Here is a 72,089-nt window from a genome sequence, read left to right as displayed (position 1 = left end):
AAATCCTTTTCGTTAGCCTCCATGTTTCAGCCCCGTAGGTGAGTACCGGTAAGATAGAGCTGTAGCATACTTTTCTCATGAGGAATATTGAAAATGCCATTCATTATCTGAGAAAACCTGAAAAATGCTCTCCTCCCAATTCTTTTCCTCCTAGTTACTTCCCTCTCGTGATTCGAATATTCGGTCTCTACCTGCCCTAAGTAGACGTGTTTTCTTCCCACTTCCAGCACCTCACTATGTGTTGTAAGCTGCTTTTCCGTTCCGGGACTGTTAAACATTAGTTTGGTTTTCTGCATATTAATTCTTAGACTCACAGCACTGCTCCACCTTTATAATTTCTTGATCATGTTTTGCAGTTGATCGCCTGAGTGACTTAGCAAACAGGCGGTGAACACCATTACATTTATTAATAGTATTACATATAGTATAGTAATAGCAGAATAGTGTTACATAAACTTTAAACTATGTCTGAGCAAAACATCTATGTTCAAAGCTATCCCAACGGGCTAAATAATTGAATACTTATAGAGCCCCGCGGCGGCAAAACGACGCGCGAGCTTCGAACTGACGTTCTAGTCTACAAGTTAGGAATTCCGAAATCACCCTGCGATCGCCGTCATTTTGCTGCCATTTGAAAGATCGACTCGTGCCCACACATTTGAAGCTTCCCATGGTGGCATCATGTCTGTGCAGCCAAAACTGTTAGCGTTTTTTCCGGATTTGATTTCCGGCGAATAAATAAGTAAGCCTATACCCGTTCATGATGTTAAAAACAGTTTCTTCCTTACGGGATTATTCTCTGGTTTACCTTTGACAACTGAAATGAGATTGGTATCAATTTATTCGCGAAAAGTAGAGCTGTGGGATGATGCTATTTTTACTGGCTGTTACATTGCGCAATAAATTAAATTAGTTGCTTTCCTAAATTATCAGCCGACCCGTTTTCTACGTTTTAATCATAAATTTTTACCAATGTCCTTTCCTTAAGGAAAGTTCAAAGGGGCTCTGAAACAAACACCTTCCGAGGAAAGCACATCAACTCGATGAATCACTGCATTGTGTTGTCATGAAAAGCTAAATCAAATACTACACTTCTACGCACAGCAGAGGACCGAAAATCACACGCGAAAGTTGGCGAGCCCTTCCCGGCGACGTTTTCACGCTCGCACCCCCCTCCGTCGCTCACATCTACGTAAACATGTTGAGAGGTGGCAACTGGTTAGATTCTTTCAGACGTCAGGCAGCTACCAAAGCCGCGGCCAATAAGCCGCGTAGCTCCGGCGGGTCAGGAAGGTCTCCCCCGGAGGAGGGGGCCGGCAAAATTTGACGAAAGTAGAGTGAAAAGCGCGAAGACAAGGTAATTCGAATTTTGACTACAGATAACTCAGCTTCTACAAAGCGCATTAGAAAATTTCTTGCTGCACAGTATTCGTGAAGAGTGTGCGTTAACATCCCAGGCCTATTGAATCTTTTAGAGCTCCTTTCAGAGACCCCTGAAAACAGCATCGCCGCACAAAATGAATCTTGCGTTATTCAGTTCTGTAGTTATTTTAATTTGTTTTACAAAATTTGTTGCCTAATTACTAGTAACGAAGCGCCAAAAGAGAATCTCAAAAGTTCTTTTAAATCTAATTATAATTGCTCTTTTCAAACTATAATTGCATATTTGGGCTCAACACAACAACACACAATTACAAAACGATATTACAACAATCCCACCATAAATAAAAAAATGGTTTAGGACCCTTATCCTTCTATAACTGGACACCTTGTCATTAGCAGTTTCCCAGGGCGAAGACGTGACGGCGGAAAATGAAATGCCGCCATATGCTTTATGTACACCTGTTGCCAGGCCTATGCTTCTCTTATGGATTACGGCCTCCTAGGCACTACTGTCTTCAGTCCACCACAGAATGTTTCGGTCAAGGTTGACGCAGGCTATGATGTATATTGCTCTGGAGAAAGTCCTTCAACCAGATTAGGTGGTATGAGCAAGCTAGGCAACAAAAGAACAAAAATTAATGACAGAGGTACCATATGGAACTAAAGGTAGCCTCGACTAGAGAATGAAGCGCAGGTGATATATTTTTATGGCGCAAGGGCTTCGGTTGCCAAAGAGCGCCATGGCACAAGGTGTTTTCAATTACTCAAGGTGGGCTGAAAGACCCTTTTCCCAACTGTTTCATCCTAAAGAAAGAAAGCGCAAGGCCAGGCGAAGGATTGTACCCATTGTATCACCGCTGGGTGCCCAGCGGCACTATGAATCGAACCCCGCACCTCCCGCGTGCGAGGCGGATGCTCAACCACAAGGCTATCGCTGCGGTAAAATGAAGTGCAGTTGCTGATAACCAAAGGGTTAAAAATGTAAAGAATTAATTTCGTGTGGCCATGTAACGCAAAGATAAAATCCCCGATTATCATTGTGATAACCCAAAGAACTCCAAGGCAAGGTAAATGTAACTTTGGGCAGTGAGATGTGAGGTGGAGAAATGTGATCGGTAAATCTGCTAGTACAGGGTGCCACGGCTGGGGCAGGAGAGGGCTAATTGGAGATTTGTGGGATGTGTCCTTATGCCGCAGCGAATACTACTTGGGTCACATTGACGATGACCTTTACAACGTGGGCATTGTGACCGACGAAAGACTAAAGTATTAAGCTATTTTCTGGCGATACATGAAACGCCCGAAGGGTGACAACAGCAGTGCCATCAAGGTGCAATCAGAGGCAGAAAGGATGCTGGTGTGCTGGAAAAAGTTTCTTCGGCGCAGTCATGCAAGGCAGCCACCTGAAATATCTAAAGGTATGTGGAAATATGCATGCTATCAGCTAGTAACATTACCAGGTGGCTGAGACCTGGAGGGCGCTAGAATAATTTCATGAATAACGTAAACGTCTGCTGCCGAATGCACGGCGAGTAATTTCACGTCACGATACACTGGTACAATATAGCGCATAAAAAAGTAAAGACGATACGTTCGCATAGGCAAAGGCCCCAAAATTTCAAGCCAGTGTATAACGAGTTTAAAAAACAATGTACAGTAACGTGAGTTCGGTAGTGCACATTAGAAGTCTCTATTGGTGAAATCAGCACCAGGAAAATTAATCGCGGATGTTATTTCCTACTGCTTACTGCGTGAACGTCTGGAACTATTTTTTGGGTGGAACATCGCTCGGAAAAACTATCATAATGCATTTCCTTCCGAACGGAATGAGGAATTGGAAGCATTACATAAAATACACGCCGAAGTCGTCCAACATAACTGCGAACGCAAGGAGAGTTAAGCAATCGCGCAAGTCAACTCGCCAAACTGGGCGCCCCACCGTTAATTCTCCAGTATGGCTTGCATTGCTGCTGGAGAAGGCTGTTGATGTTGATGTAGAAGAAGGATGATGTAGGATGCAACCGCAGTATTTAGGGCGTTCAATGCGTCCCAAGAAGACGCTGCACCGTGAGCAGTTCAGCCCCGCAAGCGTATGGCGAGCTGCGGAGATACAAAGTGCCGAAGATGAGTATCTTAGGCAAGAACGGGAACAGTAGGGTGAATTGCAAAGTTATAGAAAGCTTCTAATTCTCAGTGGAGTTCCATCCATACTCCTGATATATTCTTCGCATCCAGTGAGAGAGTGCTGTGGACTGTAGGGTAAAACCTTGATGTGATGCCATCGCATGCACCGTCGACCAAAGAATATCTATTCTATAGAGCGCTGGCTAAAGCACATAAACTTCCAATGACGGTTGCTTTACGTACGATTCCATCGCCTAACCAATAGTCGTTAAGAGCGGGACATGTGTTTATGGATTGGGAAATGTATTAGCAGCGATTTTAAATGACGCGTAGTGAATTTCTCTTTTTCTAGTTTACGCACATTGTTGGAGTGCAAAGAAGCAAAGTGGCATTATTTAAGTGTGCGCCAAAGCAATGAATAATGCGCCGGTCCTGATAGTGACACCGGCTCTATGTCTAAGGAAGCTTCTAGGATGCAGTAGAAAAAATGTTTTAATTATATGCTGTGGAAATTAATGTTCTTACAGGTGAGCATATATTACCACGTACAGATGCCCGCAAAAGTTTTCAGAACATAGAGATGTAAACAAAAACTTCGGCACAGACACTTAAGACTTTTACATGTGCAAATGCAAAAGCATTAAAGTGCTGAGTCATACTATTTTGCTGAATGATTGAGTCAGGAACAATGATTAGGACTATGAGGCATGACTAGGCATACTTTCTACAAATTCTACACCTTACATTACATTACTTGTCAGTGTTGAGTCATGCTAGGTTGTAAATGTAGGGATGAGTCATGTGCCATGACTATGACTACGTTCAATGGCTACGCTACTTCAAGAGTGCTTGTTCATGACAGTGATCAAGAGTGATGATTTTCATAGGTCATAGCATTTTGCATTTTATCGTTCATGACTACACATCTTCGGTTACATGTGTTTTGACATCGTACAGCGGCGTTATGACATCATTCTGATAATGATAATGATGAGAATGATAATGGCAGACTATCTGTACTGCCGCGAATGGCGATTAGAACACTGCGTCAAGAAAATGTACACCCTGTAACCTTAATGAGAACACAAAATATCCGACCATTTCACGAAATATAGATACAGTAATTATCTGCGTACATACTTTCTGAAGTATCAAGCTATCAGTCGATTTGTTAACGTTTATTTAGAGATACGGGTCACAATTTGCCTAGGACTTTCATTGTCATAGAAAAGCCAAGGACAAATTACGCTAAATAGACAATTGATCATCAAATTATCAAATTATGTAATAATTATCCAGACATTCTCGTACTCGCAAAATCATCTAGAAGTCTAAAAACTTCCACACTCAGAATGCAACTTCTGTTCACTTCAATTAGAAGGAAAAATACTTGCGAATAAAGTTTTCTAATTGTAAAGTTGTTGTGTTTTGATTTCTATATTTTTGTACAAAATGTTAACAAAAACATGCGTTTCACTTTTTTCTTCAACTTGTCACATGCTTCATGCGCATTTTTATACGGTGATGGTTATTATGTCCAATTGTATATGTACTGTCTACATGTATTTTGTAACCGCTGCTGTTGCACCCAGTGGGGACAGGGCCTCGTCAGGAGACTAATTACCTCGTTTTGTCCTGCCCCACGGGCAGTGCCAGGTATTGCCCATTCAGTAAGTAAATAAATAAATAAATAAATAAATCCGAGTTTCGTGCCATTTATGGCGGCGCGCGGCTTTTGTGCTAACGGTAGATTTTTTGCATTTTCATTAAAACTGCCAGGCGATATGCAATCAGATGCAACAAACTTGAGACCGTTGGGTACTTGCCGCGATTCCGTTTCGCGTCTTCTACGCCTTGCTTATAATTCGGCTGCTCCTAGCGCTGCATCTTCGAGTATTTTCCGCTTCGACTTCTCTAACCCTGAGTTCTGGTGGTCCTAGGATAGTCCGCACATGTCTCCGAACAGAATCACGTCCATGCCGCCAAACGGCACCAAACAGTTGTCTATGGCCCGCAAACATTTGTCGATGCAATCGAGCATTTTGGCGAACATCATGTTGAGCTCATCGATGACGACGGATTTCAGCTGCGGAACGCAGCCACAAATGTGTTTAGGTCACTGGCGTTTTTACAACGGTCCAGTCATGGTGGGCTTGAACATAGAGTGCGCGGTCACTATATCCAATGTGACGAAAGATTTACCCGTGGGCGAACACGCAACTTATGCTTTGGCAATCTACCCGCCGCTACTGCCTCCACCTTTGTAGTACTTCCTGTAGACACCCAAGACACAAATCCTTCCTCCCACCTACCATTTCTGGCAGCAGCATGGATGAACACTTGCAGTGGCTCGATGCCGCAGCTCGCCCATCAATAAATGCGCGGCACGCCAGTATTGGGCGCTTTCCTCACGCTATAGTGCCAGCGCGCACTCCAGGTGGTCACCTACGTCCTTAGAAGGCTTTCAGCGAACCACAACGACTTCGGCTAGAGGGTTCATAGTCCTCGGGCAATAAAAGCCTAATTTCCAGGCACTCCAAGCACGCGGCCGCGAAATAGAGGGTGCTCTTTGCTTTTTCCCACGCGACCAAGGCAGAGCCTGTAGACAGCGAGGAAATTCAGGCTTTTCGCAATTGCGTCGAAAAGCTTTCTGGTTGCCTGTACATGGAGCTAACATTATGCAGGCTGCTAAACGAAAGAATTGTATGTATGTATGTATGTATGTATGTATGTATGTATGTATGTATGTATGTATGTATGTATGTATGTATGTATGTATGTATGTATGTATGTATGTATGTATGTATGTATGTATGTATGTATGTATGTATGTATGTATGTATGTATGTATGTATGTATGTATGTATGTATGTATGTATGTATGTATGTATGTATGTATGTATGTATGTATGTATGTATGTATGTATGTATGTATGTATGTATGTATGTATGTATGTATGTATGTATGTATGTATGTATGTATGTATGTATGTATGTATTATCAGGAATTGACGCCGGCTGGTATTAGGATTGGCGCCAGCAGGTCTCGAGGATTGCCACCAAGACAGAATCTCTCGCCAGGTGTCTGTGGGGTGTATTTACCGCGCTCGCCCGTTCGTTGCTGCGTGGGACAAGCGGGGAGCAGGGTTCTGCGAAAATCCCTTTAAGGAGTCGCTGTCGCCGTCAGCGAAGTGGTTCCGGCTGTCTTCCGATTTTGCCCGACGTCTACCGATCGGATCGCTACAGTGGCTCATATGCAGGCTTTGCAGGCCATGACCAATGGCAGAACCACTGGGGATTATCTCCCGACGGGGCGCTCAGGTTTTGCACCTCGGCTTCTTCGGTGTTCACCGACCGGCGGAGAGCGGGCCGACCACCTGACGTCTCCTGCCAACCCGGCGGTGTCCTGGCCGCATACCCCTCTTCCTGGGGCTCAGCTTATGCCAGGGGCGTGTCCATGTGTGCGGATGTGTCTGTGTGTAGCCTTGTTTACATGAGCCCGACAGCGGCGGGTCGAGTAGGGCCGCGCCAGATGTCGGGCTGACCACCCGACGCGACAGCGTTTATATGAACCCATTTTCTGTCGGGCAGAGATCGCCGCTACCCCTAGCGTCGAGCAAGCAAACCACGCGCGGATGCTAGAAGAAGAGGAGGAGCGCCCAGGCTTGCGCAGCGCCGCCATACCAGAGAGGAGGCAGGAGAGGAGGATCTAAGCCGATGCGGCAGCGTATACATGGTCCTTTCAACCGGTTCTGGCCAACGCCGGGACGAGTCAACCCACCCCCTGCAGCCGGGCTGGCCCAGCTCGACTCGACGACCACTTACTCGACCCCCTAGCGTATACATGAGCCCGACAACCGGTTTTCTACCCGACAGCCGACTTAACCCGACTTTTGTCGGGCTCATGTAAACCCCCAGTGTGATAGTGAGTTTTGGCCGCACCCATCACAGTGAGGGCGTCCCCTACCTGGGGAATGTAGCGAAGACGCAGTGTATATAGCTGGACTGCAGATGCAGTTGAGGCAGCTCACTTCTGAACTCAAATGCATGTAAATATGTAAAATAAAACAAGTCTTCTATCTCCACTAACGAACCCTTCACTCAGCGGCACTCCTCTCCGGGACGGAGCGGGCGTCATCTTGACCGAGGTTGTGTCGAGGAGCGACTCCGATCCGGACCTTCAACAGTATGTATGTATGTATGTATGTATGTATGTATGTATGTATGTATGTATGTATGTATGTATGTATGTATGTATGTATGTATGTATGTATGTATGTATGTATGTATGTATGTATGTATGTATGTATGTATGTATGTATGTATGTATGTATGTATGTATGTATGTATGTATGTATGTATGTATGTATGTATGTATGTATGTATGTATGTATGTATGTATGTATGTATGTATGTATGTATGTATGTATGTATGTATGTATGTATGTATGTATGTATGTATGTATGTATGTATGTATGTATGTATGTATGTATGTATGTATGTATGTATGTATGTATGTAAACGAAATAATTGCTTTTTAGCCTTTTTTGTTCTGAACAATATTTTGGGCTGTCAAGAGGTATTGCCTCCAATAAAACTGAGCCCAACCTCGGTAGAGTGAAGGAAACACTAGCAGACCGACAGTGCTAAGTTACAAATGAGAAATATTATCAGCTTCTTTATATTTCATACATAAAAAAGCGATGAAGCAAGGCTGAATGGTGGGATTGTTGGAATGGCATGATGACCGGGATCTTTCGCAGCCAAAAAAAAAGGATACACACAAGAGAGAACAACAGATTTAGCCCTTTGTGGGCATGTCTTTTTGCCTCGCAAAAATCCTTTCAGGAAAAGAAAAGAAACACCAAAGCATAGCTAACAGCATAACAAAGAGCAAACCTGGAGATTCTACTGCCCGTGTTGAACCGCAGAGTCTTGATGATTAGGAATTTTTATAGCGCAAGGGCGTCTATGGCCAAAGGGCGCCATGACTCAAGGTATTCTCAACTTCTCGAGGTGGGATGAATGCCCTATTACTCATGCATTTTACGCTAAAAAAGCCAAGCAGAACACAGCGGAAAGTTTGCACCTATTGTGTCACCGATGGGCACCCCGCGGCACTGGGGATCGAACCCCAGATATCCCGCATGCGATCCGGATGCTCAGCCACTTTGCCACCGCTGCGGTAGCCATAATGCCTTCCTGAAACCAAGACGGACCACCACCAGGCCAGAACTGAAAGTATTAAATGGTCATTGAAAGAAGCCGCCAATGTCAGTGCTACCTGCACATGCATCTTCGTTCGCTTCAGAAGATCATTCCACCTCTCAGGTGCGCATAACCCATATCTATTATTAGTACCAGCGCACTTATCTGCCCGCTTTTGGCGCTGTAGCTGTGATCGCCCAGCGTATACCTCGGTTTCGAGGTTGCTGTCGAGCTTACGGTATTACCATATAGTTTTTAAGCCAGAATTTGTGTCGATACATCTTTTCATTCTAATAGACATTGATAGACGATGATTTGCGCCCTGACTAAAGAAAGACTGCGGCATAGATTATAACTCCATGATGCACATACTGCTGCACACTCCTTGAGCCACAACTCCGCGGCTGAGACCGCATGATGAGATAGCGCTGTAGAATTCTTTCTGCAATGCGGTGATGCGAGGCTGGCGGTTGTAACAGTAGCGCCAATATCCCAAAGACGGCGCCGATACAACCCTCCATGCATTATCGATGAATCCTCCCCAACCGTCCCTCTAACCCGTAAATGCTGTCCTGTTGTGACGATGCTAAAGCCAGCGTCAGGGCATCCGCCAGCGACGGGTGCGACATGTGTGCCGCATCGATGCCATGGAGTGCGCCTCTGCTGAGGAGCAGTTCTTTGCCGCCAAGGCTCGCCTCTGTTGACGTGCCCAGGACGATGACCTGATCGATTAAGGCATGGCTTGGAAAAAAAATTGACAAGTGTATGCGTAGTGCGAGCCATGATTTTGTAAAGGCAAAACGTTTTGTGCAAGCTCTCAACGTATTCCACCCGACCCTCTTAGTTTCTCACCTTGCCGCAGATGTCGCTGTGAGTCTTCATGCCTTCCTGCACGGCGAGTGCAGCGCCGATGGACACTTCGGCGATCAGGTTCTGCCCGCAAGCATCGCCGATGTCTGGCAGGGCATCGAACTCGCAGAGCAAGGACACACATGGACCATCAGAAGGTTACCATATTTAGGCGCGTCCAAGATATCTCACACAATTATTCAGGCACCTCGTTTCATTTAGTCGAGCACTCAGAAATGCATTTATCTAACTTTGCTCGAAGATCGCACATGAATGGAACGCTTTGCACAAGGCACCTGAATTTTTTTTATTGTGCTATTCTGCGCCATCTTTAGTTCCCCTGTTCTTCACAACCATCTATGTTGTGGTTGAACTAATCTAACCTACTTAGAACATATGATCTGTCCGCTAATTAGCGCGCGATAATTATAATGGTGCTCTCCACGAGCACTCAGACTAGCTTGCACTTCTTTTCTCAGTTCATGTGCGACAAGCAAACGCACGGTAACAATTAGAAAGAGCGCAAGTTATGTGCAGGGTTATACACACTAAACACGAATGACACGAGATGGGAGGTTTATAGGTGTTCGTCAGCTTTAAAACTACGCATCGGCAGACGCGAACACCGGTAAAACGGAGCGCATGGTATAATAAACACCAAAGTAACACCAGCTAGAACTGACGGCGTGCTAACGAGGTCCGCAATCGTTCATCAGCCGTCTCTAACGGAGTGGTCGCCATTCCGAACTTTCCGAAAGGTATAAAAAACATCATACGGCAACTGAGACGGAGCGAGGTCGAATTGCTGCTGCTGCTGTTCAAAAGAACGTGCCAGTGGAACTGCGTACCTTTATCTGTTTCGCTTAGTTCCGGAACGAAGCGGCAAGTTTTGATTTCGGTCGAGATGCAATCGACAGCAGGCGGTGCAAAGGATCAGAAGACGGCGAGAGAGTCGCGAGTGTGGACGCTGGGACTGCGAGCGACGTAGGCGCTAGGCCTAGCAACGCCAGCGGGGCCGTCTCGGATTGCGTCGCAGAATTGAGCACGGCGGGTTGTCTGGAGCCTCTCTTGGAACTGATATCGTGAGCGGGAGACTTCGTGCTTGACACTGCTGCTTTTCGATGCGCGACGGAGAAAGGAAAGATGTATGCTTAACCTAGTTCACTGAAGTGGATATCATAAACGACGGCTGAGCTCGCCCCTCGCTCTGGTTTACGAATGGCGGCATGGCGCCGTTGTTAGCGAATTGAGACAAGCGCTGGCGTTGACGCGCCCTTGGCTAGCGGGAGAGAAATTTCTACCTCGACACTGCTGCCCGCAAGGATATTCTTGAATCCCTACCCTCTCACAACCGTCTCGCCTTCATGGTAAGTGATTTTGCGTCTTAAATATCGTTGTGCGATAAAGACGTGAGCAGGTTTGTGTGGAGCGCTGGAGCAATCTGCTGCGGAATGGAGCAAAACATTAGCGCAGTTTTCTTAACGGCGCGCTGCCAGTGTATGGGTTGTTTTATATGACTATGCGCCAGCGCTTGAGCGCCTGCATTGTCAGTCAATCCCACTGCCTGCGTTATAAGTTCGCCTTCATTCCGCAAAGCACCGCACGAGCGCTCTGTAAAAGTCTGCTTACGTCTGCACTGATGTACACCTTGCAAGCGGCTGTAGGTTTTCGGCATTTTTATTTTAGTGCTCTCCGATGCATTTGTGTCATTTTAGTTTGGATATGCCATGGTCCTCCACAAAAAGACTAACTTTGCTTATCGTGCGCGTCGCAGCAAATAAATGTGCTCAAAGCTTCTGAAGTGCATACTTGTATTCTGCCGTCATAGATTCGGCCGCCACATTTAGAATTACAATCTGATTATTTATTGCTTTCAGCGCAATGGCGCAATCTCCTTGTCACTGAAACACAACTGAAGGCGAGAAAGCAGCAGCTGCCAGTTCTAGCCTTATTTTCTGCGGTTCGTTGCGGCATAAATTCGATGGGTGCAGTATAAACGTGCTGTCACTATTTGTGAAAATATAACAGCTGCTTTAATTTCAAAACATCACATACTTCATTGTCTTGTTCATCTATCTATCAGTATTGGAGTCAGTAATTCGAACGGCATACATTTTATTCATAATGATTTGTTTGGTATCAGACCTGTCTGGACATTGTTCTATTCAGGTTGTAATCTTTGAAGAACTCCAAAGTTGCATCAGTTTAATCTACAAGCAGTACCATACAGCTCAGAGTTAAGTCGATGACTACCTTTTCGGCGCAGAATTTACTCAAATTTAGGCATTGATGTCACGAGCTTTAGCAAAGCTAGGGTTTTGTGATTATTTATTTTAGAATGGGGCTGGCACAAAGCCCTGGTGTTTCGCTATCTTGCAAAGGGGTGGAATGCAAACAGTGACAGGAGCTGCTGACCCGCAAGGAATTTTCTTTAAAATTCAGGCGTAGTTACTTGTAAAATTAAAAAAAACAGGCAATAGTAGGAGTAAAGAGCCAGTGTAACTGCTGCAACTATGCCCAGTTCTGAAAATAGATTACTTTCATGGACTAAACCAGACACAACGTACTGAAAAGCTGCTATTTTGGGATTTGCATTGCTACTGTCTCATTTTCACGCGTGTTCACTACCACTCTTTTCAAATAACCAATAATCCAATGTTGAGACGGTTGTGGTTTCTGTAGACTTGCACGAAACTATAGAGAGGCGATCACCATTGTTTGCTTTTTCGACTGTGGTTTTGTCAATTTGTTGACAAATGGTAATGAGGTCTGGATACGGTGTAGCAATTTTTTATTTTCAGTTGGAAAAGAGTGCTTTGAGTTGTAGTTTTCGATGGCATTCAATCATTGTGGAGTGCTACTTCAGAAGCGGTGTATTATGGCGAAATACACTTTGAACAACACCATAGCAGTTGTGTATTTCTATGTCTTCATTATACACACGCAAATATGATTCATGGGCAGTACGGATTTCTGCTTCCCGGGCTGTTATAGGTGGTGAAAATGTGAATCCCTGGAGAACATTTGCTTCCTCGATGCTCAGAAAAAATTCCTGTAGTCGCCATATGTATCAAATGTCACGGATAAAGCAAGAATGGTAACTTTCGTTTGGAGCTGTACCTTTCGAATCACACTTTACTTTGTATCGCACTCCCTTATGAGCAGTGGCTCACCATTGTTTGCAGGGGGTTGAAAAGGACCTGAAGCATCAGGCGGTGATCTCGAAAGCGGTGTTGCAGCTTGCAGATGGAGTTTCGTGTTTTCCACAGCACCTGGGTCTGCACTCTCCCCAGTAGGCAGTTGGCACGACTGCTGCTTCCTCTCCTTCAGACACTCCTCTGGAACAGGCACCAGATTGGATGCATTCCATGTCCGGCCATCCTCCAGTCGGAAAGGACTCGGACCCAGCTGCTTCCTTATTCGCAAGGGCTTGGAGTAGGATAGCCCTGCCTTTCCAGTACGCGCTGAGTTACGGACTCGCACATAACTTCCCACCCGGAACTTCGCAGCCTTCGCCGCACTCCTCTCATCAGTATATGTCTTTATCGAAGTCTGCTTTTCCCGAACACGGACACGCAGCCGGCGCATAGCCAAGACGGGCTGTTGGAAGAACTCCCTGGAAGTTATGCCCGCAATGTCGAGGCGAGGTCCGGCCGGCGGCGATGAAGTAACACAGCTGGCGAGACTCCTGTAGTAGCGTGCGGGTTCGCCCGGTACACTGCCAAATACTCCACTACAGTTTACGGGATGCATTGGCATTCCAAGACAGAAAGTTGAATGAAGTCCTTCAAGCTTCTTTTAAACCTCTCTAATAAGCCATCAGCTTGGGAGTAATACACTGAGGAGACACAATGTTTGATGCCCCTGTCCTTCAGGATATTTTCGAACACTTGAGACTTAAACTGGGGTCTATTGTCCGATACAAGTTCTTCCGGATTACCCTCACGACTGAAGACACAACACAAAAAGTCAATGACGACTTCAGACGTCACTGTATTGGTTAAGTAAACTTCTGGCCACTTGGAATGATAACCTATGAGAGTTATTATGAACTTCGGGGTGAACTGCTGGAATTTCAAGGGACCTACTAAGTCAATAGCCACCCTTTGCCATGGCAGCTCCGGAAGCGCAACAGGCTGCAGGGGCGCATTAACCGGTTTTGCCGACTTATCAGCTGCTTGGCAAAAATGGCAGCTTCTCACTGCATGTTCCACCTCCTTGTCAATTCTTGGCCACCAGAATTTCTCTGAAAGCCTTTGCTTCGTTCTCGTTATGCCGGGGTGCGTGTCATGTGGGAACAACATTAACTCGGATGTCAAGGTCTCGGGCACAACACTTCTCTCCTCTCTGAAGTCAAAGTTGTCTATTACCAAGAGCTCCTTCTTCACCTCATGGTAGGGCATTAGCTTAGGGCCTAACAGCTTTTTGGCAGGCCATCCTGGTGCAATGTATTCGCACACAGCTTGTAAGGTAGCATCCTGAGCAGTAGCTGTTTGGAGCTGTTCTTTGGTGATACAAGACAGTACCACAAACACCACTTCGTCGTCCAACTCAGGCTCAGGTGCAGGCGTGACTGCTAACCTGGGCTAGGCATCAGCAACTACGTTATCACTTTCCTTGTGATACACGATGTCAAAGTTGTAGTACAGAAGTCTGGCAGACCACCTTGCAATCCGTAGCCGCCTCCTACCAGAACTTCCTGACGACAGCTATGTCACCAATGCCTGATGATCAGTTCGGAGAAGAAACCGTCGTCCCCACAAGAACATGCCAATGTTCGCACGAAAAGAGACATGCAAGGGCCTATTTTTCTCCTGCGGAGTACTTGCGTTCAGTAGCTGTCAATGATCTGGATGCAAAGGCTCAGTTAGCAACTCGTTCCCGGCCTGCTGCTGCAGCACAGCTCCGAGCCGTGTCGGATGCTTCGGTAGACACCACCACTGGCAAGTCTGGATAAAACATATGGATGGCACTGCATGACGATAAGGCTGATTTGAGTGCATCAAAGCTATGCTGCGCTGCTTCTTCCCAAACGAATGCTTGCTCTCTGCGCAAGGGTTTTCTCATTGGCTCCACTACGTCCGCATAATGTGGCACTCAACGAGAATAGTAACCGGCGAGTACCAAGAACGACCGTAATGCTTTCTCGTCTTTTGACATCACTGCCCGAGCGACTGCTTCCACCTTCGAATGCATAGGTGCATGCCCTCACTGCTGACTTCATGTCCCAAAAAGGATATCTTGTCGACATCAAAAACATATTTTTCGTTCAATGTCAGGCCCGCTTTAGAGATCCTTCTCAGAACTTCTCGCACGTTCTCGTCATGCTCGCGAGCAGTCTTGCCCCAGACTATGACATCGTCGATGTAGCAAAGTACCCCTTGGCACCCTTTAAGTATAGTTTACATCAACTTCTGAAAAGCTGCAGGTGCAGATGCAAGGCCAAAGCACACTCTCCTAAACCTGAATAAGCCTTCGTGCGCTACGAATGTGAGCTCGCGGCTCTCACTTGTCAGTTCCAACTGGTGGTACGGTGATTTCAAATCCAGTTACGAAGATCTGGTTGCACCTACCAGCTGATGCAGCACTTCCTCTGTGTAGGGGAGGGGGAACTCATCCACTACGATGGTCTTGTTAACCTCTCGCAGGTCAACACAAAGGCGTATAGTCCCATTAGGTTTCTGCACAACGACTATAGCAGGCACCCATTCAGATGCATCCACTCGTTCTATGATGCCTGACAGTTCCAGTTGGTGAAACTCAGCAGACACACGTTCACGCAGGGAAAGCGGCAATCTTCGCAGTTTGGCAGCCACAGGCTTCACCGAAGGACGAACTTTTACTTGGTGCACGAAACCTTTGGCCAGGCCAAGTTCATCGGAGAGCAGGTAAGAAAACTCACCACGCAAGCGGGCTGTCAGCAGCGAAGAAGACTGCGACTCTGTTTGTAGACAAGACAGTGTATCCCCTTCATGCAAAGTTGGAGATTCTGAATTTGATTAAGTAGCAGAAGCTATGTACAACGCTCTACGACGTGAAAAAGAACGGGAGTACAAACTTGCTCGTAGGCTACAATCACCAGAAAGCAACCCTTCACCGCAATCAGTTGCTTTGAGTAGTCCACCAGCCTCACTTTTGCATCTGTGAGTAAACAGCTGGAGATGTGTTCTTTAAAACTTGCTTCACTCAGCAGGGAGACACACGACCCAATGTCTATGAGGAGGATCAGTGTAATATTATTCACATCAACATCGATGTAAATACCTTTCCCGCGCATGCCTTCAGCACTGAGGTCGAGAACGAAGATTGCATTCGTCGCTTCCGACTTGGTCTTGCTTTCCTGGTTGGCGAGAGACTCGGACTTGCCTCTTGATCGGCATGCAGACGCAAAGTGCCCGACTTTGTCGCAGTTGCGACATCTAGCCTTCTTTGCTCGGCATTCTCTTGCACTGGCACGATGACTGGTAGACCCGCAACGGTAGCACGCCGAAAAGGGACTAGTGCTCCCACGTTCCGACTTGTCAACTCTTCTCTGCACGACCGAATTAGCTGACAGCTCCTTTAGATCATGGCGTGTCTGCTCGATGTGTTTGCTAAGATCCACAGCTCTGCTCAGCGTTAGGCTCGTTCCTTCGAAAAGTAGACGCTCACGTATTTGTTGTGACGTTGCTCCTTGAAGTAGCTGTTCTCGTACGTCCTTCTCGATTTGGTCACCGAAGTCGCAGCTTGCGGCGAGCTCACGTAGTGCAGCGGCATATGCTTCGAAGGCCTCGCCCGGCGGTTGACGACGCAGCCGAAAGCGGTGTCGCTCAATCAGTTCGTTGACGCTTGTAGCGAAATGCTTCTCAAGCCGTGCAAGTTCCTCGTCGAAAACATCGGTGTCGGGCTCGGTCTTGACATTCACGTTGATGAGCTCCAATGCAGTAAGTAGCGCCAAACTGTAATATATTCCCTGTCCCTTCAAGCCTAGTGCATTCAGTAGGATAGCTTTTCTGCGTCGATGCATGAGGTCCTCACCACCGATTTCCTCTAAATAGTAGAGGAACGCAAGCTTCCACTGCTTCCATGGCGCTGAAGCAGGACCCGGTGTAGCAAGAAATTGAGACGGCGGTGGGTTGCAATTGAAAAAGGCAGCGATGGCTTACCGGCATAGAGCAAAACGCAGGCGTCAACAAAACAGGGCGACACTGGCACTGCCAGCGCTGCGAGGCCTAACTTGCCGGCGCAGTCGACATCGACGAAGAACGCTGGGGTGGACGACGCAGTTCGAGCTCGCATCCTTGAGGTTGACTAAGCTTCGGGGCGATGCTGGCAGGCGTGTGCCGTACACAGTTTTACCTCGTCGCCATTTTATGTTGTATCGCGGCCCGAAGGAAAAGGGCGCGAAAATAAGAGATGACACCGGGCAGGGAGCCCAACCTCCGGTAACGGCGAACAAAACCAGAGAGCGTTTATTTGAGTTGAGCGGCTTATATACCCTCCGCTATGGGAGCCCACAACGTTATTTGCACAGAAATGAGTTCAACAGTTGCCAACATGCAGCACTGAAAAAGCTATACCTGGGAACACCACAGTGGTCACTACCTAGACTTCTGGAAGCATGCTCATTGCCTCTAATCTAGGCTTATTACCACTAATATATTATAAAACTTATATGACATAAGTGCATAATCTATGGTCGAATGCAGACTCCCTGCCTCCCATGTTATGAGCCCTTCACACTTCTCGGTACTGTTGCATACAACTAAATCATGCCTCTCACACATATTCGGTCGCATGCTTCCTGTCGAATCTGTGTACCTATCCTGGTCTTCTATGTGTGCATTCATGTCGCCTAATATAATCATCTCGCCCTGTCCTCCTAGCTCATCAATGTCGCTTGCAATACATTCTACCATTTTCCTGTTTTCTTCTTTGGCATTAGGTCCTGTCCACAGGTATACAAAGCCAAGGAATGCTTGCACCCCTGCTACATTTTCTTTAAGCCATAAATGTTCCTTGCATCCCAGCTTAACCCTTTGAAAATTCATACTTTTATGAATGAATGCCCCATTTCCATCCCATTTCTTCTGCCCTTTGTTCTATTGCAATACTCCCATGCGTAGTCTGGGTTACAGAGGGGTTGCTCCAAGTCTCTAAGATGTGTTTCCATTAAACCATATACCATTAATTCCTCCTGCCTTAACTGTTCTTCCATTTCCTCCCATTTCAGCCTATTCCTGCCACCTTGCATGTTAATGTAACCTATATCTGGATTAACTTGGCCCTGGCGCGTGTGCCTATTTCTTCTCCAATGCTTCTATCATTTCTTTGAACTTGGTTCTTCCTTCTCTACACTTGTTCCCTCAGAGCTCTGGGTCCCCCAAACAAAGCTGTTGCCTGGCGACCTATCCTACTGACTACCCTCTTGCCAGTGACACCACTGTAGTGAATGCCATCCTGTGTAAAAAGGTGGGAGCTGACCTCGTACACGTCCCTGTTCACTTCCATTACCCAGTGTCCTAGTCGTCGACTCATTAACCTAATTACACGGTTAGCCTCAACGACCCTCCTTACGGTTCCGCTATGCTCCTTCTGGACCACTGGGATTGTGCATATGAACACATGCACATTCTCGGAGGCCTCTCTAAGCCTACGCGCCCAACTTCTAACTACTTCCCCAGGTTCTGACTCCTACCCTTCAGCACATCGTTGAGACCAGCATGGTCAACGACAAGGTGTTCGCCATCCATGCTGCCCCCCACCACCTTTTGGGCTTTGGCCATTGCATCTACCATGCACTTCCCTGACTGTGCCTCCACCTGTACGCTCCTGTCCGCCTTCACTGTCGTCAAAACGCCTTCCTCAACCCTCGCTACGTTCGAGTCACCGACTGCCAGAACCCTTGTGCGCTCTAACCATTGTTTTCTTGACTGCGACTTTTTTTCCTCCGGATCGCGCTAGCTCTCTCTCTCCAGCACCCTTACGCTACTGACGCGCGTCACCGAGCCCGTTTTTACCTTTCTGTCTTCCCCACTCAAAGCCTGCTGCGCTATTCGCAAGTTCTATAGATGGTGGCGCCGCGCACCGGTGAGGCCGAGAAACGCCACAGAGATAATCGGCGCGAGCAGGCGCAGGCGTGTGTGCGGGAGCTAGGACTTCGCAGTTTTTTACTTTGTTCGAGCTGCGCGTCAGCGGCGTCTTAAGGCTGTTTGCGATGGAAAAAAGAAGAAAGTACAAGAGCAACAGGATGTGCTGCGTGCCGCAGTGCACAAACCGGGCAGTGTGCGGACAAACAAGTCTGCATTCTTTTCCCGCTGACGCCCGTCTGAAAAAGCTGTGGGTGATTAAGCTGCGCATCGGGAAACGTGTGACACCGCCGATGAAGGTGTGCAGTGCCCACTTTGTGGAGGACGAATTCTTTTGGAGCCGTATTGGTAAGCGATGTGCTATTCATTTCACTATTGTGCGAGCACACATCAACTGTCTAGCGCAAATATTGCTGCAGTGTGTGTGCGCAAGGAATGAGCGGGCGACAAATGCAGATCTCAGGATGTAGAAGGGATCTGCAACGAAATGCGTCGCTAAGGTGGGAAGTTGGCGTCAAGCTGTGAATTTGTGTAAATGCACAATCGTGAGATCTTTTCTGCCCACTAACTGCTGCTCATTTGTATGATGGTACCCGCCGCTATGGCTCAGTGGCTTTGGCGTTCGGCTCGTGATCGCAATGTCGCGGGTGAAATGCAAAAAAAACGCCCATGTTTTGTGCGTCGTGAGCTCACGTTAAATAACCCTATATAGTCTACATTAATTCAGAGCCCTCTAATACGGCAACCTCTCATTAGCTGAGCCGATTCGCCACCTCAAAACCCACAGTCCACATTGTGAGGTCACTTATGCTCATTGGTACCGTCGCGGCAATACACAAGCAGACGTGGACACAAGTTTCTTCTTAATTTCTGCTTAAAGCGAATATTACTATCTCAGTCACCCACTACGGTGAAATAACAGCCTGTGAGGGTAGTGCAGGGTAGCTATGATACAGTTCAGCGTAGTGTGTGATGCCGCAGTCTACCACTGTCTTTTGCTCCAGTTCCATGCACGGAGTACCCTCAATGGAAGCAATATATGGTTGTACTTAAACAGCTGTCTAAAGCATCTTTTGTCAGTAATTCCTGCAGCAGTCCTAGTGAAGTGCTGCATCAGTTTGCAAAAACCAGTAGCTTGTGCAGAGTGAAGCAACTAATGATAGCATTTCAAACCATTTTCAGAGATAGAAGGCGTAGCTGCATTGAGCTAGGAGGTAATTCATTATTTATTCCACAGGTCCAAACATATGGACACCAGTTCGCAAAAGGCTCAAGAAAACTGCTATACCTTCACAATGCCTACCAAACAGAACTCACTACCACCAGGACCTTCGAAGAGCACAAGCATCAGCAGCCCGTGCTGCGCGAGCATCCGCTAGGGATAGCCACGGTAAGTTATTTTTCAAACCTGGTTGAGACATGGTTGCCTTAAAGCCAAATTTCTTTATTAGATGCTAATTTCACTCAGTCAAGCACTTTGCTTTTTAATAATTCTACGCTGTACAAATTAAAATACACTAGAACTGACGCATACACCTTCCTAAAATCTAAGGTACACAACAGATTACACAACTTAATGCAGTGGCACTTTATTTCTTTGTTATGGCAGAGAAATGTGCGTGTTCATTTTTTTCAGTGATGCTACCCGAACGCAGTGGCATCTCGGACCTGTCCTCTTCACCATTGGCCCCTTCAGATAGCGATACATCTACAGGGATGTCTGCGGTGAGCATTGCCTCACCACATTTGTCTGGTTTGAAGCATTACTTTCCCTGTGAAAATGCTCACATACTCTGTATCAGCTGTCAATTTCCTGCACCATCCTTTGCATCTCTCGTCATTCAGGTGACATGTGCAGACAGTGACACAATCCCTTAAGCCTTCGTTAAGGTATATTGATAACATCCGCTGTGAAATACAAAACCCCTGGGTAAAAGATTAACATCTAATGAGCCACAGTGTGGCGCATGTGCAACTCATAAATTTCTACAGAAATGTTTTGCAGAGGAGGGACGCATTAATAGCTACATATTAACATTGCAGTAAGATTATTTTTTTGCATGGAACATAAAAAACTGAGAAGTATGTAAAAGGTATGTTACTACTTTTGTACTTGTTTTAGTGCTCATGTTGTAGCTACGTCTTTTTCTTCAGTTGTTGGTGTGTGGAAATTTGTTTTGTCAAGATATGCTAACGCAACCATCACGAGACAGAGGGAGCCTGCAAGCACTGATGGGCAGTTTTTGAGAGTTAGGAGTATGAATAACTGAAAATCACTTGTTCCAGTACCAAGTAGTGCCTATTGCTTAAGCCTCGCAGTGATAGTTCTTCGGGGTGTAATGAAAAACACTAATAAGATTTGTTTGTGCATAAGATGGGGAAAGAGGACCGTCCCAGCTTGATTTGTAGATAACGAGACGAGCTGGAAATTATGACATGTAGGTATGTCTGGCTTCTGTATTTGTTAACCGTGCAACTTTGAATGTTTATTCTCCAGATGCTACTGCAGCAAATTGCAGTACCAGCAGCATGTTTCACAGCATACTTGTCATCCTGGCCTGAAATCCTGGCTCAGATTTAGAAGGAATTTTCATATCTTTCGTTTAATGTCTTGCCCATAAACATCTTTCTATGCAGGTGGAAGATGATTGGCATGCAGCTGCATTTCATACTGCCCCCCATGATAGCGAGACTGTGCCCAATCCAACAATGACGGATGCTGAAGTGGCAGAGGTCATGCTTCAGCTAGCAGGGCACAGCCACACCTACACAGCAAAGGTGTAAAAGTTGATGCACTTTCTGCTCCGCAAAGAAAGAGGAAGGTTGTTGAATTACTGACAACAGATGTAGCTGTGCGAGCCTTCACTGGTGTGAAGTCAAAAAGTGCACTTTTAGCTATTTCAGAAGAGGTGGCATTGGTCGACGAAATGACCACGGACATTCCTGTGCATGAGCGTCTTGTTCTTGTACTTGTACGCCTAAAAACATGCCTGTCACTAAACTGCCTTGCCACACTATTCTGTACAAGTAAAACGACAGTGCAGAGGCATTTCTATGGTACCCTTCGCAGCCTTGCTGCCATACTCAAAGCAGCCATTCCATGGCCATCAAAAAATGAAATAATGCTGAATATGCCTCATTGCTTTGCTCAATTTCAGGAGGTGCGGGTTGTCCTAGATTGCACAGAAGTGCAGGTAGAGAAATCGCACTGTCAGTCTTACCGCATCCTGACATATTCTTATTACAAGGGAACACACACGGCTAAGGCACTTGTTGGGGTGTCACCTGCTGGCCTTATAACATTCATTAGTAATGGATTTGGAGGTCTTGCATCGGATAAAGCTTGTGTGCTTAAGTCCAATGTGTTGGACAAGCTGAAAAGCTTCGAAGATGACGTAATGGTTGACAAAGGCTTCTGCATTGACGACATGTGTGCAAAACGGGGCCTTGGTGTGGTACAGCCACCATTCCTGCGCTCTGAAGAGCAGTTCTCAGCTGAGGATGCGACTAAAACAGTTCACATTGCCAGAGCTCGAGTGCATGTGGAGAGAGCCATCCAACGCATGAAGGTGTCCAAGGTGCTTAAGGGGCCTATTCCGTGGGATCCTGTTGGGGCGCTCGACCAAATAGTGGTTATTATAGCAGGCATTGTTAACCTGTCAGCTCCGATATTGTCTGAAAAACGATTTAGTGGGGGTGTCCAGTTGCAGTAATTCTTTCAGTGTAATTGTGATTATTGGATTGTAAAGTTGGCACCATGGTCATATTTTTTTGCACTGTCTTCAAAATACCTTACTACAAATCAACTGTCTGCAACTAACACTATTGTTTGCGGTGCCCTTTTCACCACTTAATGCAGCTTATCAGGCTTCATACGCCCTGGCATAACGAAGAATTGTTAAGAATCACAAAATGCTTGTAGCTCCCATTCTCAGCAAATTCAGGCAAACATTGCCTGTTTGCAAATGTCCCTATGAGATCGGTTTGGCTCAATTTATGGGATTTTATGTCCTAAAGTGACCCGGGCTATGAGAGGCGTCGTAGTAGAGGGTTCCGAAATTTTGACTGCCTGGGGTTTCTTTAACATGCGCCGACATTGTATAGCAGACACGCCCTATCATTTTGCCTCCATCAAAATGCGGCAGCTGTGACTGGGTTCATGGCAAGCAGAAAATAACTTCAGGCCTGAGTATGATTCAATCCAGCACTGGCACCAAAAGAGCTGCTTCAGTTTCTCCTGCTGCGGCAAACTTGGCTGTCGCCACAGCTTCTCATATGGTGTGTTTTACTCATAACCTTTTGCACTGTGTATCGTTGTCCTCAGCTTTCATCTTTTTTCTGTGCTTCTAAATGCTTGGAGCGAATTGTGTGTGCTACTGCCGCCGTGCCTGTGCAACGGAGCCAGTCATGCCTACAGATACAAGACCTCGACAAGGTCTCTGAAGCTTTATTTAGGTAGACATGAAAGTGAGAAAAAGAGCAAGGAGGCCAAACTCGCCACTACGACCAGCAAAGAGCTAGTCAGTGCTATTGTGTGCCGAACAGCAAAACTAATTAGGAATGCTCAGCGCACTGCCTGTCAGCAGCAGCCAAAGCATCTGAACGCACCGGCAGATAAATCACAAGAAGTGGCGAATGAAGGCGACCTGGTGATATCAGGCAAAGACCGTGACTTATAGTAATGTATGCCATCTACAGTCCGTGAGCTATGTTAGTGTGAGGTACGCTATTCCACGCAATGCATTTCAAGCTTGCACCCACTTAGTGCGGAGACAGGCTAGAAATTTTTTGCATTATCAGTAAACTCAAGGTTGTGTCTATGGACAGTTATTCTTTTTCTGTTAGGTGAGCCATTAGTGATGGGCCAAAAGCTGTATAGCACTGTTTGCACCTTTTGTTGTGATGGCACTCTAGAGTAAAATTTATTTCTGTCTGGACATATTCTTTGGTGTGTGTGCCTTCAGGCAACTGGGTACTCTGCTATGGTCAGTACTGTTCTATGTTATTGAGCACCTGTATAATGTGCACTTTTAATTAGCACGACATACTTGATAATGCTTAGCATATTGTGAAGTTTTATGCTCAGAAATTTTGATGTATTGTTCAGTGCTGTGCATCTTTCTTTCTCCTGACTTGTTTATTCAGTCATTATTGCATGTTATTGCATTTTTGTTGTGCTTGTACCAGTGGTGATGACGTGCAAAATCAATTGCTATGGTACATGTTGTTCTACTCTGTTTTCGTAAACATTAAGAGCATCGTTCTCATTCTGGTCATGTTCAGTATAGCCTATTAGTGAAACAATGTCATTTGCTGTAGTTAATTTCTGCAGAACATTCATTGTGTGATTTGCAAAGTGTGTGCTTTCTTTCTTTGTGCTATGTGGATTTAATTTAGCCTGTGCACGCCGCATTGCTTTTGTACCTTTCTTCCCATACTATCCTTCAAGGTTATAGCAGTGAATTTAGCACTTTCCAATTATTTTTCTTTCCTGTGAGGTCAAGAAAACGTGATTGTGACGTGCAGACTTTTGCAAACTGCCATCACACATTAACTTGTGTTCTGTTAATTATGAAGTTAAATTAAATAGAAATAAAGCTATAAATGAGATTTGTAGTTTCATGCAAAACACCTTTGAAAATTTACCCTCGAGGCAGAAAATCTTGCCATCAATGAGTTGTAGGGCATGTGCTTTGGAATCACACAAGTGATTTCGAAACTGATCTTTTAGTGCTGTCTTGGGATACATTTTTTGTAAGTCATACTGAAAGGCTGACTGTTTTTGAAACTGGTTATTTTTCCTTCACTGTCTATGTTTTTTTTTTCACCCTTTGCAATTGCTGCATAAAGCGGTATGTTCCTGCTGTGTACAAGTCCAAGAAATTACGTCTCTTCTGCAATATTTTTAACCTTCCTTAAGGTAGCATTGCTTGTTTCTTTAGTGCAACAAGTAAAACAACCACAGGATCACTGTGCACTAGAATGAAAATGTTTATTAAAATTGCACAAAACCTGCAACGCAGTCTTCCTTCTTACAAGCTGCGCTTGTTGGCGTAGCATATCAACCTTATGCAACTTTTGTCAGTATTGGCAGCAGATGTTTAAAATACACGAACTGCAGTTTGCGTACAAAATCATCAATGTGATGGTCACATCGCGCGACATTTACAATGAGTGACTGTACTTAGAATACGCGATGAAATGTGTCATATCCAAGTTCAAAAGGAACATCCCAAGTTGCACTTGAGAAAAATAATTGTGATTTTTGTTTACAAAAAAATTTTCACCATCTTTCTTTAAGTATTTTAACTTCCCTTTATGTGCAATATCAATTGCTTCCCGAGTTTTTCCCAGAAGGGGACTTTTTACCTCAAAGAGGATGACAGGACAACCATTGTTGAACACAACGCCATCAGGGCTGTAGCCAAGCCAAGGGAGGAGAGGGTTCACAAGCAGCCCTATCTTTGTTACAGCATTTGATGTCATTTTGTAATACTCTTCTAGAGCAGGTTCCTCGGAAGCTTTCCCCTACCGAGTAGCCTTGTTTCCTTGCAAACAATAGGCGCGCATTGCGGTCACTTTTTGTTCCCATGACTGGTCTTCTCTGGGTAAAAAGGTGAAATATGCACGGCACTTGCTGCCAGTTATCCGCACTTGCCGTTATCTTTGCCACTTAGTGGTATTCTGGGAGTGGGTTTCTTTGCAGATCCTCGCTGCTTGTTCTTGGGACACTTCTACATACTTCTCGTAAAACTGTTGCCCTGCTTGTGACAGATGACTGTACGAAAATCTATATATTTTAAGTTGAAATTCATCGGTGAATGCCACGTCATGGAAAAGCATCTGTCTGTATGGCATCACTCTGTCAGCAGCCATGTGGCACGCCACCACATGCCCTTTTAATGTTGCGGTGGCATTAGTTTCAGTGGCTTCAGTTTGCCGAAACCTTCCGTGAAAGTGCAGCGCAAGTGCACTATCTGATACTGCTGCCATGAGGCGCTGTCGTATATCGTGCCGTCTCTGCTTTGTAAGTTGCAGTTGTGGCTGCGCCGGCACATGGCACAAATCCTTCAGCTCTTGTGCTTCGTACAGCGGTTTAGATCTCAATCTTCCCCACGCGCTTTCCATATCCGTGCATGTAAGATGTTCAAGATTCTGTATGCCCGTCCTGCAGATGAAGAAAGAAAAGAACACAGGTGTTACTTTGCTAGTGCTTAAAAATGTATGCTTCTCGTATTCAAAGTAGTAAGACATTTGAAGAAGGTGGTAAAAACTGTGCTTATTATATATAAGCAGTTCAGCTCATTAATAATGTATTTATTTGGAAAAATAAAACAGAAAATTTCTTGCCTGTTCATAAACAGCAGCATTGCAATGATGTGCTTGCAGCGTTGTGATTTTCCTGCTTTGCATGCGCACTGGCACTGAAAAAAAGAGGGGGGATTGCACAATCAAATACTGCAACTGAGCTGCCGCGGTGGCTGAGTGGTCATGGTGCTCAGCTGCTCAGCTGAAGAACGTGATTTCGATCCCGGCCGCGGCAGTCGCATTTCGTTTATGTGCGATGTCAGTGCACGAATCCCAGGTAGTAGAAATCACGGAGTGCTCCACTACGGCTTCTCTGATAGCCTTGAGTCGCTTTGAGACGTTAAACCCTACAAACCAAACCAAATACTGAAACTCGTCGCAAACGGCAATGATTTTCATTCAATTTTGCGTGCATGACTTTCTCCCCTAACGCCTCTACAAGCGGAAACATCGTTACGGCTGCCGCGAACGTGTACGCACGGTGCCAAAAACGTAGTAAAGTAGAGCACTCAAAGTTGCGTGCTGTAGAGCAAGTGAATTTAAACCATATCGCGGCACTCTTGGCTGTGCGGTTATTTCTGCTCGGCTGCGCTCGTGCGCAAATATCAGTACTTACTTTAGAATTTCGCTTCATTTCACCCGCACAGCACAACTCGCGTCATCGAGAGAGAGCAATGTGCATTGCCGCTGCTGCATGCACGCGCTTTTCACTGCGATTCCGGCACCGCTTGAGACCGCACTGCCTATGAAACGAGATCTGGCCTCAGTTATCGCAGAGCCGTTTAACATGATCCGATTGTTGCCGCAGCGCAGTGCGATTTATGCCGCTGTGCGACAGAAATGCGTGTCGTTCTCGTCGCAGGGCCACTTAGACAGACTTTCAACAAGGTGGTCGCACTGTCGCAGCGTCGGTGCGGTCGCAGCGACGGCCACATTAGTCAGCCTGGTTGTCTGCTTTGGAAAGGCGAAAACGTATTACTGAACATAATATTACATCATGGCTCGATATTATTACCCATGATTACGAAATCAACGCCTGCCACGATGTTTGACATTTATTGCAGCCGAAGAATTTTCGGCCACTGAAAGGCCACACCGACGCTAGGGCGCTGGTGCCGACGGCACCGACTGAATTCATCGTTGTCCTGTGAAACGGCGGCTGCGATTACCGTCGCAACGACAGTGCGACCGGGCCGTTTTTTTTTCATTCGCGTCGCACCATACTACAATTTGTATGCAAAATGTAGACTCACATACCTGCAACGAGGCATCCATTCCATAAACGCACTTCACTTCGTGCGGCTTCTGCTTCACGTGCGATGTTTGCAAGCAGAGGCCTTGCACTGTCGCAGACGCAGGGTAGCAATCCTTCAGGCTACAGCAGATTAGGTGGCCGGCGTTGAGGACTTATTCGCCTTCAATCAAGCACCTGATTCGTCTTTTCTCTTGTCCAATATGTTTCATTATGTCTCCTAGACACAATGGCCGAGTAAACGAAGGTGGCATGGTTGCTAGCGAGCGAAGAGCACAACAAAGAGACCGGCAGTACGCTGCGCTTATGGACTAGACCAGCTATGCGGCCGCACGGATCATCTCTCCGGGAGCCATATTGGATTGCCTCGCGCGCCACCTATAGCCCGTGGAACTTACAAATAGCGCCGTAGGATCGACGAGTCTCCTTTAGGTTTACCACGCTGTCCTTGTGCACCACCTGACACTGCTCCGAACCGGGGGGACCTGCCGGCCGCAACTTAAGCGCTTCTACTTGCTCTTCTAGTTGGGCCCGCTTATCCCTCTCTTCTTTCCGCTCGCCCACAATTCGCTCCAACAGGTCGGCCTTAGCCCTCTCCCTCTAAGCGACTCGGCGACCTGATCTAGCTTTATCCTCTCCTGTAGTTGAACCTTCAGGCAGATGGCGCTACCGTCACTCGCCATCTGTAGGGGCCGTGGCGTACATTGCGAGGAGGAGGAGGAATTTTTCGCCCACAGGGAGGAGGAGGGATTTTAAAGCGACAGCGTTAAAGAGCTCCTTTCGCGGAAAAGGCGGTGTCGTCGGCGTCAGCCGTGAGCAAAAAACCCCTTCTCCTCCTCCTCGCAATGTACGCCACTGCCCCAACAGATGGCGCGCGACTGCAGCGCCTCCCGCTCGTCTCGTTCGGGCGCAGTGGGGCCGTGCGGACCCGCTAGAATCACGCAGTGAGCGGCGAACAACACAGCGCGCATCCCAAGCGCGTTCACCACGAAGCTTGCGGCTTGCTGCCCGCTAGTTCGGCGCAATGGCTATGCTGGCGATCGTGGCATCGGGTTTGTTGAGAACGATGTGCCGACAAATTACGACTGCAACTAGAGTCCCGCGCGTTTCGGCAAGGCGCCTGGTAGCGCTACTACGCGGTTTGCCGCTCCGTGCGTCCGTTTCACTGTACGTAGCAGAGCAGTTTGTCTAACGGGCAAGGCGTAGCAGAGAACGGGCGATGGCGTTCCGTGGGATCCCTGGCAGTGCTGGAACACACTGCCGCGTTCCACTCGTAAAGGGGCCATGACGTGGTCGTTCTTCATATTAAAGTTTTCTGTTTCAGTAACCAATGCAAGAGCTTATGATTCACTTTCTGAAATTTGGCTGCCTGGACGCGTTATATCTTCCAAAAAATGCGATCGAAATTGAGACCGTGAGACTCCTCCCACCGGCATCGACCGCCATATTGAAAGCTCTCGTGACGTCACAAGCACATGCACGGAGCAACGTCGTCTGCTCCCGTTGCTGCAACATGCGCAGCGAGGTCTCATTCCCCCCTGTACTTTCGCGGGCGATCGAAGTAGCTGTCGTACCCCATATATTAATGACTGGTACCGCAAAAGCGATAATAACAATAACTAAATTCGGTATAAGTAGGGTCCGGTCGCCCTATAGGTCGATGCGACGGCGGTCGACGGTCGGTGGGCTGATCGGTACGCAAGTGCCGTCGCTGGCGCACTGGTCTGTCACACGGGACCGACGACGACGCCAGCACGATCAACGATCGCGTATCGTACTAATTAATGTTAAACAGTCAGCTTAGTGGGAACCGGAAGAGAGTGGTAAGGGACTAGTTGGTATGACATTCTATATACTTAAGAATTTTAAAACTTTTTGGACCTCATATGCTAGCCACGGCGACATATGCGATGTGCGTGCACCAGCGAAGATGTGCTTTCATTCAGTGCCTGCGCATAGAACCGATCGTCGATGCAAGCGACACGGGCAGAAAACGCCGCACGACAGTGCCGCTCGCCGCCGTAGCCTGGGCTTGTGCGGCCGAGCGAAAGCTTCACGCCTGGTGAGGCGACGGCCGGAAAAACTGTGCTTGTGTATCTTATCCGTATCGAAAAAAGCGAAACAAGCGGCTACATATCATATCTTCACTCTTCGTTACTAATGGGTGAGGAACTTTTGCCATATTCTTTAATTTCGGTTGACGGTGGACCGCCGGCCCCTTTCGTGACGAGGCCTTGCGAGTACGCAGGATTCGTGTGTGCGATTTCCGCTATTGCGGAGAGCGAATTCGCGAGTTTTAGCGCCTGCAAATAGCTGCAGAGCGTAGTTCTGGCTACAGTGCCATCAAAGCGACGACTGCCTACATCGCAGGACGCGTGTACAAAAGGGGGAAGTGCCGACATATGTGACCCGATCTGCATAGCATGTGCAGAAGGCAGCTGGCAGCAGCCGTCGGCGGTGACTGTGGGCAACAATTCTGGTTATTTTCATTTTTCAAGTAATGTCCGAACGTATTTTTTAGCTAAACCAATCTAAAATAAATTTTGTTGACATAAGAGAAGGCAAATACAATTAGTGGAAAGAGCCGGTATTCTACGAGAAGTGTCTCCCAAGCGGGCGCTATAGCATCAACGGCACTTATTGCAGTGTTATCATGGTGTGTAAATGAGTAAAAGGGAAATTTGCGAGCCAGAGTGCGTAATATTTAAGATAAGGATAACCCACCTGGCGTTTTATGCCACGCAAACGAGCAGTATTGTTTGCGCGCAGCCATGTAAACAACCTGAGCGCGGGGCTGCAGTTGTGGTAATCGTCGCACTCCTGGGGCACAATGTGCACGCATAGCAAAATTCTGTATGTACTATTATTTCAAAGCACTCATTTAGACGGCGGCGACTACTCATCGGTGCGGACAGTGAAAGCATTCGAGTCACGTAGGGTTTTGCACGCGGCTTGGTTCCTGCAAAAAGGTTCTATGAGCCGAAGGAAATGTATGTTCGACTTACATCGCATACATGCAGCGCTGAAGTCGTCGCACACGGCACTTTTCTCTGCTTCTTTCGTGCCTCAAGGTTACTGCAGTGCACCTTTTGATAATTTGAGTTTAATCATCGAGCGATCAATAGCGGACGAGAACTTGGTAGCTAGCTGCAAAACGCCGCGGCTTTCACGGCGCACATCGGCGAAGGCATGCACGGCACTTGCAGCTTTCCACATACGGGTGCACATGACTGCTCAAAAGAGACCACACTCATAACATACGAGCAGCATGCTTCTAAGCGTAAATAATAAAGCAGGGGTCCATCGATTTCTGTTTCCTCAACAATCGGAAAGTGGGCGCGACGAGCAAGTCCGCTTTCCCAAGGATCACTCAGCTCGCGTTCTATGTTGAAGGCTTCCCAAAAGAGAACACGGAAAATGCGTTTTATTTCGCTAGGCTAAAAGAAAAATCTTTTCGAGCGACCGCTGTCTACGGTGTGCATGCAAGCACCTCAACAGCTCGCAGCAGACGACGCTTGGCGTGTATGCGCTCGTGACGTCACCGATCAGAGGTTGCCAGACCAGCAAGCAGTTCGCAAAAGAAACGAAAAAAATTCGTTTTAAAAATATTTAACGCACAGAATCAACTGAAAATTTGGGCAATTGTAATTTAACCAGTTGGCAATTAAAGGCGATAAGCAGGATACGCGTCAAAATAGGCCGTCAAGGACCCTTTAAAGGCGAAGATTAAGTGCCCGCCAATTTTCTTCGCTCCAGGCCGACGCCGGCGACAGCGGCTTTTCTGCGACGCGAGCTCCTTAACCCTGTCGCGTTAAAAAAATGAGAAATAAACATACTAAGCTGCAAGAGCCCGAGGCGCCCACGTGGTGCAGCATTGCCAAGGAGTACACGGAACGCCATTGTCCGCTCGGCGCGATGCCTTGCCGGTCGGACAATTTTAGCAAAGGAAATGACGCCTGTCGCACATGTCATGGTGGACACCCGAACCGCGCCGTAAGGCAAGGAAAATGAAATGAAAATTGCTTTTAGCAAAGGGATTACGCCTACATTACATATCTCGGTGGACGCAGAAACCGCGCCGCAAGAGAACGAATACTTCCGGAGGGCGGTGCCGACAATTACAACGGAGAAAGGCACAACTTTATAGCAACAGGTGTCAGCAATTAGGGAAGGTGGCTCCTGTGTGGCTCCCAGGTGGGGGTGACGTTCTGAACCCACGAAATCAGTACAGTTTTAGAGGCCTTGTCTGACTTGTTGAGGAGTTGGTCCCAGCTTTACGCAGAGGGAGCTGGCAGGAAGGCCTTTGGGGGCAGGTTATTTTCGCATCCCCAGAGAATGTGCGCCTGAGTGGCGGGTTCTCTGTGGTTGCTATTTGGGCATGTGAGGTCATATTCCAAGTTGGTGATTAGTGATAGCCTGGAGTGGCTGAGAATTGAGTGCGTCTGCAATCTGGCCAGCAGTGTGGCTTGCGCTCTGTAGAGTTCCGGGTGAGGAAAACGAAAAACGGCGTCTCGTCTCTATGAAAATTGGTGATGTCGGCAAAAATCTGGGGGGCTTGAGCAAGGGCGTCTGGATCCGTGGGGCCGGCCGCCCGGATTGTTAATCCTCGGGCAAGTCTGTCGGCCCCTTCCTTTCTAGAGTTGCCCGCATGGGCGGGTACCCAGATTAGGTAAATTTTGCAGTCGGGAGTGCAGGCGCGCAGGGTGCGTGCGGAAGGAAGATAGATGCAGCTTGCCGAGTAATTTACGATTACTCGTTTCGAGTCACTGAGGCCTGTGCGCGTACGGCGATAACCGATGGCCATCACTATCGCTGTCTCTTCCGGTGCGGTGGGGGAGGGGCGCCACCGTGGCGGAGGAGAGAAGGGTAGATTGTGGTGTGGTTGCACAGACCACGTAGGTTGTTGAATCATGCCTTGCCGCGTCGACGTATGCTGCGTCTTCGTCGACGCGATAGAAATCATCCAGTGCTCGAGCTTTGTGCTGACGGCGCTCGCGGTGTACCAGGCAGCATGTTCTTGGGTAGCGGTTTGACGACGAGGCGGCTACGTAGTACGCCTGTCGGAAGAGTGTTGTAGATGCCAAGTTGGAGGAGGAGGTGTGCGCTGGAGTGTTGCGGACACTCTAGAGCAGCCTTGTACACCGAGCGGTTGATGCTGTTTACAGCCTCATCATCTTTTCGGCAAAGGTGAGAGCAAGGGTAGAAGTATACTATCGTGGTGATGAGAAATGCCTGCGTTAGCCGACCATAGGTCGTCCTCTTTCATGCCACTACACCGTGTGGAGGTGAGGCGGATAAGGCAGGTTAACTGGTAAGCTGTGGTGCGGAAGCCGTGTACCGCTTCTGAGTTGCCTGTATTTTTCTGGGCCAGCACGCCCAGGACGCGACAGTTATAACTACGCGTTCCAGTAAACATTAGGTTTGCAGCTGCTTTGAAATGCGTTGGCGCCATTTGAAGCCCTCGTGTGAAGTGCAAACCGCAAAATGTATGAAAACGGCGCCTGCAAGCAATGCGATGCACGTTCCTTCTCCCCGCGTATGTTTCGCGGTAAAGATTACGGCTGCGTTTTCGTGTCGTGGTCGTCAGCAAAAAACGCCAGCCTAATAATAGAATGCAAACAGCATAGCTTCGCTGCCCAACCACCTTCACAGCGTGTATTGGAGGCACAAATTTTTTTTATCGAGCTCAGGCTCAGCTAGATAAACTGCTGCAGGTGATCAAGGTTGGAGCCACGTTGGCCGAAGGGGCACCACCTTTAGCAGGCTGCGAGGTTGTCCGAGATTGGGGCTTCGCCCTCGAGGGGCGCAGCGGGGTTTACGGAGCCTCTCCCAAGCGAACACCCCTAAAGAAAGCCGGGTGCCAGGCCTGGGGCTGCTTGTACCCATTTTTACCGGTGGGTGTCCGGCGGTGGGTTTCGAACCAACCACCTCACGCAGCCGAGACGGGTGCCCAAACCACTGGACCACGGCGCAGTGACGGCTAAAGCCCCTCAATGAAGAGAAATTAACAAAAGCTTTGACACAATGGCAAGACGGGCGAGTCGGTGATACATACTTAATGAAAAATTGCGCAAAAGACGGGGACAAGTGAAAGGCAAGTAGCGCTGGTCTTGTTGTTTCCTTCACTTGTCCCCGCCTTTTGCTCTATTTTCCCTTAAGTAAAAAGCTTTGAACTTTCCGGCTTTCAACGTCTAGCGCGCGGCCGGATTACGGAGCGTTCATTGGCCGAGGCTCTGTGGTCACGTGTAAGCGTGCGCTTTTTGGCTCCGCAGCAGACGCCGGCGCCATTGTGCGGGGTAGAAATCCCGCTTAGTTTTCTTTTTGCGCGAGTGAATTTTGGCGGGAAGCATTTCTCTTGCTTTGTCGGCGTCTACGTGATGCGGCGACGCCGAGCTTCTGCTGCTCTTACGGGTGCATTAACCGACGTGGCAGCGCGAAAAGTTTCTTCGTCATTCCGTTCAGAAAAAGCAACGCGACTCGCCGAATGGTTTGTCTGCATAGGATCGGCAGGGAAAACTTTGATAATGTGCTGGATCCGGGTCCTTGGGATGTGAGTGGTCCCTCTTAAGCTCTCATGTTGCGCTTTTTTTCGGAGGATTTGGTGGGAAGCGCGAGAAACTGCAGTCTTTCTTCGCAGTTAATGTTGTTTGCCATGGTTGTAGATAGATTCGTTCAATCGCTGGCAACGAAAGCCGCGCTTCTCATTGTCTTAGCCCCCATTTACGCTGATGGCTCTCCTAGGCTCTGAGGAGTAGCTTTGATTTCGCACGCATTACATGGTGTATTGGTTTGTTTCTAGTCGGACTCGTTCGCGGGCTCGACTCGAAACTTGGGCTTCATGCTGTTTGGGCTCCTCTGTTCAAGCTGTTCGCGGTGTTGTTCTAGGCTTCATGTTGCGGGCATTGCTGGATATATTTGTTTCGTTGCAGTTGGAATCCTTCGCTCACGAACATGATACCAAAGTGGCGGTTCTCGCTGTTGAAGCCATAGCTGCTCGTGCGGCTCGCGGTGCAGGTCTCGCATTAATGTTGCGCGTATTGCTGAGCGTACTTATTCTGTGAAAGGTCATACCAAAATCGGTATATTCTTTGACATTACTGTGCCTAGGCACAGTAACCGCAGTTATCACTTGTATACTCAATATCTGCGTAGATAATACTTCAGCTCCATTAAAAATGCAGAAATTTTGTATTTGTGTCTTCAATTGTTGCGTCAATCAACTTCTTAAACAAAAAACGTGATCGCGTGAAACCGAACTGAGTAAATACGTGTTTTGGTTTTTCAGCGCTTGATTTTTTTTTTTCACTTTGCTTCCACCGAATGCGATTTATTAACTGCGGAAGTCCAGGCTGCTGCGTATTATTAATGGTAATTACACGAATTCACGCGGCATCTGAACGCTCCCAGTAACCCTTGCGAGATGCAACGGCGAAGACCCTGCCATTGGCTGTCAGTGAGCGGACAAGCGTATGCGCTTCCTCAGTATAACCTCCGTGACATATAAGTGTCAAAATAAAGGCCATTAACTGCAGTGGCAGCGACGTAAACCGACGCACTGGCTACGGAAAAAGTACGAAGAAAGCATTGCGTGTGGTCTTGCTGGAGGCTTTCGCTCAGCCTGTTTGTGGACTACACTCCGTGTGTTCAGAGGAGTAAAGGAGCTGTGAAACCTCGTCCGTGATGAAAGTGGAGGGTGCGATGGATGTTTGGCGCGTGTAGATGAAGGTTTAAGCGCGTGCGAAAGAGACACTGCACCAGAGGTTCAAAATTAATGCCTGACAGGCACCGCAGTCATGACTTCGATCCCGGACAATGATAATAATGTGTTCCCCGCGATGATATGCAGTCGGCCAGGCGGGTATTAAAATATGCGCTCTGTGGGCTTATTGTACAGATGCTAACAGTGTTTTCTTTCTGTTAAAAATCAACATGCGCTAATACTCAAGGAGGCGCGTGAAACCAAACGAAAAATCATGCCACGAAACATGGCGTCGCGTTTGCGCACTCTGAGAACGAACTACTAAATATATCTTGCGCTTAAATCCCACCAACGCGTTCTCGCCCAAACAATTTTCTGTTTTCCTCTGAAGAAATTCCTTGGTAGGTCGATGATCGTGACTTCATCAGCATCGACATATTTAAAAATGTATGGACTTGAATGCTCGATCAAGTACTTTCCATGTTAGCATATAACCCGACTTGCTAATCTACCTTAACTCCCTCATTAATCGTCCCTTACGCATCATTATCGCTCACTTACTCCCGCTAAGTGGCCTTAATCAATTTTATGGCTCGGCCAACTTCCACATGCTATCGCATTTTCTTTAGACTATGTTTAAGAAGGCCTCTAAGTAGCTTGCGTATCTGTTGGTTCTTCCTGTGTTTTCTATTTTTGATCTTTAACGTATTAGCATATCCCCAACTTGCACACCCCTTCCATTGATTTAACATGATGTGTTGCATGGTCAAATATTAGAATGATGCTCTTTTCGATTGGCTCTGTCTTGCTTGCGATTGCTCTCGCTAAAAAATATTATTAATTTATCCAATTTGTTAGAACAACCCCCCCCCCCACAAACCTATTAACAACCATCTAGACCACTTTCTCCGGTGTAATATGCTTTTAGTATTTTAGAAATAATTTTCAAATTGTTGTTCTTACATGGCCAACTATTATCCTCATCCCCTGCCCTTTGTCGATCTGCATTACTGGCCACTAAGGAAACCCTTAACGATTTTATGCGACACACGTCGGTATCTGCCATTTCGGTAACAGCTATAACAGATCCTCGCTGGCTAGAAAAGGAGGTAAGAAGGTTGGAGTTTCTCTCAATTTTTGTTCTACAGCAGGCAAGGAAAGGATATAAAAAGATTCAAAGGCACAATCGGGAGTACAGATCAAAACTCTTAGAAAATTTGGTTGCCGTGATTGTGATTGGAAGTTTTTTAAGGAAGAGGAACTTTAATGCTCTTGTGACGGTAAAGTGGATGTGGTTGAGAAAATCACGGATATGTACGCACCTCTAGCCATGTGTTGGAACATAGATAATGCGGATGTCTTCTTGGGCCAAACTATTTTTATCATCGCAACAGTAATAGAACTTCTAGTATGCATAAATATTGGCAGCATTGCTAAACGAAGCCGATCCACGGCTTTATATTAGATTATTTATTAGATTTAGAAAGGAACCTTGCACGGTTAGCGGAAAGAATCTTATGCAAGCTGAAGGTAAAGGCGGCACCTCACCCTCAGGGGGAGCAGGAAAAGGCACGAAGGAAGGTCGTGTGCGCCCTTTATCTACACGCTGTCTCACATCGTCTGAAGAAGATCACTGCGCGGTAGAATGTGCAGGTGGTGTAATCTGGCGATCATATAGTTGGGAAAGTGTGCGATGCTGGGCGGCACCTTATTTTCCGGGGCAGCAGGAAGAGGCCCGAAGGAACGTCGTAGGCATCCTGTATCTACACGCTGTCTCTCATTGTCTGAAGAAAATCGCTGCGCGGTAGAATGTGCAGGTGGCGTAATCTGGCGATCATATAGTTGGGAAAGTGTGCGATGCTGGGCGGCACCTTATTCTCCGGGGCAGCAGGAAGAGGCCCGAAGGAACGTCGTAGGCATCCTGTATCTACACGCTGTCTCACATCGTCTGAAGAAAATCGCTGCGCGACAGAAGGTGCAGGTGGTGTACTCTGCCGACCATATAGTTGGGAATGTGTGCGCTGCTAGGCGGCACCTTATTCCCCGAGGAAGCAGTAAGAGTCGCGAAGGAAGGTCGTGTGCATCCTGTACCGACACGGTGTCTCGCATTGTCTGAAGATCGCTGCGCGACAGAATGTGCAGGTGGTGTAATCTGCCAATCATATACTTGGGAAAGTCCGCGCTGCTAAAGCGGCGCCTTATTCTCCGGGGCATCAGGAAGAGGCAAGAAGGGAGGTCGGGAGAATCCTGTATCTACACGCTGTCTCATGTCGTCTGAAGAACATCGCTGCGCAGCAGAATGTGCAGGTGGTGTACTCTGGCGACCATAAAGTTCGGAAAGTGTGCGTTGCTGAGGCGGCACCTTATTCTCCGGGCCAGCAGGAAGAGTACTCTCGAAGAAATGTCATGTGCATCCAGTTTATGCACGGTGTCTCACATCGTCTGAATAATATCGCTGCGCAGCAGAATGTGCAGGTGGTGTACTCTGCCGATCATAAAGTTGGGATAGTGTGCGTTGCTGGGGCGGCACCTTATTCTCCGGGCCAGCAGGAAGTGAAGTCTCGTAGAAAGGTCATGCGCATCCAGTTTATGCACGGTGTCTCACATCGTCTGAAGAAGGTCGCTGCGCGGCAGAATGTACAGGTGGTGTACTCTGCCGATCATAAAGTTCGGATAGTGTGCGTTGCTGAGGCGGCACCTTATTGTCCGGGCCAGCAGGAAGAGAAGTCTCGAAGAAAGGTCATGTGCATTCAGTTTATGCACGGTGTCCCACATCGTCTGAATACTATAGCTGCGCGGCAGACTGTGCAGGTGGTGTACTCTGCCGATCATAACGTTGGGATAGTGTGCGTTGCTGAGGCCGCACCATATTCTCCGGGGCAGCAGGAAGAGAAGTCTCGAAGAAAGTTCATGTGCATCCAGTTTATGCACGGTGTCTCACATCGTCTGATTAATATCGCTGCGAATCGGAATGTGCAGGCGATGTACTCTGCCAATCATAAAGTTGGGAGAGTGTGCGTTGCTGGCGCGGCACCTTATTCTCCGGGCCAGCAGGAAGTGAAGTCTCGAAGAAAGGTCATGCGCATCCAGTTTATGCACGGTGTCTCACATCGTCTGAAGAAGGTCGCTGCGCGGCAGAATGTACAGGTTGTGTACTCTGCCGATCATAAAGTTCGGATAGTGTGCGTTGCTGAGGCGGCACCTTATTGTCCGGGCCAGCAGGAAGAGAAGTCTCGAAGAAAGGTCATGTGCATTCAGTTTATGCACGGTGTCTCATGTCGTCTGAATATTATCGCTGCGCATCAGAATGTGCAGGTGATGTACTCTGCCGATCATAAAGTTGCGATAGTGTGCGTTGCTGGTGCGGTACCTTATTCTCCGGGCCAGCAGGAAGAGAAGTCTCGAAGAAAGGTCATGTTCATCCAGTTTATGCACCGTGTCTCACATCGTTTGAATACTATCGCTGCGCGGCAGAATGTGCAGGTGGTGTACTCTGCCGATCATAAAGTTGGGATAGTGTGCGTTGCTGAGGCGGCACATTATTCTCCGGGCCAGCAGGAATAGAAGTCTCGAATAAAGGTCATGTGCATCTAGTTTATGCTCGGTGTCTCACATCGTCTGAATATTATCGCTGCGCGGCAGAATGTGCAGGTGGTGTACTCTGCCGATCATAAAGTTGGGATAGTGTGCGTTGCTGAGGCGGCACCTTATTATCCGGGCCAGCAGGAAGAGAAGGCTCGAAGAAAGGTCATGTGCATTCAGTTTATGCACGGTGTCCCACATCGTCTGAATACTATAGCTGCGCGGCAGACTGTGCAGGTGGTGTACTCTGCCGATCATAACGTTGGGATAGTGTGCGTTGCTTAGGCCGCACCATATTCTCCGGGGCAGCAGGAAGAGAAGTCTCGAAGAAAGGTCATGTGCATCCAGTTTATGCACGGCGTCTCACATCGTCTGAATAATATCGCTGCGAATCAGAATGTGCAGGCGATGTACTCTGCCGATCATAAAGTTGGGATAGTGTGCGTTGCTGTCGCGGCACTTTGTTCTCCGGGCCAGCTGGAAGAGAAGTCTCGAAGAAAGGTCATGTGCATCCAGTTTATGCACGGTGTCTCACATCGTCTGAAGAAGGTCGCTGCGCGGCTGAATGTGCAGGTGATGTACTCTGCCGATCATAAAGTTGGGATAGTGTGCGTTGCTGAGGCGGCACCTTATTATCCGGGCCAGCAGGAAGAGAAGGCTCAAAGAAAGGTCATGTGCATCCAGTTTATGCACGGTGTCCCACATCGTCTGAATACTATAGCTGCGCGGCAGACTGTGCAGGTGGTGTACTCTGCCGATCATAACGTTGGGATAGTGTGCGTTGCTTAGGCCGCACCATATTCTCCGGGGCAGCAGGAAGAGAAGTCTCGAAGAAAGGTCATGTGCATCCAGTTTATGCACGGCGTCTCACATCGTCTGAATAATATCGCTGCGAATCAGAATGTGCAGGCGATGTACTCTGCCGATCATAAAGTTGGGATTGTGTGCGTTGCTGGCGCGGCACTTTGTTCTCCGGGCCAGCTGGAAGAGAAGTCTCGAAGAAAGGTCATGTGCATCCAGTTTATGCACGGTGTCTCACATCGTCTGAAGAAGGTTGCTGCGCGGCAGAATGTACAGGTGGTGTACTCTGCCGATCATAAAATTCGGATAGTTTGCGTTGCTGAGGCGGCACCTTATTCTCCGGGCCAGCAGGAAGAGAAGTCTGGAAGAAAGGTCATGTGCATCCAGTTTATGCACAGTATCTCACATCGTCTGAAGAAGGTCGCTGCGCGGCTGAATGTGCAGGTGATGTACTCTGCCGATCATAAAGTTGGGATAGTGTGCGTTGCTGAGGCGGCACCTTATTCTCCGGGCAAGCAGGAAGAAAAGTGTCGAAGAAAGGTCATATGCATCCAGTTTATGCACGGTGTCTCACATCGTCTGAAGAAGGTTGCTGCGCGGCAGAATGTGCAGGTGGTGTACTCTGCCGATCATACGGATAGTGTGCGCTACTAAGGCCGCACCTTATTCTCCAGGGCAGCTGGAAGAGGCAAGAAGGAAGGTAGTGTGCATCCTCTATCTACATGGTGTCTCACATTGTCTGAAGAAGATCGCTGCGCGACAGAATGTGCAGGTGGTGTAATCTGCCGATCATAAAGTTGGGAAAGTGCGCGCTACTAAGGGGGCACCTTATCTTCCGGGGCAGCAGGATAAGGCTCCAAGGAAGGTCGTGTGCATTCTGTATCTACACGCTATCTCACATCATCTGAAGAAGGTCGCTGCGCGGCATAATGTGCAGGTGGTGTACTCTGCCGATAAAAAAGTTGGGAAAATGTGCGCTGCTGAGGCGGCACCTTATTCTCCTGGGCAGCAGGAAGAGAAGGGGTTCGAAGGAAGGTCGTCTGCATCCCGTATGTGCACAGTGTCTCACATCGTCTGAAGAAGTTGGCTGCGCGGCAGAATTTGCAGGTGGTGTACTCTGCCGATCATAAAGTTGGGAAAGTGCGCGCTACTAAGGCGGCACCTTTACTTCCGGGGCAGCAGAAAAAAACTGGAAGGAAGGTCGTGTGCATTCTGCATCTACACGCTGTCTCACATCGTGTGAAGAAGGTCGCTGCGCGGCATAATGTGCAGGTGGTGTACTCTGACGATTATAAAGCTGGGAAAGTGTGCGCTGCTAAGGCGGCGGCACCTTATTCTCCGGGGCAGCAGGAAGAGGAGAGGATCGAAAGTAGGTCGTGTGCATACCGTATATGCACGATGTCTCACGTGGTCTGAAGATCGCTGCGCGGCAGAATGTGCAGGTCGTGTACTCCGCCGAATATATGGTTCGGAAAGTGTGCGCTGCTGTGCACAAGACGCTGGATGCGGCCTCTTTCAGTAAAGATATTCTTCAGTGGAGATTTTGTTTTCTTATGGAGTTTAAGAGAATAGCGGATCGACGTTCAGTATGATGATACTTCCGTTGTCATGGCTTCCGGTTGGCAATGCCACACTCGTGTGGCATTGCCACACGATTGTGGCGAAACCATCCGTGGCTTTACAAGAATATGAGAAAGCCTTCCTCTATAAGAGCCTTCCATCCGCAGTGTAATCTTCGATGTGTTTCTGATTTTTTTGTTTTTCTTCGTGCGTTTTTCACCTTTGCATTTCACGTGTTTTTCCTATAAAATTTAGTTGCTAGACCGCGCCCGCGTCCTCCTCTCTTTTCTAGGTCCGTTGTTCGTTTCGGGCTGAAGCAATCCGCTGTACGAGAATTTCTGGGTACGCATCGGCCTTCACTACAGCGCCAATCAATGAGCTCCATCTCCTACGGAGTGCACTGGCTAACACTGCGGAAATAACATTCTTGATACCACTACACTGATTATGTTATGTTGTTTTTTCTTTTTGTGAGCACTACCCTTTTTTAATGGCGCATTGCATTCAAAGTATTTTTCAATAAACAAATAAACAATGTCACTAAATTTTTTTGGGCATCTATGAAATTTCGTTAATGAAAAGACAAATTGTCCAGGCATTTTTTAATTTTTTTACCTAGACATTTATCTGTAAGCAAAAAGAATGCCATGTGTCCTTCATCACTTTGATGAAGGACGGCGGGCAAAGCAAGCATGTCTCCTAGCATTGTTTTCTCCATGAAGATCTTCTTTGTTTGACATGTACCCTAACCCATGGAGCTCAGATAAGTCAAAGAACTGTGTAATCCCAGATGCGGAGGAGGCATTGCGTGCGATTGAAGTGAAGTTGAATATTACTGGCTAAAGAGGGGCACTTAAACCACTCGATGGGCTACGTATCAGCAACTTGCATCCTTAATTAATTCTTCTGCGTTTTGAAGTGCCGCTTCATGCGCAAAATTCTCGGAAATAAATTTTGAAAAGTAGAAAAATATAGGTTACTGTTCGGGAAATGAAGTAATGGTCGATCCTTCTTGTATGTAGCAAAATCTTTTTTTTAAGTATTTCCTTTATCGCAGAAAACATTTAAGATTACCATAGAAGACCAATGGGTAACGCTCTTGACGATAGCAAAAGCGTTAATATAAAAAAAAATGCAAGGCCGCCGTCTGCTCATCTGCAGACATACTGATTGCTATACTGAAATCTCACATTATATGAAATACATTGCGTTCATAAACTGATTTCCTATCAAAGATGCTTTTGACCAGGGTTGTTGGATATGTCTTCATCATTATCATATCGAGTGTGACGATCCACGCTCCGTTTGTGGGTAATGAATGTATTTGCTTTGTCTTGTCGGAAACAAGTTGTGGTTGCCGTCCAGAACCATGCACGCAACAGCGCTAATGGAAGAAATGGAGTAAACAACTCATTGAATGATGGATCATCCCCGCAGAGTTCAATCACAGCGCCCTATAATGCTGAGTTTGAAGACACATTTGATGAGAGAGGAGCGCCGTTCTGAATAAAGCTGTCTTCGTGGGAAACCTGCTTTTTGCTTGAAAAGTAGAAAATGCCAATTGTGCTTGTAGAAGATATGGAAAGAGAGAAAAAAATTTCTCAGAAAATTACATGAAAACCACAGCCAAATTTTCTGCCCGGATGCGTGCTTTTCAGTGGTGAATAACAACAGTAGCAGTGAACAAAGGTCATTGCCTAATTCGGCATGCGCGTGCTTCTGGATGGAGGACAACAACCATGACAACAAGATCGAATATTCGGAATGCCTTGCCAGGGTTCAGACCGATCGTCAGTCGTCTATAAGAGCTACAAACACGCGTTAAACCCTATACTGTGTATTTCCCAGTGACTGCTTCAAGCCCATTGCATGAGATCTCATTATGGCATTGGCTATGCTCTTTCAATGCGGTTGGACACTGCAGTTATGAAAGAGAAAAAAGAGGAAAAGTCAGCCAATGCGGAGCTTGTCTGCAAAAAGAAAAAGAATTTGTTCAATCTCCCAATTAACCGACGTGTAGCAACCACGGTGTAAGAATATAATATATTCTTTCACCGCGGAAACAACTCGACCGGCAGAGTATGTAACGACGCACCTTGCGCCGAGCTCGTGCAGGCATCCAGTCAGCCCAACCGCCGCAGTGCGACCAGAGACTGGGGCGTGTGCCGCAGGAAAAATTATGCACAAACATCTCCAACCAGATGCGGCAATTGGACTGATCTCGCAAGAGACGTCCTCAGTTTACGTGGCAAGCTACGCCGGAATAAGCTGCACAGCGACGAAATTTTGGGGAACACTTTAGCCCCGCCTTTAAAGGTATGGCGCGTCAGCGGCTGTCCCTCTGCCCACGCAGACGCGGGCATTGTGCGGACATTGGGCTTGGATAGTTTCTCTATCAAGTCCTTCTAAGACATGGAGGAAGGACAGAACTGAAGAGAGGCGCTTACGTCATGTTTTCTGAAGCCGCTCCCCCCCCCCCCCCCCTTTTCTTCCTTGGCCGCCGTCTCGGCGCGCTTGCGCGTGCGCAGCAGACGATGTAGCAGACGATAACTCGCATCTAGATGGCTGCTGAGTTTCTACCTCTTCCTCCAACTTAAAGGTTAGTTTTTAACGTGATCTTGGACAATACGTTTTAGAAATATTTTCAATAAATGTAGTACTATAGACCTATTCTACACGTTAATATTTAGCGCTAAACGTGTATAGTAGTTTGTAGTTGTTTCCAGACGCTTTAAAAACATTATGAGTTCCGTGGTAGCTGCAGCTGGGTTTCTCCAACGTGCGCTGACATCGCAAACCATACTTGTTCAATTCGAGGCCACCGAAAAGCCGCCGCCGCGGCCGGGATCGCACCCGCAACCTTCAGATCAGTAGCCGAGTGCCACAGCCACTAATCTAGCCATCGTGCCGCGTTTTATTTTGTATTTGCTTTCTGAGATAATGAATGCTGCCGAAATTTATTGTTGCGCAAACTGGTTGGGTCGTTGCACTTATATTGCATTTATTTTTTCTGCTTGACACAAGGGAAGAGAAGCTATTGTCTCTCGGCGCTTAGTGTGTTAGAAAAGTGTTAACAATTCGAATAAAAAATCTCCCAACATGTGAAAGTGGGAGACTAATAATAATCAAGATTGCACATTAGCCTGGCTGGCGTACAACGGTTAATAATTGCCAAAGGCTTATAACAGAAGCGCCAATTAGGTTTCTTTGTTGCCTCGTGGACTGGGCGCCATTTTCACCTTCGTAACATAGACTGCTTTCGGTGGCTAAACATACGAAGTAGCACATCACATTTTGAGTGAAAAAATAAATAAAAAGCATGCTATTTTGCATGAAAAACGGGGCTGAATCGACCTCCGGAACGGTTCGGAATGGCTCCTTTGAATCTTTCCGGTTCCGGGCAAAATGGCTGGTTTCGACACCGGTTTCACACGCTGCTCAGAACACACTTCTAGACTCCAGTGTATTGATGCGCCGGCACTATGGACTTCAACAAGTGTTTTGGGGAATGGTTCAGTTCTACACACCTGCGCAAACCTTATATGCAAGCAACCGAACGCTACTTTAATTGACCGCCAAACCGCATGCTGCTTGACTCTGATGCAGGGCTTGTATACGTGAAAGGGCGGTAGCATCCGCGGTACTCCTGACGGCAGAAGATGCTCAACGCTCTCTCCAAACACTCTCAAGCATCGTTACCGCGCTGCCGTTTCTAAGTTTATCTCCCTGGACAGCTAGCGCTCCTTTATCCCGTCGTGTGAACTTACAGTGCCGCTGCTGTGTAAAAAGGCTGTAACCGTAAAGTTTCGTTTCGTGCGCGTTTCGTGCGTGCCTTGTACAGGCGCACAACGAAGACGGCGGCTTTGGAGAGCGTATTTTGCAAACCAGTGCGACGAAACTCAGAGCTTCCAATTGAAATCAACTGGCAGTGATACACAGGCTCAAGTCGTGAGTAATGTGCAGCTTTGCCGTATTTCCACCGCGGTGTGTTACGACCCATCGTCGTGGCTGCCGTCAAAGTACTTGCGCAGAGAAATGTCAGCAGTTGGCGCGGATCTCATGGTGTCGTGCTGGGCGCTGCAGATCAGATTTGACCTCGGCGGTGGCTTGATTTGAGGTTTGCTTCCGCTTGGGATAATGTGTTCTGCCTGGAAGCTAGTGCATTGCTTCATGTTCTTAGAGTACGGCGACGACCCTGCATTAACTGTGCAGTACAAAGTTTTGCATCTTAAGTGTCAGCATTCAGGCTGGATACTGAATTTAAAAGCGCACTTGTTTATTGAACACTACGCTGGTTGGATGGATGTGCAGAGCGTGGACGGGCGTTGTGCAGCGTCTTTGGTCGGCCACTTGCCTCTCTCAAAGATGTCCTCGCTTGAAGCTTCGTACTATCGCAGCGGGCATTTTCGCAGTGGGCTTTTCGCTCGTCGCGCGCGTGCTGCCGAGGCTTCAAGAACGGACAGGTTCAGAGTCACAACGCGGGCGCGCCTTGTAACCGCTTTCTCTGTGCGCAAGAGCGTCAAATATCCTGGCCCGCGGGGCCGTGTGTCTCTCACTCATGTTGGGTTGAATGTGGAATGGACAGAAGAATAAGTGGACTCTTCTGCTTAATCACGATATATAAGGTGAGTTCGAGGGTTGCCTTCTTGGCGACAGCAGTTACGTATAAACTGGTCACAGTGAGTGAGTGATAACTGATATAGCGAATGCGTATGCTTGAAGTTCGATATTTCAAGCCACATTGTCGAAGAAGAAATATTTAAATAGGACTCACCTTCTATGTTGAAGGACTTCAGTTTCGCAATATATCATGGCCCCTTAAATACTAAAATAGAAAGGTTCATTTTAGGCAATTATTCGTATAAATATTGAGCTCTTTCAAGCATATAATATCCGCCTAGCTGTACCATCCACCTGTGCTGACTGCGCCGATCGTATCTGACGCAATTTTTAAAATAAAAACCTTTCGCAAACGGTAAAAAAACCCACCTGGTATATGTGGCTTGTTGACAGAGTTAAGGCCAAACAGGGGATTACGGAATAAATAGGAACTACTTCTTGCACGGGGGTATAGATAAATAAACGAGAGGGAAAGAAAAAAATTGCCGGTAGGTGTTTGATGGCGTGAGCGCAGCCGGAGACGGCTGATGCGTGCTTTAGAGAGAATTTAGGCCTGAGGTTCTGGTCGCGGATGGAGATTCTCGTACAGAGGGTAAATGACTAGATACGTGTCCGAATTTGGGCGCTCTCACGGTGGTTGCGGGGATGGGAATCAAGCTTAAAACATTTGCCAATCACTGTTGCTTGTCCGTTAACTTATAAAGCTCAGCCGTTGTTATTCTTAGCCATGAGTTATCAAGCACCGGAGGCTGCAAATGTTAGCAAAGATTTGTGAACGTATCTATGGGCGGAAAGCAACAAGAATGAGGTTGCCGTTATTTGCGCCCTGTGTACACGCCGTAACTGCGCCACTTGGGCTCATTGTGTTTGGAAGCAGCAGAAGGAAGGCATTTAATTATTATGAGGGAGATGTAGTACAATTATATATACCGGCCGGTTCTGTTAAAATGTGCTCCCGAAACGTCCTAATAACTGCGAGGGCGTGGGACAATGAATAACAGAGAAAGAATCAGAATGAAATGAAACTCTAGTGAAATCTTGATATCACCTCCTACCTGTAAGAGGATGAACGCAAACACAGCACCTTAAACGTATGGTCGCAGTAAAGGTTGTCACTATTAATATCGGCTGTTTCAGCGAACACTTTCAAAAGTTTTCAAAAATATGATTTATGGAGTAAAAATATCACATTTGCTACATAGTATTACAATTGTTGGTGGACACCAGAAAACCGGTGACCTCATCTGAGGCGGTAAGTTGGTTAACTAGTATTTAATAAATATTTCTTTAATTAGTAGAGTTTAGGAGCCTAGTGGGAATTGGAGATCTGTACCCGATCTTTAGTAATAGTCTTATGAGTCGTTAGAATCTCGAAAATGGGATCACCCCTCGCCGCTTCGGCTCGACAAGATTTGGCAGCATCATGTGAAAATACATGTGCTTTACAAAACATGCAGGCGAAGCAACCCCTACAGTGCAGTAACTAGTCGAAAAGGCGAACTTTTGTCGACCCACAGCGGCGAGGGTAATTGCGTTTTCGAAATTCTAAAAACTGATGTGTCTATTTGTATAACGACCGGCTACAAATCTCTAATTGGAACAAGGCGCCTAACTCTGTTAGTTAAAAAGTTACTGATGAAAAGTTTGTTAACAAGTTTACTATTTAACAAGTTAACAAGTTTACTGGGATTCAAGCCCGCGGCGGCGCAAACTGATCCGCTTCCCCGGCCACTGCACGACAGCACTGTGGAAGGAAGGAAGGAAGGAAGGAAGGAAGAAAGAAAGAAAGAAAGAAAGAAAAAGAGAGAAAGAGAGAAAGAAAGAGAGGAAGAGAGAAAGAGAGAAAGAGAGAAAGAGAGAAAGAAAGAAAGAAAGAAAGAAAGAAAGAAAGAAAGAAAGAAAGAAAGAAAGAAAGAAAGAAAGAAAGAAAGAAAGAAAGAAAGAAAGAAAGAAAGAAAGAAAGAAAGAAAGAAAGAAAGAAAGAAAGGAAGGAAGGAAGGAAGGAAGGAAGGAAGGCCTCAGACGTTGCTGGCACATACCCACTATGGGGGAGTGGCCAAGACACAGGCGGTGTATCCAGCACTGTGCTATCGCCGCACCCGATGTGCATTACACGTCGTCATCTTCATCAACTAATATTACTATGGAAGTAATGTGCATGCGTGTACACTCTTGTAAGGGTCGCTCTTTTTATTTTAAATTCGGAGTGAATATTGTACGTGCTGCCAATAATTTTAAAAGGTATGACTTTTTCTCCGATTTATCAATGTGAAGAAATAAATAAGCAAATCCGCATATATGGGCATTAACGCTATGGCGTCATAGCCCTAATTAAGGTATGAGGCCACTTTTAAAACTAATATTTTTGATAAAATTCAATTTTCAAATTTTCTTTTATAAAAATGCCGATTCATTCCTCAATGAACTTTAACAGAAACAGTGCTTCTAATCAACACCGTTACAAAGATACAGCCAAGGTTGTAATCACCTGAACGTTTTTCGAAAATTAAACTAAACTTTTTACAGCCAAATAAGCAGCCAATGTTTACATCGTTTATTTTTCTTGATCACTTTTAAGTTTAGATTTATAATATCTGTTTGTTACCATCTGTGCCTATTTTCATTTGTATTTATATATAAAACGCTCACAAAAGCAACGCAGGACGTTCGGGAAACATTGAATAGCTATATCAGGATAAGAGCACTGAAGTTGTGTTGTATTGTGGCATGTGCCATTTGAAAAGTGGTAAAAGAGGTATGCTAGATGGTTTGAAGCATATTCGGATCAAACCTGGTCGGCTAACACAAAGCTTGTCTGACAGGTGACCAGTAGCATATCTGGAAATCTCTTTTGGTGTTTGGTGCCGCAGGAAAATTCACACAAAAAAATTAAGCTTCCACACACGTAAAATCAAGAAAAAACAAGACTATGGTGGAACTGAGTTACAAATATGGTAGATTTTAAGAATTTGGGACGTTGGTATATGGAATTTGCAGCTTCTCCGAATCTTCTTTGTCGTTTTTTTCAAAACTAACTTTTGTTGTCCTTCCTCCTTACGGGAGCAATCCCAGCTTTACCCCTGTACGAATTTTCTCATTCTGGGTACTCTTATTGTTTGTAAATCTAGCTCTGTTATAAGCCGCGAAAAATTTAAGTCGCGCAATCTGGTTTCTTGCTGCTACATTTTTTCCCGAAAGATGCCTGTGTGAAAACGATCGTTTTTGGTCATTCCTGTATACGTTACGCAGTGACAATTGATGGTGCGACAATTATTTTTGTTCATTGCACAGCTCCTGCCTTCATGAGTATAACGTCAAAAGCAGTTTGTCTAGCGAGAAAATAAATATTATAACTGGTGGCTTCAGATGTATATTTAGAAAGTTTTTAAATATAAGAATGTAATAAAGTCAATTTGTTCGGACTATTTTACTAAAATAGAACACCAACCTTCTTAGGACAGTCTACTAATTTTCTGTTTTTCTCTGGTATTAAATTTTTCTGAAAAGTGGCCTCATACCTCAGGCGGAGCTTAATTTTTTCAATTTTTTTGCACCATCACAGTAGGTTCATTTCTGCACACTGGAAGTCGTCGTAATAGTTTGTGTAACATAATTGTGTGCTTTCTTCGTTATGCCTGTTTCAAATACTTTGTTTTGCTTTCTAGCCTCCCCATCTGTTCTAGTTCTTGTGAATAATTTTGTAATTGTATTATTGCAATGCTCTTACACTTGATTCTAGTCCACATTTCGTGGTACTTTGCATCTTTTCCCCCTTCTCTGTCTCTGCCTCTAATTTTATTTCTCTTGATTTGTTTTTTGCATTATTCTTGGTGCTAGTATTGTGGGTCTTTCGTGCCCAGAAGCCTGCCAAGCTCGGTGCTGGTTTTACTCCTGGTGTCCTTCACATTTTTGAGGTGGAAATAAACATGGCTGGTAGATTTATTATAAACATGGGCGTGGTGTGGAGAGAGGGTTGCCTGGGTCAAATGTGCTCTAGCCTAAATGTTAAAGGGATGATTGACTCAATAGCGCATTTTGCAGTAAAGAAAAAGAGTGGAAAGAAAGTCATTCATTCCAATGACTTCGACCACCATCCCATTTTCAAGTGCACGCACTTACCCTCTGTCCATGCATCCATCCGTGCCGTGTCAACAGTTCGTCTCTGGGGAGAAGTAAATATGTGGTGATTTTGATGATTATCAGGTGTTTTCAACAGCATTGTCTTGGTTTTTCCATATCAGCGTTTCTATTTTCATTCTCCTGAAGATATGGCTGCACACACTTGTCAACATAATGTGAGCACGAATTCAACTTATGTTGACCGCTACCCGTTTTATGTAACCATTATCAGTTGATATTTGATAGTTGATCAGATCATAGTTGATCATTGATCAGTTGATATTTCTTTCTTTCATAATAGTCCGGTTCTGGTATAAACAGCGTCGTAACAACGTTGTCCATAAACGTTGTTACACGACAAATCGCCCGAATTTTCGTTCATTCACTGAAATATTCGAAGTCTGCGCAAGCATCATGATGACCTTTTGAACTTCCTTACTTTACTCAGCCATAATGGTTCGTTAATATGCCTGTCTGAAACATGGTTAACACCTGTAGATGGCAATCTATTTGGTCTGCCAGGATATACCAGTGAATATAGTTACCGTGGGGGTTCAACGAAGTAGCGGATCTCCCATTTTTGTAAATTCGTCGATTTCGTACACTCGTCGTCATGATCTTTCGTTCCGCAATTTGCTGTGCGAGTAAGTCTGGCTGGAGTTCGACCGGAATGTTCTGTCCCTCAATAACCGGAATACAATCCTGGCGTCCGTTTATCGTTCCCTGTCATCGTCGTATTCGGTCTTTTGTTCGCAGCCAGAAGAAATACTCATCGTCTTAACCAACGAAAACAAGAACATCATCATTTGAGGTGACATTAACATCAACATACTTAATCCCAACTGTCAGTCATGCTCTGATTATACCAACTGCTTATTTAGCTACGGTTTCTCTTCCCTAATCGATGCTCCAACCAGGTGCGACACTTCTGGTTCTTGTACATTGATAGATCATATATTTTCCTCATTAACTTCTGATTATACCACTGGAGTAATAGATTATTCCATTACTGATCACTATCCTCCGTTCTTCCTTCTGGGTGTCGCGAAACGTACGCAGTGCCACCAATATTCCAAAAATTCTTTCAATGAAACGTTATTTATCCAGAAGGTACAAAGCAATTGTTGGGAGAGCGTTTTTCAGGAGAACTGTCCTGACAGGGCGTACTCGATATTTTTATCAACAATAACAAATTATATCAATGAGTGCACAACTCATGTGTCCTTTCAGCAAAGATTCTCGTCTCCCAGAAATCCATGGATTACAAATTCGTTGCTGCGCTCTATAACAAAAAAGAATAATCTTCACAAAAAGGTTAGACTGCAGCCGTTCAACACAGCATTGCGAACTAAATTTAAGAATTATAGCAATATCCTTTCTGGTATCCTAAAACGCGCAAAACGCGACTATTATGAAAGACGGATAATTCAGAACGGAATGAATACCAGACGTAATTGGGAGCTTATTAAAGAAATTTTAAACATTACAGTCTAACACGGGCATTAAAATAATTTACGACAACGAGGAATGCATAACCGAGGCTGACATATCAAATGCTTTTAGTGATCATTTTTCCACTTGCCAGAACACGCTATCGCCTAGTGTTTTACGCCATCTCCCACCTTGCCCTAATTCAGTTTTCCTTCGACCGGTTTCTTCCCAAGAAGTTTTAAAGGTAATTTCTTCTCTTAATGTCACTGGACCTGGCCTAGATTCTATTCCGCCTTCTAGAATAAAACTGGTTGCGGCAGACATATCATTTGTTTTTGCAGGTATCGTTAACAAAACATTTAGCACAGGCATATTTCCTGATTTGATGAAACATGGTAAAGTATTCCCTGTGTTCAAAAAGGGTTCTCGTGAAAACATCAATAACTACCGCCCAATTTGTATTTTGCCGTTTTTTAGTAAGATCATTGAAAAACTTATTTACACTCGTCTAATGCACTATCTCAAAAAATTTAATCTTCTTTCTCTATTTCAATTTGGTTTCAGGCAGAATTATTCGACGGAATTGGCATTACGTAATTTCACGGATAACATTAAACGCTTTATTCACGAAGGGCTTGTTGCAGGAGCCATATTCATCGATCTAACAAAAGCCTTTGACACTCTCGATCATTCTATTCTTCTGTATAAGCTGAAATCTTTCGGTATTACTGGCCCACCTTTAAATCTTATTCGCAGCTACTTGTCTAACAGGCCTCAAGTAGTGTATCTTAATGACCAATTCTCTTCTACTAAAGTAATTAATTGTGGCGTTTCCCAAGGCTCTATACTAGGCCCATTGTTGAGTTGAGTTGAGTGGTTGTAAACTACCGGTGGGATTAGCCTTGCAGTTGCTGCCGGCAATTGCTCCACCGTAGCGACACTTAAATAGAAATCACAGAAACACTGTCCGCAAAAACTCAAAATAGACACTCCTGAGGTCACCATGTGGAGGCCAAATCCGTGTCCTGCAGGTAAAGTAGAAGAAGGCGAGAAGCATCTCTTCTACTCGACTGGCTCCCGCGCGGGAAAACAATGTCCTGAAGAGAACTGTGAGGAACTCCTGCCTTCTTGAGGGATCCGAATAACACAGCCCGTTCCACGTTGTACAAAGTACAGCACAAGAGGTAATGTTCTATGTCACCACACACACCACACGTTGAACACAATGGTGACAACGCTAGGCCAGTCTTATACATCCACGCCGGCGTACGAGCAGAATCCGTGCGAGCGCGGTGCAGCAAAGTGGCTTGGTACCTTTTGAGACCCTTGGTCACACATGGCTGATGAGGAGAGCTCCACAAAGAACTGAAGTGGCACAACACCACATCTCTGAACATTTGCTTGACTTCATGAGGGACTCCATGTACTGGAATCCCGGAGAGAGCTGTATTGGCGAGGTTGATGTTGTTCTTATTATTTATAAATAATCTACCTAATGTACTTACAAATTGTAACTGTTTGTTATATGCTGATGACACGACCATCTACTCATCACAGAAATCGCTTACCGCACTTCAAGATACACTTAACACTGATCTTGACAATGTGTATTCCTGGTGCACTGATAATAAACTTCAAATCAATCCCTTAAAAACAACCTTTGTACTATTTCATAATCCACAAACGTCTATTTCTTCTCCTATAACTGTCTCGTTAAATACTTATGTTATACCGACATCTGATACTGTTAAATTTCTGGGTATTGCTCTCGACAAACACCTTAAGTTCAATAGCCATGCCAACTCGCTAATAAAAAAGGTTTCATTTGGCATCCGCATATTATTAAAACACGCGCATTCTTCCACCCTCATAATATTAGATCGTTGTATCATGCTTATATTAACAGTAATTTATCATACTGTTTATCTTCATGGGGTAATACATATGCCATTCATCTCAAACCACTTCAACGTCTTCAAAATCAGTGCAATAAAATTAATGATCTTTAGCTCATTCCGCTGCCATTCTTTACCTATCTATCAACGTCTTAACGTTTTACCTATGCAACAGCTGTTCTATCATAAGTTATCACTCATTACATTTCGTCTCTTTCATCGTGAAATAACCTTAGACAGTCTTCCTTTTGATAACCTCATGAACAAAAATAATACTAGGTTTTCAGAACGCTATAACCTTCTATTACCTAAAAACAGATCTAACTATGGTAAATTTACACTTCGTTTCTATGGTATTTCACTTTGAAATCGCATCTCTGTTAATATTAAGTCATCTCTTTCATTGCAGTTTTTTAAACACAATATGAAAAGAATACTGTTACCAGAACCATCTTTTCATTTGTCATAAATACATTTATTAAATTTTCTTTACATTATTTCTGTTATTGGATCTTTAGGCTTCATGTTTCTGTAAAACACTGCACTTTTCTTTGTCCGTAATATGCAGAAGAGCCAAATTTTTTATTACAGATTACTAGATATTCCTGCTTATGATTATAATTGTAATATTACTGTATAACGCGGTTTTTAGTATATATCTAATTGTCTTCTATTTATTTGCACTTGTTCCCTATGAATTGTATTTCTTGACGCGTTTTTTATTTTTCTTTTGTTTTCTTTGTTTGTTCGCCCTCTACTTGCTGCTCTAATACTCTTATGCACCCACTAATGATAGGAGGTCCCCCTGGCAGTTTCTCACTCTGGGACCTCCTGATGCTGTATATAATATGTAAGCCCGTTTCTTGTACATGCAATAACAATAAACTGGAACTTAAACTTTAACTTGAACAATCTTGTGCCTTGTATAAATCCATCATTGCGCCTTGTTCTTGTCGTGCGACAGAGGCTCGTGTCGAGGACTCTGTTGCGCTACAAAGATGGCTGCAGAGAGGTGTGTCGCACGACGGACATTTCTGCTGCGTTTAGTCCTGCGACAAAGGTGTCCGTCGCAGGCGTTGTCGCACGACAGATATATCATGCAGTTACTGTAAATTAAGAAGTAATCAGAGAAGCAGAAACAGCAGTTCCCCGGAAAGAAGCGCCAAGCTTAGGTTAAGTGCTACAAAGCAGAAACAGACGGCAACAGAAACCTGGCCGCCCTTGGAGCGCCCGAACGGCGGCGCCCCGAAGAGAGCGGACAAAAGACCACCAACAACCCGGCGCCTTTAATTGGCAGCGAAATTAGGGAGAGCCGCGCTGTCGTCTACAGACGGCGCTTCAGCTACAAGCCTGCAAGCGGTCTCCTTCCCGAATGAACTCCAGATGTCAAACACGGCGCAAGTGTGGTGGAGGGGACGCGACCACCAAACCATGTGCACGTGCGGGTGAGAGAGAAAGAGTGCCTCGTGTATTGAGGGTGAAAAAGCGTGTGGACGGGGCCAGTGGGAAAAGAACTGTCGTCGGAAGAAGACGTGTGTAATGCCTCTTGAATATAGTCAGTTTTTGTTATCGTTAAACAGTTTTGTCCCTGTGTGATTTTTCCGCTGTTATTCGAACCCCAAAAGTTTTAAAGTTCAGAGTTGTAGCATTATCGCTAGATTTAAAAGAAGCTACTATATATACATTACATGGTGCCGAAACCCGGGATGAAAAGGCAGCGGTGAAATCCGAACGGACCACGAGGGACGAGGGAGAAGACACGCCACCTCACTGTGCAATCCAAATTGGACAATAGACAAAACCGACGGGCCAACGGAGGTCACTGCCACGAACGTGCATGCAGCCGCTAACAGAAAAGAGACTCAAGAGACAGTGCTGCAGACTTTCCGCGCCTTTGCTCTGGGGGAAACTAAATACGGCTGCATCCGGGGCGTAATGGACGGTGGAGGCCAGAAAACGTTCATTCAAGAAGACGTCTCAAAAACACTTGGTTTGAAGACGTTAGGAGAGAGCGAATTTCATCTGAACACCTTTTTGAAGCCTGCCACGCTGTTGCAAAGATGCCGGCTCGTAGAACTTCGCCTTCAGAGCCAGTACAGCGGCCAAGAAACCAGAGTAGAGGCTATTGATGTGCCCTTTATATGCAAGGATGTCCGGCAGGTGCCCGCAGATCCCAGTTTTGTGCAAAAGATGGAACTCGGAGGTGCATTAATCGCAGACAAATTTCTCTATCCCTACTTGGCATCGGTCCCAGGAATTGGATGATTAATTGGCGCCGATAACCTCTGGAAATTCCAAACTGGTGAAGTGCAGCGAAGCGACGAAAACGAAAGGTTGGCAGCCGTTAACACCAGGCTTGGTTGGACCATACAGGGGCCGTTCAGTGTGACCCCCAACCTCATACTACCAAACAATGTTTGCATATTACGAATAGGTTTTGAGACGGCTGAAAAAGTCCACACTACGCTGCAGAACTTCTGGGAGTTGGACGCAATTGGCATAAAAGATTCCCCAGAGACGCCGAACGCTCGACCACTAGACAAAATACAATTGGAAAAGAAAGGTCAGCGTTATGAAGTTACACTGCCATGGAAAGACCCATCGCAAGAACTCAGTGACAACAGACACATGGCGGTGCAACGGCTAAACAGCTTGGCGAGGTGACATGGGCGGAACAAAGAACTTTTGGAACAGCACGACTCGAATATTAGAAGTTACATGGAAGCTGGGCATGCGGAAAGAGTACCGAAGGGAACCATCGGTCCTGAAGCCTTCCCATCTCATCACGGGCAAACGGCTGATCGCTTTGCCCGAAGCAAGGACAGCGTCCATTCATTCGGCCACTGCAACAGACATAGGCCGAGATGGAAATACCGGCAAACTATAATGAATTCATTTTGGAAGCGATGGTTGAAGTAGTACATCCTCCTGTTACGGTCAGCCCACTTCGCCTCTTCAAGCCCTGCGCGTGTCATGGCCGTCGACGACTTGGTGATCGTGCACAAAGAAAAAGCGCCGAGGCATATGTAGCAGACTGCTCGCCTTGTGGAGGTATTTAAGGGGCGAGATGGACATATTCGATCATGCACCGTCAAGATGCCGTCCGGGGTCATCATGAGACGACCGGTACAGCTCCTCTACCCATTAGAAACAAACATGAAAAGAGTTTATGCTCATTTTCGGGGGGGGGGGGGGGGAGGATGTAAAGAAAGAAGGAAACAGAGAAGCAGAAACAGCAGTTCCCCGGAAAGAAGCGCCAAGCTTAGGTAAAGTGCTACAAAGCAGAAACAGACGGCAGCAGAAACCTGGGCGCCCTTGGAGCGCCAGAACGGGTGCGCCCCGAAGAGAGCGTTCAACAGACCACCAACAACCCGGCGCCTTTAATTGGCAGCGACATTAGGGAGAGCCGCGCGGTCGGCTACAGACGGCGCTTCAGCTACACGCCCGCAAGCGGTCTCCTTCTCGAATGAACTCCAGATGTCAAACACGGCGCAAGTGTGGGGGTGTGGACGCGACCACCAAACCATGTGCACGTGCGGGTGAGAGAGAAAGAGTGCCTCGTGTATTGAGGGTGAAAAATCGTGTGGACGGGGCCAGTGGGAAAAGAACTGTCGTCGAAAGAAGACGTGTGTAATGCCTCTTGAATATAGTCAATGTTTTTGTTATCGTTAAACAGTTTTGTCTCTGTGTGATTTGTCCGCTGTTATTCGAACTCCAAAAGTTTTAAGTTCAGAGTTGTAGCATTATCGCTAGATTTAAAAGAAGGTACTATATATACATTACAGTTACTGTTGTGTGACAGATTCGTGCCGCGCGACCAAGAGCAGCGCGCCTCGACACTGCTGCCTGTCGTGGGTTCCACCGCGCGACAGAACTACCTGTCGTGGGCTCTGTCGCGGAACAGATTTCTGTTGAAGGTACTGTGGTACGACGCAGTAGTGCTACGTGGCAGACAGAAAGCTGCCTATCGTGGATTCATTCAGTCGCGTGGCAGACTTCTGGCATGCCTCTTTTAGCGCGGCAGATTCCTGCCGTGGGTTCCATCGCGGCGGGACAGACTCCTGTCGAGGATATTGTTTTGCTGGAGAGTTAATTGCCACATCGCCGTCGCTCCGGCATGGCAGCACAAAATAATCAATGACATCATTTAAAAACCGTTTTGTGCTATAGTATTAAGTTTTTGTGTAAAAAATTTGTATGCATACGTAGGTCTAAATATTAAAATACAGAGAACTAAACTTCTGTACAGTCTTGGAATGGAACAGTAGTTTACAATTGGTAGCGAGACACTGGAAGTGGTAAGGCAATACGTGTATACAAAGGGCAGTGTAGTGGCACTATTATCATCAGCAGTGCTGCGCCACCTGGGCTCGTAAATGCACTCCCGCTGGCTACGTGGCGCCACGTGCAGAGTAGAATAAAGACTCCTGGCTTCCTGGCTCCTAGCCTGTTCGCCTTGTCCGCGTCGCGCTCCTTTAATTTGTAGGAAACTAAGTCTCTGTCTTTCTACAGTCAGGTAGTGACTGCAGATCTGGACCATATGAGAGTGAAAAAATGCAACAATGGGGCATACTTGACAGCTACTCTCGAATAAAGAACGGCAGTTTACCAAAATCCCTCAAGATAAAAGTATAGTTAGCTGTCTATTACCGGTGCTCACCTGGGGGGCAGAAACATGGAGGCTAACGAAAAAGGCCCATCTTCAGTTAAGGAAAATATAGCGAGCTATATTGAAAGGAAAATAATAAGTGTAACGATAACAGAGAGGAGGAGAGCAGAGTGGGTCGGAGAACAAACACAAACAATTGACACTCTAGTTGAAATAAAGAAGGAATTGGCTTGGAACATGTGATGCCAAGGTGAGATAACTGATAACAATTAGGGGTAACAGACTCGGTATAAGTGAAGGCATGTGTGGCAGAAAGTTAGGTGCTAGATGCCGCTACCGAGAGGAACCTGTAGTTCGTGCTGCCGGATCAGAGAGCTGCATTCAGATTTCGTATTAGGGAGTATTGTAATCACCCTTAGAATTTTTTCCTCCTGACATAACATTTGAGAGTATGTGAAAATAAATGATTCAATAAACGCTTTCAGCTGATAACTCTACTTTTTGTATGAAAGTTTTCTGTTTTAGTTCATGCGAAATGTTTTCCAAAAAGGTGAAATATAAATTTAAGGAGCCAGGAACAAAAAACTGAAATAACGCTGCATGGTCAAAGAAGGTACTTCTTTGCATAACGTGGCGATATGTTTCAACATCACGATCAAAATTTTTGTTGGTGCCCTAAAGGCTCAAGTAGGAGCTGTAAACGAGAACACTTCTCTTGAAATTTCTGAAAGGGCAAAAAAAAACGCGCCTTCCGTTCTTTAGGAAGCAAGAAGCGTATACAAACAGGAAGTATCTAATTGTAGTGTAGCAAAATTATTGTCCCCCATAGAGATCAACCCAAGCGGAGGTGACGAAGTGAGCATTGGAAGTCTATGTCTAGTGAAACAAAGCACAAGCTTGGATGCTCACATGGAGACTTTGGTATAAATATTCAAGACAAAAAGGCTAATCTCCAATTAAAGTTGCGATGAAAGTCGGCAACGTAAAAAGATCCTGGAGTATCCCTAAGTGAGCCCCATCGGCAAAGTTGCTGCTACCACTTCAGCCCAATGGAAAAGTAAAGCAGGAGTGGTGGTTTTCTCGCTGGTTTCTGTGGGTTTAGTTAAGACTAAGCAGATATGCCCTCCATGGTTTGCTTAGGAGTTTTCTGTCAGGCGACAGTATGCGCATCATGTATTAGGTGCTGAAACTTCGAATCTTTCCCACCATGATTCGTAGCAGCAGTTTTATCTGAATCTGATTTCTGTTTCATGCTCTCCCACGGCACCCACCCCTCCCTCTGATACTTTCTGACATCTGGTTGTAGATCGAGCTTGAGGCCTCTCTCGACAGCGGTCGCCTGACCGATGTCGAGTTCAAGGTTCACTCGCCTGTGTTTCCCGATGTTCCCGAACGCAAATGTCATGGCCACAAGCAGCTCCTTGCCTTGAGGCACGAGGTTTTCGAGGCCATGTTCTTCGGCGACCTTGCCGAAAGAGACGTCGTCAACATAACAGACGTCCACCCAAAGGGCTTCGATATCATGCTCAGGTGAGGAGCACTGAAGCATAACCCTCTTCCTCCAGAGAGCCGATATCTTGCATAGCGCGCATGCCAGGCAGATGGATTATGTTCCTTTTGTTGCATCTGTCATTCCCTAATAAACTGCTCTAGAACGTGTTTTGGTTTTTGCAAATGCTCTCAATAATCGACTATTGTTTAAAATAAAGTAGGATAGTGCCTGTATGTTTATTATTTTCCTGCCTCTGGTTGCCTACAAGTAAACCTCTGGCCACTTAAGGTATAAAAATGTCAATTTCTGTGTTTCTCACTGGCTATCAAGAAAAATGCCTAAATTAACGCAGGGATGGCTGATGGTGTGGTCTGGTTTTCCTCCAGTGCCTGGCCAACAAGAGCAGTCAAGAGAACTGAGGAGGGAGTGAGCTTGATTTTTTTTTTAATGAGGTGGGATGAGAGGGGAAAGGGGGCCTTGAAGATGTGGCTGTTCCAGGTAATTCTTTAGAGGTTGAAAAAAATAGCAGTCTAAAAAAACCTGAGGCTGTTCACACCTGTCACCACCCTGTTTCAAAGGCAACGCTGTTATCATCTTTTCATCTATCCATGCATATAATGCAGGTACCTCTACTCTGGCTCTGCCCGCATCACCAATGTGCTGGACGCACTGCACGCCCGAGCAGCGGCCAGGAAGTACCTCGTAGCATCACTGAGAAACGGATGCGCTGAATACAAACACAAAAACCTGCTTCCTTCAAACCTGTTCTCCTGCCTAGAATACTATACGCTGACTGGCGAGCCGGACAGGGATGCCTACGTCCCAGTAGTACTGCAGTCGTGGTCGCAGTCACTAGCGCTTCAGACTTTGTCTCTCAAGAACCTCGCCCAAGCAGAGCAGCACGTATTCCACTTCATACTAGACAACATTAGGTATGTGCAGCCCCTCAAGGTTTATAACTATGTACCATATAGATCCCTGGTAAAGCCGTAGTGCGAATGCGGGACCCCGCTTGGCGGAAGCACTATAGCAGCATCTCACTGATAAGATAGCAGGAATCATACAATGATGATGAATTTTTATGGCATAAGGGCGTCTGTGGCCAAAGAGTGCCATGGGACAAGGTTTCTTCATCTGCTCAAGGTGGGCTTAAAGACCCATTTCCTAAGCATTTCAGCCTAAATACACTGAGCACCAGGCAGGGGAAAGCTTGTGCCCACTGTATCACCTGTGCACTGGGGGTAGAACCCCGCGCCTCCCGCATGCGAGGCGGATGCTCAGACCACTATACACCACCACAGCGGTTTGAAATCATGCAGCCATATTTATATCATGGATGTACTCAAGACATGTATTCATAAGTGAAATAACGAAATGCTTTGGAAATGAACCATTGCGTACAAGGTGTCAGAAGCAAAGACTCGAACTAAATGCAATACTTCAAAAGGCATTCAGTAGGCGAAATTACTTCAAAGCAGCCAAAGAAGAGTGCACTGTTTTGAAACAAGTGAAATGAATTCCGGAATAAATTAATCAAGTACTCTTCTTTAGTGCGTCTAAAGTCTATGAGTGGAATGAGTTTTAGGCTGATCTGGGGTCCGTAGGTCAACACTTTTATTACAATAAATAAGAATTGTAAAAGTGCTGTTCTTTCATATTAATCACTGCAATGAGAAAGTAGTGTTGTTCCTATTTTTTACTTATTTGTTAATAGTTCTTGTTTTATTCCTTCTTTTTTTCTGTTTTTTGTAGCTGTGTACATTCTTTTTATTATTATTGTTATTAGTATCATGTATCCACTCTCCTTCTGTACAACTCCTGCGCCACAGGGCTTTCTCAAAACTTGTAAATTTATCTTGATGTTGGCAGTGTCGTAAAGCCAGCAAAAGATTCTGGTGGCTCACCAGAGCTTTTAATCACCCATGATCACCTTGTCGCACTCGCAACAATGTTTCTCGTGTAAGCTTCGTCCGCAGAAAATACGAAAAACTCCATAAATTATTTCACAATCCAGTTGCCCGTCTAGGGCTCCTCCATCGTCTGTTGCTCAGACACCTCAGAGCACTCTGACGCTGGAGAATTCCAAGGTGCGTGGTACTTAGGCTACTTTTTGTATTCGTAGTGTACTGCGGCCTTCTGGGGCAATGCTAGCAGTAGTATTTTGTTTACACGATGCAGCACAGGTGTATAAGCTGTTCACACGTTCACTGCAAAGCTAATCATTCCACAGTCTCCTCGTCAGCACACTTCTCTTTAACGGACCTCCTTCACTGCTTTTGTGGCCTTTTAGGCACGTCCGGGAGATCGATGTCGCCACAGCCGTCATGCGCTGGTCCCAGGAGCAATGCATCAAAAGCCTCGGCTCGGGTTGCCCACTCGAGCTGAAAGCTGTGATGCGTCCTTTCTTCGCGAAGCTGCACTTCCTGACCATGACCGCCGAGGAGTTCCTGACTGGGCGGGTCACCTGGGGCATCGTGGACAACGACGAGGCCATGTGCGTGCTGCGGAACATTGTGTCCAAGGGGGCGCTGCCGCTTTCTTGGGGATTCTACGCCTCCACACAGAGCCGCTATTAGTGCTTTGGAGAACACATACTTCAGATTTCTAGAAAAGGCGCACGTAAAGTGTGAGGTTGCAGTTTGCACTTTGTAAACTTCCGCCCAGCATTCACTCTGTGCGCTTCCAAAGGTTCGTTGGCCTATGGGACAGAAAAGAATTTGGCAAATCAGTAAAAATCAAAAAGACGGTTAAACTCACTTGAGTTTCAAATCAAAACGCAGTCAGTTTTTTATGCTGCGAACATTATGGAAGCTTTTCCCCTTATATGTGTGAAACGTTATTCCATGTAAGATGCAAGTAATATTTTTGCATGTTTTTTTGCCAGCTGTGTTCGTTTTCATAAAGTTACACTGGTTTTATCACCGTTTCATACTATCTTTATATGTTTTGCAAGTTTAAGTTTGAATGGTTTTCAAAGGTTCCTCGCGACCTTGAACGGGGAAGAAGTTTTGAAAATCAGTAAAAAATAAATAAAAGGTTAAACGTACTAGAATGTGAAATCAAAATGCAGTGAGTTTTTTTATGTCATGATCATTATGTAATGTTTTCCTCTTATGCTTGTAAAAATTTATCCCATGCAAGATGCAAGAGATATCTTAGCATGTGTATTGCACGTTGTATTTGTTTTCATAAAATTATCCTAGTGTTTAAAGACCGTTTCATACTATTTTTGTATCTTCTGCAAGTTGTAAGCTTGAACGGTTTTGAAAGATGTTGCCGAAAAACAACTGGAAGCATCTTTACTTTTAATCGCGCATAGGATCGCTGATGCAAGTTGTGTAAATCTCCCTGATATTCCCTCGAGACAACCGTCTGTCAATGGAGCCGTAGAGCAGGCTTACTCATGACCTAATGGAGTGAGCTGTTGGCGTTGTTGCGTGTGTTGTTTAGTTTCCTTTTTACGCACACAAATCGTGTAGCCAAAATTATGATCTCTGAACAGTATGTTTGCCAGTATTTATCTTGTCCTGAATAAACAGAAATGTTATGTTCTTTTTATAATATCCAATGTCAGCTACCCACTCCCTTTCTATGTTTTTTTCTGCCTCTATTCATATGTTTCAGGTAATTTTTGTTTGCAGGCTGATCCGCTGGTTTTTGTGTGGTAAATGCTTGCATAGCTTCACGAAATCCAGATAGTGTGATGTGTATCAACTCTCCTGTGGTGAACTCTTCCGATCAGCCGGTGCTTACAGACTAGTTATATGCTAAGTACTTGGTGCAATAATGCTCCGCTGAGATTTAAAGTTTACAAGTTTTGCATACCCTTGGCTTGTTCACAGTGAGCGAGAAGCCAGCCTGAAACCCGAGAGTCACTAGGATTTGATTGTGTGTAGTTAGGGAATAGGGGCTGCTTAAAAGAAGATTTTGTAGTGAATGCTTTGCAGAGCACCGGTGGAAGGGTGAGAAAATCTACGATGGTTAACTCGTCTAGAGCATTAGGAACAAAACAACATTCATTTACCGTGTCACGCTCTTTCACAAAACTTTTTTTTTCTGCTGGCGCCTAGCTGCAAGAGGGCAGGTTTTGGACGGAGAAGACCGATTTTAATTGCAGGCGCTCTTTTTTTCCATCACATTTTGATGTTTCCTTTCTTTGAGGTGTGTATGCGCTGTGCGATGCAACTGGCTTTGCGAAAGAGCAGCGAGGAAAATTGTACCTTTGCTATTTAAGTCCGCCTAAACAGACAATGACGGGGATAATGCATTTTATTAATCTCAGTTCTCAGCTCTGTGTGCGGTTACGGGGAGTGACGGCGTTGCTTTCGCCAATGGGCAGTTCTGATTAGAGTGCAATCTCTACGCCCCAAGAGGTTATATGCTGCGAATACCAGGAGGCGGCGATGTCACCAGTTATTATTGCGCCCTTCGTTGTACCTGTTGACGCGAACACTGATGCGATGTGGCGTCAAATGGTGAAATTTCCCAAAATACCGAAACCAGCTTTCGCTTCGAAGGCGCCATACCTTCCCAAGACTTTCATGAAGCATTCAAAGAGACAAAAGAGACCGGTCTCAGCTTAGCGAAATGCTTCATTATGAGTGTGCAAAGATACAGTCCAAAAACATACGGGGCAAGAGCGAGGCACCAGGAACAAGAACCAGTGCTTCACACATTAAAGCTCGGACATTGGACGAGTGGGCTAATTCGCCCGGCACAAGTGAGCATTGCAGTGACTTGGCATTACAGTATCCGCACATTCCGTTCAGGCCGCCGCGATGAAACGAGCATCAACGAGCATTTTTATTGTCTGCTAGAAAAAGAGACTGTGTTCTTGTCCCGCATCTCGATATAAAGCAAGGGGAGTGACATTAGGTCCGTTCGATTCGCCTCCACTCTCTGCACCAGTTCTGTAAAGTTTCGCAGCGGTGCCGTGGCGGTGTCGCGAGCGTGCAGCGAGAGTTCCAGCAGTTCAAGTGCTGCCTACTTCCAAAACGAATGGTCGAGTGCAGGCCTGGTCGTCTGCAAGCCTTGGCGTCGCCACAAAATTGCAGCCAGCAGCGTGGCGCCCAAATCAACGGCCGCCAACGTCCCGAACCGCGTGAAGAATTTTCAAACAGCACATCGCAGCGAAGTGTTGCCATGAATCAGCCTCGATGCAATCTCGCTGCAGCTAAGCGAAACGCACGTGTGTTCTTTTATTGAACACGACTGAGGTGTGCGCGCGCCAACTTGCATGCTAAGCGGTTATTGCAACCACGTGCATCATGCGCTGCATGCACGTGTTTGCTTTTTAGTTAACATAACCGGCTTCGAGTACTAACATAACTTTATTAGTAGAAAGGAAAGACGCCGGTTACGGGTCCGTCGAGAGCACTGTGGTCGAGAGATGCAAGGTGCCGGTGAGGGCCGCTGTCCCAACCTCCGTCGCCGCCTTCTCGGGTGGCCACTCACGTTCCATATGAGAGTCAGCGGGCCCGTGTGAGGCACTGTTATAATCGACGAGCAGAATGCTTTGAGTATATCCGCCGTTTATCGCAAAGCGCGACCGTCGTCGCGCAAGCCGTCGTCTGCTTCCATGGCTGCTGCAGCTGCACCATTCCGGCACCGACCATTGAGGAGGTGCACAGTTTTTCATCACTTTCCTGAACTAGACCTGCAGAACGTCGGCACTTTTTTGAAACGAATGGCGTCATGCAGCCGGCGCCATCTTGCACCGCTGACACGAATGGCGAAGTGCAGGAGCTGAGAACCAGTCCATGTAGTGCAGGCGAATCGAACGGACCTATTCTCCTGCGACCCCTGAAAAGCATATCCGTGACAGCAGTGGTCAGCGCTATCGTTTCGCGTGTCACGATGCAGCAAGCGGCCCGTCAATCAATTTCTGATTGGGAGATGCGATAACCGCCCGCTGAGGTCACCATCTGCAAGTTGGGCTCTCGCTCCCGACGCTGTTGCCAGAAGCAGTCCGTGCTCGCCGCCGGAGATGCAGTGCATTTGTGGGCCATCAGACAAGTGATAAGAATGAAACGCTCTGGTGGTTTAATTTGATCCAAGTCGCTTCGACGGAGCTCGTGCACGCGACAGCTCTCCGCGCTTCGATGTCTACACTGTCACATTCCGATGCTGCGGATGTTGATCACGTGAGTGGTGTGCGCCTGACTCGCTATGCACCGCGATGTTTCTTGCTTGTTGTGCATTAAATATGTGCCGTGGGTAATGTTAGCAACTGAGTAGCTCAGTTTAATTGTATCGAGCCGGACGCTGCTGTACCGATTTTCCAACCGCTGAAAAGGCGTGCAAGTGGAATCGTGCGCTGTCATGCGGCGGCTTCGTCTTCCTGCATTGCGCCGCAGATTCTGCATTGGCCGACCAGCTGAAGTTGGTGGGATAGAACCGGGTGCGCACGCTGGCTGCGTTTCTTCACGCTCGCGTTAATTTCGATACGTCTGTGGTTTATGAACGATGTCGCGGAAAGAAAAGAAATTACCGGGCCCAAAGGGGGACACTTAGTCACTAGTTCCGTCAGACAACACGGTAGCGTAGCCGCTTCCCATAGAGACCCATGCTATATAGACAAGCGTCATGTTTGTAAACAAAGGTGGCGCTGCGGTTGGCAGCGACACGGGGTGAAGGCAAAACGCCGCACGCCTACACTGCGCCAATCGACGCTGTCTTCGAAACCAACTTGCGTATGAGAATATTTAAAAGCGTGCGCAGCGCTTGTGGTTAGAAACATTTTTGTTGATGTTCGGAGAGTAGTTCTGCACTTTTTAAGCCTGTTCGCCAGAGTGTATTAGAAGGCGGAGCGCTGCATCGGGTGCTTCTCCGCTCCTAGTTGGCGACAACAGCGCAGCGCGCCGGGTCACGGTCGGGCTCGAGTAGCGGCGGCGGCGCGCGCCCCCTCGAGACCGGCCGTGGGCGGGTGAAAGCGCGCGAGGTATGGGGAGGAGCTAACCGTCCACAGTTCTCAAATTATGGGCCGATAAAGCATATTTGATTGATATACTGCGCTTCAAACATCATGTGCAGCGCTGTCAAAGCTAGCGCTCATGTTTGCGGTGCCTGCATCCGCGACCAGAAAGTAGTGCGCTATTTGTGCTGAGTGAAACACAGTAACTGTTTCGCCTGTATGCCTACTAAATGACACATTGGTCACGATCTTGATTAAATACACTGTTATTGCTAAGAACACGTTGTTGCTTTCTCGTGCCATTGACCACTGGGCACAGAACAAGCGCGGAGTAACACACCTACATTTATTTTCCCGTCCGGACAACTTCCGTACCTTTCACAGCGTTGCACCTGATGTATAAAACGGAGTATAGTGCAAGATAGGACGACGTGATGCAGGACGCAAATCAGCGTTCTCACACGACGAACATTGTAATGTGCTTGCTATTTTCACCGAGTCGCTTCACTCCGGACACCTTGGAAAGTAATGAACACTATAGCTGCTTAGAATAATGCAAATGCGATCCGAGAGCTCCACGAGCTCATGCATAGACGTTTTCCTCGAGCTCCAAACAAAATTTACGCTCAATCTATAAAATGGTGAGCTATAAAGTGATTCGTTATATTTTAGAATTTATTCATGTGTGCGCATTCTGCTTGACCGGAGTGGCTTTTGGCATGGAATTTGCTTGTGTTCGCCAGGCTCTGATCGACCTGCAATGTGAAAATTCAAATAATTTGGGACATAACACTACGCGACTTTGTCGAGGCCCTAGTGTCATTGGACCGGTGTCAAACGACACACTTGTTGAAATTCGCGAAAATGAAAACAAAGAAAAATTGTCGTCCGTGCTACTCTCCGAGTCCGGTGCTTGTTCAAGCGCGGTACGGTGTGAACGCTGAATGCGGCTGGTGGCAACTTTTTGTGGTTTTTTTGCACGCGAAGTGATTCTCGGGACGTCCGGGTGATAAGCATCAAAAATGACCCCTGCGTTCAACTTCTGACCCAAGCACACGGAATATCGCGCCTAAACGTATGCTGAGAGCTCGACAGAATGAGAACGAGTCGCAGGCGTTACTTGATTTTTGCGCTGTTCACCACGCGACCGAACATCAAAAATGCGAAGTCAGAGACAGGAACCTGCTGATTAGATTTGAATGCAGAAACGCAATATAATAACCCAAGGGGCGAAACGAGCTCGGCGGTAATAACTAGCCGCGAAGCCGATCCGTCGCCAAACTTGTCCTGCTCCTCGACCCCTGCCCGTCGCTTTCGCGCATATCTGACTGCAGTAAACTTGTGGAAACTTAAGCTATTTCCTTTCTTCTGCATTGCGGCTCAACCAACCGCGCGACAATTATTCGGCACGCCGTGAATGGTGCCCAAAAACACGCAAGCGTGGCGCACCCAATGCGGAAGGTCCCGATGGATGGATGGATGGATGGATGGATGGATGGATGGATGGATGGATGGATGGATGGATGGATGGATGGATGGATGGACGGACGGACGGACGGACGGACGGACGGACGGACGGACGGACGGACGGACGGACGGACGGACGGACGGATGGATGGATGGATGGATAGATGGATGGATGGATGAGGCTGAACCCTTTAAATCGGGCGGTGGATCAAGCCATCTAGCCATGACATGAGATTTTACTCTTGTCTTGATTTTAGCCACCAATCAGATAAACTTCGCTTCACTGCTGGTGCCAGCGCCACCGCATCTCTTTGACGTCACGGCCTGATGCTTGTCTAAAGGCACCCATAGCGAAACCCGTTCTCATAGACACTCTTGCTTGTATTGGTTGACGGTTCCACTTCTTACCGATGGCTGGAGCAAGTTTCCACCAGCAACTCTGCGTTTGATCTCTCGCAGATTCGAACTCGGTCTCTACTGCACTCCGCGATCAATAGGGGGCCCTCAATCTTAGCCCTAGAATCCACCAACCCCTCACCGAGTGTGACAGCGGCACAACGCCGGGAAAACACCTCTATGTGTGCTCTTCAGGTTATCGCACAGAAATAAAACTAGTCCGGAGGAATGAGTAGACACAGTAATCGTCTCGATTCTCGGTGCGCACCTCAGTTTAGCTGTGACGAAAGGGATGAATGCAGAATGTGAAAGGAAGAAAATAAAAAGAGGCTCCATAGTGGAGGCCGAGGTTTGAACCCGCGTCCTCATGCGGATGCTCTCATTGCCCTAAGCGCTGAGTGCCCAATGCTCTCAATGCTCACTCCACAAGGCACTCATACCCTACTTGTTACGTACACCGACATCATCCAGCATTACCGGCTCGAGCGGTGTCCGTACCCTCCAGGACAGCGGGGGCTCTCCCTGAGCGACACTGTCCATTGGCACACAGTACAAACAGGAACCTTCCCACACTCGCCGCGGTGGCATAGTGGTTAGCGCGCGGGCTACTCACCCGGAGTATACCGGGTTCGAACCCAACCGCCGCGGCAGCGTTACGATGGATGCGAAACGCTAAGGCGCCCGTGTGCTGTGTGATGTCAGTGCACGTTGGAAATTGTTTTTTGGGGGGAAGTTGAGTTGAGTTGAGTGGTTGTAAACTACCGGTGGGATTAGCCTTGCAGTTGCTGCCGGCAATTGCTCCACCGTAGCGACACCTATATAGAAATCACAGAAACACTGTCCGCAAAAACCCAAATAGACACTCCTGAGGTCACCATGTGGAGGCCAAATCCGTGTCCTGCAGGTAAAGTAGAAGAAGGCGAGAAGCATCCCTTCTACTCGACTGGCTCCCGCGCGGGAAAACAATGTCCTGAAGAGAACTGTGAGGAACTCCTGCCTTCTTGAGGGATCCGAATAACACAGCCCGTTCCGAGTTGTACAAAGTACAGCACAAGAGGTCGCCACACACATGTCACCACACACACCACACGTTGAACACAATGGTGACAACGCTAGGCCAGTCTTATACATCCACGCCGGCGTACGAACAGAATCCGTGCGAACGCGGTGCAGCAAAGTGGCTTGGTACCTTTTGAGACCCTTGGTCACACATGGCTGATGTGGAGAGCTCCACAAAGAACTGAAGTGGCACAACACCACATCTCTGAACATTTGCTTGACTTCATGAGGGACTCCATGTACTGGAATCCCGGAGAGAGCTGTATGGGCGAGGTTGTCTGCTATCTCGTTGCCTAAGACACCTATGTGCGAGGGCACCCATTGAAAACGTATAGAGAAGCCTTTGCTATGTAGATTCTGCACCAAACGTAGGGATCTAAGACTCAAGGCATCAGTGGGGAACCCATACTCTAACATATGAAGGGCAGATATTGAATCCGTAATTATGACAGTAGGTTGAGGCGTACAACACCGCAGCTTCTTTAGAGCTGCCTCAATGGCAACGCTTTCGGCCATTGTGGAGGACACGACTTTAGTAAAACGAACAGACCAATCATACTTCAAAGACGGAATACGAAAAGCAGCTGCACTAGATCCTCTGACCTTGTCCACAGAGCCGTCTGTAAAAATTTGAAGATGACTGGCATATTCGGTCTCAAGATGTTCCAGTACGAGCGAACGCATTGCCGCTAAAGGAGAATTCCGCTTAGCGCGAACGTGGGGAATTGTCAAGGAACAATCGAGGCTCGGAAAGGACCAAGGTGGCTTCAACGTCTTAGGTCGATCTCGAAGGTCCAGACCCAGAGAACGAAGAGTATTTAAAGCCAAGTACGCCCGGGACCTAGATCTATTTCGAAGGCGCCGTAGAAGCGCTCTCCCGGCAGCAGTCTCTCTGAGGCGGCCAATTTGCAGCAAAAGTCTTTGTGAAGCGGCTAGCCGAAGAGGTTTCGATTGAGACTCATACAGTACTGCATTGTTTGCAGCAGCCTGCGGAACGCCGAGAGCCCTCCTTAGACCCATTCTCTGCAAAACCTCAATGCGTTCCAGCTGCGATACCGAGGGGGAAATTAAAGCGAGCTGGTACATTATGCGACTTGTCACCAGGGCATCGTGAAGCCTGATCATTGAACCAGGATGGTTTCCCCATTGCTCACTAGCAACTCTACGAAGCACATTAAGACGCGAAGATAGTGAAGCCACAATCGAATCCACAGCTCGTCGCCACTGTAGACGTGAGTCAATAGTGACGCCCAAAAAACGTATGTGGTTAACCTGACGAAGGCAAGACTGATCAAGGTCTATGCACAGCCGCGCATACCGTCGTCCCCTACCTGGAAACAGGACGAAGCCAGACTTTTCCACCGAGAGAGTCAACCCAACACCTTGAAGGTAACTTTTAACTGAAAGCACGGCCTGTCGCGCTAATAGAGCTAAGCGTTTGTGTTGATATCCGGTTAACCAAAGGCAAATGTCTGTATATGTCAACATATGGACATGCCTACAATGTTTTTGCACTTTTGCGGGAAGACCAGCCATGACAACATTAAAGAGCGTTGGGGACAGGACACTACCCTGAGGCACCCCTCGCGATACCGCCCTTTCGGAGCTCATTGTACTGCCTAACCGCACTCGAAATTTACGGTCACTGAGAAATGAGTGAATGAATCGCAGAAGATAGCCCTGTACGCCTATGACCTGCAGACTATTCAGTATTGAGCTCTGGAGGATGCTATCATAAGCCTTTGATACGTCTAGGAAAATAGCTAGTGTTGAAAGTCCAAAAGCACTCTGATGTTCAATGTGGCTTATCAAGTCGGGGACGCTATCTTGCGCGCTTAAACCTGTGCGGAATCCAGTCATGCATGTTGGTAGTGCCCTTCTATTCTCAAGCCACCAAGACAAACGCTTACTTGCCATCTTCTCCATGAGCTTAGCCACACACGACGTCAGCGATACAGGACGATACGAGGCCTCGTCTGTCATCTCTTTGCTGGCCTTCAGCAGTGGGACTACACAAGCCACCTTCCATGAAGGGGGAACATCACCAGACTCCCACACTCAATTGAGATAGGTTAGGAGCATCTTCCGGTGTTCCAGAGGTAGGTTCTGTAACATTTGATTGGTAATGCCGTCAGGACCTGGTGCACAGCGACGCCGCAGGCTGCGGAGCGCTGTCTGTAGTTCTCGAAGTGTGAACGGGGCGTCCATAACAGACGGAAACGTAGCAGGCAGAGCGCAGCGATGAATGCCTGGTCTGGAATTTACAAATGCATCCGCAAATTCCTCTGCCAAGCACACGAGATGTTTCTGCGTGCGCAATGCAAGCGCGTCGAAAGGTTTACTCGGACGAGAGCCACCAGCAAGACTGCCAACGACACGCCAAATTCTCGTTATCGGTGAGAAAACAGTCAAACTAGAGCAAAAGGATGCCCACTGGGACCTACAGAGCTTGTTCGCATGACGTCTAATGGCAGAGTTGAGCCTGTTGAAAGTTGTCTTCAAGGCTCTATCGTCCTTCTTCCGCAACAGTTGTCGCTCCGCCCTTCTGCGCACTGCCAAGAGGTTCCTGAGTTTTAAATCCGGAGTCGGAAAATGATCAGTTAGCTTGAGCGCCGTGGTAGCAGCCATCTTAGCATAAATCATTTTGTCTGTCACATCACCGGAAACACAGGCTAAGTGCTCCCTGTATTTGTCCCAATTAACAACATGGCAAAATTTTAGGACCACGCAGATGGAAGTCGGCACTAAACACAAATATCGGGTAGTGATCACATCCCATTCGGTCAGCTCTAGTTGACCACTGCACACGGACGTCAGGTGAATGTAAGGTTAGGTCTATAGATGTGGGTGAGGTTGGAGGCCGAAAGGAAGTGGGACTTCCGTCATTGGCCACGCACAGGTCCAAACTCTCGATGACTTCTACAAGTTGGCGTCCGCGAGGATCTGTGTTCCTGTCACCCCAGGCAGGGTGGTGGGCGTTGAAGTCACTCACCGCAGATGATTCTGGGTGCTGGGCAGCGGTCACAAAGTTGCTGGAGGAACAAAGCCATATCGACCTTCTTCCGCGGGGACACGTATACTGATGCAATGGACAGAGTTCGGAAGGCGAGCCGAATCCTCACTGCCACTACCTCAATACTGTCGGTGCAAAGATCGGTGACGTTCAAAGCCACATGAGGAATCTCCCTTCGTATGTAAAGGGCGGCATTTCCTGCGTGAAAAGACTTTATGCTGCAATTCTTGTGGGCGACGT

The 72,089-nt window shown here is 46.8% G+C and overlaps 2 protein-coding genes across 2 annotated transcripts; one reads left to right on the top strand and one right to left on the bottom strand.

Annotated features, from left to right (window-relative positions):
* Positions 1–9,240: 9,240 nt before the first annotated feature.
* On the bottom strand, positions 9,241–16,321 carry LOC144133834 (xaa-Arg dipeptidase-like). Its single transcript, XM_077666916.1, has 3 exons — positions 16,217–16,321; positions 9,569–9,721; positions 9,241–9,438 (listed from the first exon to the last, which is right to left on the bottom strand). The coding sequence occupies exons 1-3, from the start codon at positions 16,319–16,321 to the stop codon at positions 9,241–9,243; spliced, it is 456 nt and encodes a 151-aa protein (XP_077523042.1).
* Positions 16,322–22,031: 5,710 nt separating this feature from the next.
* LOC144133833 (BTB/POZ domain-containing protein 6-like) lies at positions 22,032–61,577 on the top strand. The gene is made up of 4 exons (XM_077666915.1): positions 22,032–22,211; positions 58,816–59,039; positions 59,625–59,933; positions 61,292–61,577. Exons 1-4 carry the CDS (start codon positions 22,032–22,034, stop codon positions 61,575–61,577), a joined length of 999 nt encoding a protein of 332 aa, XP_077523041.1.
* The last annotated feature ends 10,512 nt before the right edge of the window (positions 61,578–72,089 follow it).

This window comes from Amblyomma americanum, chromosome 5 (assembly GCF_052857255.1).
Source record: "Amblyomma americanum isolate KBUSLIRL-KWMA chromosome 5, ASM5285725v1, whole genome shotgun sequence".
NCBI lineage: Eukaryota > Metazoa > Arthropoda > Arachnida > Ixodida > Ixodidae > Amblyomma > Amblyomma americanum.
Note: the sequence above shows the minus strand (reverse complement) of the source record. Positions and strands in the feature narration are given on the sequence as shown.

Coding starts and splice junctions, on each gene's coding strand:
- LOC144133833 (XM_077666915.1), top strand. CDS start 22,032: ATGGTTGACAAAGGCTTCTGCATTGACGACATGTGTGCAAAACGGGGC. Junction 22,212..58,815: donor AACGCATGAAGGTGTCCAAG/GTGCTTAAGGGG, acceptor ATCTGGTTGTAG/ATCGAGCTTGAGGCCTCTCT. Junction 59,934..61,291: donor TTCATACTAGACAACATTAG/GTATGTGCAGCC, acceptor GTGGCCTTTTAG/GCACGTCCGGGAGATCGATG.
- LOC144133834 (XM_077666916.1), bottom strand. CDS start 16,321: ATGCCGCTGCACTACGTGAGCTCGCCGCAAGCTGCGACTTCGGTGACC. Junction 9,722..16,216: donor AGCAACGTCACAACAAATAC/GTGAGCGTCTAC, acceptor ATATGGTAACCT/TCTGATGGTCCATGTGTGTC. Junction 9,439..9,568: donor ACAGCGACATCTGCGGCAAG/GTGAGAAACTAA, acceptor TTAATCGATCAG/GTCATCGTCCTGGGCACGTC.